The sequence below is a fragment of the Schistocerca cancellata genome, chromosome 5 (assembly GCF_023864275.1).
Source record: "Schistocerca cancellata isolate TAMUIC-IGC-003103 chromosome 5, iqSchCanc2.1, whole genome shotgun sequence".
Lineage (NCBI taxonomy): Eukaryota > Metazoa > Arthropoda > Insecta > Orthoptera > Acrididae > Schistocerca > Schistocerca cancellata.
Window position 1 is genome coordinate 437,629,494 of NC_064630.1, and position 72,089 is coordinate 437,701,582.

Here is a 72,089-nt window from a genome sequence, read left to right on the forward strand (position 1 = left end):
GATAAATCAGTCAGATATAAAGGCCGTAAATTCAAGTAAATACCTAGGAATTAGAATTACGAAGAACTTAAATTGGAAGGAATACATAGAAAATGTTCTGGGGAAGGCAAACCAAAGACCGAGTTTTATTGGCAGGATACATGCAAAATGTAACAGACCTATTAAGGAGACTGCCTGCACTACGCTTGTCCGTCCTCTTTTAGAATACTGCTGCGAAGTGTCGGATCCTTACCAGACCGGACTGACGGAGTACATCGAAAAAGTTCAAAGAAGGGCAGCACGTTTTGTATTATCGCGAATTATGGGAGAGAGTGTCACAGAAATGATTCATGATTTGGGCTGGACATCATTAAAAGAAAGACGTTTTTCGTTGCGACCGAATCTACTCACGAAATTCCAATCACCAACTGTCTCCTCAATATGCGAAAATATTTTGTTGACACCGACCTACATAGAGAGAAACTATGACTACGATAAAATAAGGGAAATCAGAGCCCGTACGGAAAGATATAGGTGTTCGTTCTTTCCGCGCGCTTTACGACATTGGAGTAATAGAGAGTTGTGAAGGTGGTTCGATGTACCCTCTGCCAGGCACTTCAATGTGATTTGCAGAGTATCTATGTATATGCAGATGTAGATGGGATAGTTATATGCAGATATACAGTATCGAATACACAAGGTACAAAAGGGCAGTGCATTAACGGTGCTGTCAAATGGCTCTGAGCACGATGAGACTTAACATCTGAGGTCATCAGTCCCCTAGAACTTAGAACGACTTAAACCTAACTAACCTAAGGACATCACACACATCCATGCCCGAGGCAGGATTCGAACCTGCGACTGTAGCGGTCACGCTGTTCCAGACTGAAGCGCCTAGAACCGCACGGCCACACCGGCCGGCAACGGTGCTGTCATTTGTACTCAGAAGATTAATGTGAAAAGGTTTACGACGTTATTATGGCCTCATTATGGGAAATAACAGACTTTGAAAGTGGAAAGGTAGTAGGAGATAGAAACATGGGACTTTCCATATCGGAAAACAATAGGGAATTCAGTATTCCGAGACCCAAAGTGTCAAGAGTGTGCTGAGAGTATCAAATTTTTTAGGCATTAGCATAGACAACATAGTGGCCGACGGCCTTCACTTAACGACCGAGAGCAGCAGGGTCTGCTTAGAGTTGTCAGTACTAGCAGACAAGCAACACTGCATGAAACAAGCGCAGAAATCAATGTGGGAACTTATCCGTCAGGACAGTGCGGCGAAATTTAGCGTTAAGGGGCTATGGCAGCAGATAACCGACGCGAGTGTCTTTCCTAACAGCACGACATCGCCTGCAGCGCTTCTTCCGCGCCAGACAACTGGAAAACCGTGGCCTGCTCAGATGAGTTCAAAAAAATGGTTCAAATGGGTCTGAGCACTATGGGACTTAACATCTGTGGTCATCAGTCACCTAGAACTTAGAACTACGTAAACCCAACTAACCTAAGGACATCACACACATCCATGCCCGAGGCTGAATTCGAACCTGCAACCGTAGCAGTCACGCGGTTCCAGACTGAAGCGCCTAGAACCTCACGGCCACACCGGCCGGCGGTCAGATGAGTCCCAATTTCAATTGATAAGAGCTGATGGTAGAGTTCGCGTGTGGCGCAGACCCACGAAGCTGAGTACCCAAATTGTCAACAAGGCACTGAGTAAGCTGGTGATGGTTCCATAATGGTGTGGGCTGTGTTTACATGAAATGGACTGGAACTAAACCGATCATTGACTGGAAATTGTTACGTTCGGCTAAATGGAGATCATTTGCCGCCATTCATGTACTTCACGTTCCCAAACAACAATGGAATTTTTATGGATACAATGCGCCATGCCACCAGACCATAGTCGTTCCCGATTGGTTTGAAGAATGTGTGTTGAAATGTGTGTGAAATTCTATGGGACCAAACTGCTTAGGTCATCGGTCCCTAGACTTACACACTTCTTAAACTAACTTATGCTAAGAACAACACTTCGCGCGGCGTTTGAAGAATGTTATGGACAATTAGATCGAATGATTTGGCCACCCACATCGCCCGACATGAATCCCTTCAAACATTTTTGGGACATAATGGAGAGATCAGTTTGTGCACCGGGAACACTTTCGGAATTATGGACGGCTGTAGAGGCAGCATGGCCCCATGTTTCTGCAGGTGAATTGCAACGATTTGTTGAGTCCATGCCACGTCGATTTACTGGAAAAAGGATATTACTGAGCCTCTCAAACAATTTTCACCTACTTTTGCTCTTCGTATAATTGCTAACCTTGGAAATAAATGTATCAACCTCCTGACATATTTTACATATTCCACTCAATGGAATGGAAATTAGCGTTTGGCGTCATTGGACGGGAGGCCCCTTGTCGGGGCAGGTCCGGCCGCCTTGGTGCAGGTCTTATTACATTCGACGCCACATAAGGCGACATGCGCGCCGGAGGGGGATGAAATGATGATGAAGACAACACAACACCCAGTCCCTGAGCGGAGAAAATCCCCGACCCAGCCGGGAATCGAACCCGGGTCCGTAGGACGGTAATCCGTCACGCTGACCACTCAGTTATCGGGGCGGACATTTCCACTCAATAACGTCGTAGGGAATAATTTTCTGGGGTAACAAATCACTTAGAAACAAAGTATTTATTGCACAGAAGCGAGCAGTAAGACTAATATGTTGTGTTCCACCCGGACGTCATGTAGGCACCTCTCCAAGCAACTAGGCATTTAACTTTGCCTTCCATATTTTTGCTAGTGAAATTGGCCATAAATAATCCACCACAACTTGAGAAGAACAGTGATGTACGAAGGGTACCAAAAACAATCGGTATTATTATTTGAAAGCTATATATTTTCAACCTAATCCCCTTCAAAAACTCTCCATTACAACTAACACATTTGTCACTCTGGTGCTTCCACTGTTCGAAACCTTTTTTGTAGTCATATTTAGAAACGGCTGACAGATCCTCCTTCGTTTCTTTCTTGACTTCGTCGGTGTTGTCAAATCGGTGCCTTTCATGCCCCTTTTCATGTGTGGAAATAAGAAAAAGTCGCACGGAGCCAATTTAGGTGAGTAAGATGCGTGCACTTTAAATGTCGTTGCAAGTGATTCAGTATACTGGTTTTCACTGGTTTATGTTGTGGAACAGTAGTGAGTACTTGTCACTGAATTTTAGTGTTATTTCTGGACGGAGAATAACTGTTGTGCTTCCATAAATAACAATTCGTTTACCCTACGCAAGTGAGTTATTCTGAGAAAGCGGTGATTTGATACCAGCCATGGAACATTTAAGATAGCTCTCAGCAGTCTCTGTGTAGTCACAGTAAAGCAGGGCGCCGGCCGTTGTGGCCGAGCTGTTCTAGGCGCTTCAGTCTGGAACCGCACGACCGCTACGGTCGCAGGTTCGAATCCTGCCTCGGGTATGGATGTGTGTGATGTCCTTAGGTTAGTTAGGTTTAAGTACTTCTAAGTTCTAGAGGACTGATGACCTCAGATGTTACGTCCGATAGTGCTCACAGCCATTTGAACCATTTTTTAAAGCAGGGCTGGAATACTATCGTGAAATATTGGATAATTACAGGGATAGTTATGCAGACCCTGATTTCGTGTAGAGTCCCACTAGGCTGATTACTCGAACTAGGTGTGCCTAGGTTCCTTACGGACCGACAAGTGGATGAAACAACGTATACCGAGTAACTGTACGGCTGGTCCTGGCGGAGGTTCGAGTCCTCCCTCGGGCATGGGTGTGTGTGTTTGTCCTTAGGTTAATTTAGGTTAAGTAGTGTGTAAGCTTAGGGACTGATGACCTTAGCAGTTAAGTCCCATAACATTTCACACACATTTGAACATTTTTTATACCGAATAAAGTTAGTGCTCGGAGGAAGGGGGACGCCACCATGGCACTCACAGAGTGTAGTTATTGTTATGGTAATGTCTTCGCGCGAAGGAAAAACAAATTACTTCGTTAAGTTACATCGTCTTTGTTGTGTCTAGGAATCCTGCATACTCGGTTCACTAGATAAACAATCAAACAAGTCGTATTAATGAGTTTTATTACAAAAAGACAATTAAAATATTTAAGTTTGGCAATTACACACATGTGTCGCAAGCAAGGGGCGACATACGAAATAATCATCATTGTAATGACTGCTGATCTCTAACTGACGAAACTCTGTCCTGAACTGCTGTCGAAGTGGCTAATCTTGGATCTGCTGTCCAAGTAGGCCGTCACCAGTCAGGTGCGGCTCTTATGTCCTCTTCACCTGGGGGCTGCTGCTGTAGCGTTGTCGTCCTGGAGGGAGTCGGTCAGCGTGCGATTGGCTGACTTCTTCTCACAGCCTTGTCTTCCCTGTCGTTCCCGACTGGCGTGCCGGCGCTTGACTTTACTCTGTAACAGTCTTATCGTCTTAGTATTCATCGTCCATCATGTGTCCCCAAATCCATATGTATCATACGCTGATAGTCCTCAAGGTAGGTTGTAGGTTTACGAATGAAGCAATGAATTCGTATGTACAAGAGTGGCACCATTCAATGAAGTTAGCCAGACCATCATACACGTTTTCCTCGGCGTTCGTTTTAGCTTAACTTTCGTTGTTACCTTATCGAATAAAAATTGCATGTTGAATGCATTTTTATCTTAATAAACGGGTGCGTTGGATATACTACCAAATGATTATGAGCACTAATCGCAACTGTAGTTTTTGATGCATATCTAGTGGTTTTTGAAATCATCCAGGTCAAGTGATATGGAGCTTCCAGTATCGTCTCGTGAGCTTCTCCTCTCCTCTGGCTCCACCTTCTACCGGATGATTTCTTTTTGAATGGACTAGTAAGGCTACATCAACACTGTGACAAGTACGTCAGTCTGAGTTGGTGATGATGAGTGATGAGAGAAGGGGGGCGGGGCGAAGGGGGAGCGTGGAGCAGATGTGTTATAAATGTTTACTATCAAAACTCTGACGGCTTCTGTGCAAAACCAGGCAGTTTTGGCACCCCCCCGCCCCTTTCTGTCTCCCTCATACTAGCGCTCGACACACTTCTTGGTCAATCTGTCGCCTCATATTATATACACAACTTGTAACTCTCTTGTGCTTGTGCTACCTTTGCACTTGTATTTCTGAATATGGAAATAACTCTGAAACACGTCATGCATACTTAGTGATAGTAAAGTCATTCTTGACCTGCTCTTTGACTTTTTATGCGATCTAGTCAACTTAACTAAAGATCTACGCTTATTTACCTCTCAGCCAGTGATATTAACAGTCACAATCGCATCAGTAATAATTCGGATGTTTGGTATCCATCTTCAGATCCACGTTATCACTCGATCCACGAACAGCACTATCTATAGCTTTGCAAACTCGAATGAACAGCCGGCCGCGGTGGCCGTGCGGTTGTAGGCGCTGCAGTCCGGAACTGCGGGACTGCTACGGTCGCAGGTTCGAATCCTGCCTCGGGCATGGCTGTGTGTGATGTCCTTAGGTTAGTTAGGTTTAAATAGTTCTAAGTTCTACGGGACTGATGACGTAAGATGTTAAGTCCCATAGTGCTCAGAGCCATTTGAACCATTTTTTCGAATGAACAACTGACAGGTTACATTTGTGTACTGGATTTGAAAATTGCCAGTGAGTAGTCGAAGCGCATTATTACAGCGTTTACTGTTGGGATCGAAAATTGGATTTATCTTATTAACTATTAGAACGTGATTGCTGTAATTTTTCATTAATCCTAAAATCGCCTTTATAAAATACGTATTTGTAGAGTGTTATGTGTGCGATAAGTCAGTAAGATTACACGATTGGTGAATACGTTGTCCAGCAGCGCACTCTCTTGTAAGTACTATGGCGAGGAGGGACAGCGAACAATAAAATGGAAATTTCAAATTCCGGTATACATAATCAGCAATTAAATGAGTTCGAACGGGAAAAAATCTTCGTCTGACGGATAGGAACATTTCGTCACGCTGCTGTGTCTGTACTGAGTGCGTGAATCAATACAGCAGCACATACGAGATTTGTTAGTTCTTAGAAGGACGTTATCACCATAACTTGGTTACGAGCAGGCCACATGGCTACCAACAAAATTAAACGCCTTTTAAATTTAATACCCTTTTCGAACTGCAGTAACTGACATCCTACGTTTTTCGTTGGAGTGTGTAAAATACAACAAACAAAAGGCGACAATAAAACTAGAAGAATAATTCAAAATTGTCAATTACCGGAGAGTCCGGTTAGATACATTACAAGCAAAAATAGTCACCAAAGCCGCTACTTGATCGATGGATGCTTCGAAGAGGTGCTATTGCGTACCCACCACTGCTTCCAAACCTAATGTCTGTCGACGTTTGTCAGTAGGCGGAACGTGGAAGCTTAGTACTGAAGACCGGTTGTACTACAGCATCATTAAGTCGCATGCAGCCATCACAACGGATATACTGGGAGGCGTAATCTGCTTAGTGGCTCGATGGCATGGACACTGTTCAGTGCCTAGTAGATATCGCTTCGAGTAACCAAAACGACGCAGTGATGGTAGGTACATTTTGTTCCAAAGATATTAAATGTTGGAAGACATTAATAAAAGTAATTAATCACACACTTTAATTTGACCCTTGAGGGAAGGCGGGAGGATACTGAGAAGGAAAGCTTGTGATCAACTCGTAGCACAGTTTCTGCTGGGACAAGCCCCGCATCCTTTTCCCAGGGCAGCTAGTTTACAGCTTACGAAAGGAGCGAAAGGGTAATAGACTAATGCATAATAGAAGTGACACCAAAACAAACATTACTGTAATGTCTGAGTAATCGAAAAAACCTCGTTGCTCCGAAATAGCCAGTACTTATGTCAAACAAAAGGTGGTAACAAGTTAGAGTAAGATCTTATGAAACTAGGAATCGCTGTCGTCCTTGGCCGCGTGTGTGCGGGGGTCTCCGATTCGGTGGTGCTCTCTGGGCCCGCCTCAATTGCAATGTTATATGAATCCAGTTGATATCGCTAATTCTTTCCCTTTCTTTTTCTTTTCTTTCTCCCCCCTCCACCTCTAATTTACACATTGATAACGTAGTCCACAGCCATTTGCAGCACAACGTAGCGTCTCTAGCTAGAGTGTATACGAGGGTTGGAACTTAAATAGTGGCAACTATTTATTCACAACCGATACAAAAGAGTTACGTGTTTGCATCTGTTACGTCCTTCAAAGTAACCAGCGTTGAGTAGAACCCGTTGCCAGGGATGTGGAAGCCGTAGAATACCGTTGTGTTGCGATGGTGCGAATGGAGAATCTCTTCTCAAAATTGTCAGAGTTCATCTGCCCTTGATAGTCCCTCTGAGAGGATTTAGCTCAAAACTGAAGCTGTATTCTTTTAAAACATCTTCTTTTAACTGAGCCTTCTGAGAGGCTTCATCAAGGTGTGACACCAGCCAATGTTTCACTCTGTCAGCTTATGCCACAGGTTATATTATTATCTATCCAGGTCTCATGTAGATAGATATATTTCTCATTTGCACTAGAATATGAGACCGCCAGAACATTATATCTGCGCGTTCGAGAAGCAAGTGTCTTTTATGTCTAACCTTCTTCCAGTTGAAACCTATGGCCTTTGATAATTCTCTCAAGAGGTAGAACATAGTTTCTCGTTTATGTTATTATTCAATACCATGAGAATTTTACTGACAGTTGATACAATTTTCTTGCAGGTGTAAAACTTCTCAATTATGTCTCTAATTACCCGTTCATTCAAATCATCCATTAATGCTTCAAAAGAGGAGTAAAACAAAAATAATCTACACTGAGTTCATCGAAAAGAGGTAAAATTACATTTATAGCTCATAAAATGAACAACTGTGCCGGTTCAAATGGTTCAAAAGGCTGTGAGCACTATGGGACTTAACATCTGAAGTCATCAGTCCCCTAGAACTTAGAACTACTTAAACCTAACTAACCTAAGGACATCACACACAGGATTCGAACCTGCGCCCGTAGCGGTCGCGCGGTTCCAGACTTCAGCGCCTAGAACCGCTCGTCCACAACAACTGTGCCGGTGTAAAATATGTTTTGGCAGTATGTTGTACACACTTTACAGTGTTTCGTTCGTATAACACGCGCGTTGTAATTTTTCTCTTTAACTAAGAGTAAAGGAAACGACAGGATAGGTCAAAGCCTTACATTCGTTACCAGCAGACAACACGCAAAATGCCAAGTTACGGTACAGCTAAGAGGCGCGTGAGATATTTTGAATAACTGTCCGACGTAATAAATTTGCGTTTACTATGTAAACTGTGTTAAGTCAGCATACTTCGCGCCTTCGTGCATTAAGAATTTAAAAAAATATGGGAACAAAGTTAAGCTTAACAACATAATAAGAGGTAAGTTGTGTTCTTAGGGGCCCGCAGTGCAAAATATGTCTTTTAATGACATGATTATTTACGAATAATAGGCAGATACACTGTTGTGTAAGTTGTTTATATTTTATCTCATTCATAATGAAATAATTTCGGCAAATTTCCATCTTCAGGTGTGTGTAAATACATAGATATGCGATGGTCTTAATGTAATGGTTTTGTAACTATCATCTGAAAATTTATAATACGTCATTAGGTGTTTTACGTTACACGTAACATCGTTGTTGTCATGTCCTATCTGTTTTGGAATTATTACTTTCTCCCAGGTGTAGAGTGGAGATGTATATCGGACGTTACTTGTTTTTCATATATGCTACTTTTCTGACAGTTGGATGACAGTGGGTCAGTGATTTTACATTTTTACTTAGTTACTATCATAAATAAGTGATGCGAGAAATGCAGTTGTTTATTGTTCTTTTTTCATATATATTTGTTTCTAATTATACTTTTGCCCAAAGTTAGTTTTTGTTTTATTTTACGTTTTTAATTTTCCATAATAATTGTTGTTGTCTATGATTTATGTTAGTGTTCTGTTTCTGTTTTACACTACTCATTTTATCGCTGTTACTATTGGCATGTGTTGTTTAGGGGTAGCATTCATCTCACTAGGTGAGGAGAATCCTACGTCATAGTGACGTAACGCTACGCTATCGTGACGTAAATAAACGTAAATCGACTTCACGAATACGTGTATCGATATTTGCAATTGTACCACAGTGGCTGCACGGTAACGTGAAAGCTACATGTAAATAGACATGTACAAACTAAGTGACAGCAGTTGTGTGGTATGCTCATCCCAGTTGAATTACTTATTAAGCTGTAATCTCAATAATTCTGGATGTTATTGTGTGTTTCTTGATGTGATAAATGTCTGAACGAAGGAACCATAATCACAAAGAAAGTAAAAAAAAACCGAGTAATCATATTTTTAAAAAAAATCCGATTAATTGTGCATAAATCAAGTGGTTAGAAACGTGAAATAGAGAGAAATTAAAGAGTTTCGTATTTTTATTAAAGCCAATGGATTGTACATAATTCTTCTGGGAAGAAACGTTACACTGAGAAATTAATGAAGTTCCAAAGATAATTCCTAATGTTGCTGCAATTTTTATTTTACCTTAATGCTGTAGATCAACACAGAAACCTTACCTCTCCAGAAATAAATTATTGCTAATGATTATAATGTACTGATCTGTTATAACACGTCATTATTTTTCTTTATACGTTGTACACTGTGTAAAAACAATCACATACAAGTCACATTTACCAGCATCTAAAGCAACTGAAAGCACTGAGCACTGTCGCCATTTTCAGCTACTTTTGTATGACCCTTAGGCAATGTGGAAATAGCTGTAGTAATCATCCCAAACACCCCCAAAATTTATACCATGTCTATTCTGAGAATAAACGAACACAGTATTCCACCATCGCATATGAAACATCACTTAGTGCTGCTAAAAACTATGGGCTATTGAGATTATTTTGTCAAGTAGTTCACCCATTATGACAGTAACTGTTCAACATCATTTGGCAAATACTTGGAAACTTAATTTTCTTATAGTTGACACTGCTTAAATATTAAAATCTGAGTAACAATTACGGACGAAATGTCATTGTTTTTTCACAGTATACAGCTTATAAAGAAAGATAATGACATGTGTAATAAACAGGTTACATTATACATTATACATCAGCAATAATTTATTTCGAAAGAGCAAAATTTTCTGGGTTGATCTGCAACATGAGGGCAAAATTAAAATTCTAGCAACATTGGGGATTATCTTTGGAGCCATATTAATTTCTCGTTTTAACGTTTCTGCGCAGAAGAATTATGTACAATCCATTGGTTTTTATAAAAATAATAAACACTTTAATTTCTCCCCATTTCACGTTTCTATCCACATGATTTTTGCAGTCAATCGGATATTTAAAAAAAAGACTACTCGCTTTGTTTTGACTTTCATTCTGGTTATGGTTCCTTCGTTCAGATATTCGCTATGTTCATGAAACACACAATAACATCCCACAATCTTGAAATTAGAGCTTAATAATTTTCTGTCAATACAATCATGCACGATTCATGGGATCTTTTAAAAATGATTACAAGCTTTTTTGACTTTCGTTATGTTCATGAAATACCCAATAACATCCCAAATTCTTTGGATTACAGCTTAATAATTAATTATTTCATGTTGCTGTCCACATGATTTATGGACGATTCATCGGATTTTTAAAAAAATGACTGCAAGCGTTTCTTTTTTTACTTTCGTTATGTTTCCTACGTTCAGACATTCATCATGTTCAAGAAACACACAATAACATACAAAATTGTTAAAATTCCAGCTTATAACTAATTGAACTGGGCTGAACATACCACATAACCGCTGTAACTTCGTTTCTACACATGTATTTACATTTAGCTTTCACGTTATCAGTGCAACCTCTGTGGTACAACTGCAAAGATCGATATGCGTACTCATGAAGTCGATCTAGGTTTATTTACGTCACGATGACGTAGCGTTACGTCACTATGACGTAGGATTCTTCTCACCTAGCGTGAGATGATTGCTACCTGTTGTTTAGAGTCACTGATATTATTTTACCCGTTTTCCCGATTTGTAATTTGAATAAAGTTTTCTATATAGTTTTTGTGCTTTACGTCGGTTTATCGTTGAGTAAATTTGTTGGATTGATGTATGCATGTGAATATATCTCTATTTCCTCAAGTATATTCGACACTGTTCCCTTTTGTCTAATATGGAGGATTTCTAGTGCTTCGTTTATGGGTTTTACATAGTGTTTCTCTTCTTGTAAATGTTGAAAAAATGTAGATTGATTGTTTTCACTTTCTCTGGTGTGCTATTTATATCTAATTTTGAAGTTTCTACCAGTTTGCCCTATGTAGAATTTTTGGCATGTGTTACACGAGATTTTATAAACGCTGGGATTGTGGTGTATGGGAATTTTCGAGCTGCCTTTATGAATTTTGTGTTTGAGGCTGTGTGTGTTCTGAAATGCAAAAGTAATTTTGGTGTAAGACAAGTTTTGTTAGTTGCAAAATTTCTGTAGTGCCTTGTACTGAGATTTTTCTGTACTTGAGTAGGTTTTGTTCTATGACATCTATTGTTTCCTGGATTGGAATGTTGGTATATAGGTTAGTAATCTCAAAAGATACAAATCTTGCATTTTGGGGTAGTTTTATGAACTCGATTTGTTTAGCTAATGTTCTAGAATTCCTTATTGTATATTTTTTGTTGTATGTGTAAAATTTGTTAAGCAGGTTGCTTAATTTCTTGCTTATGTAATATGTGGGACTGTTAACGTTGTCTTCTACAGGACGTATAGGGACGAATTGTTTATGTATCTTAGGAAGTCCACGGAGCTTTGGTCTTCTGGGGTTCATGAGTATACATGTCCTTTTTTCACATTTGGAAAGTATTGTATGACATGCTGTTAAAATTTTCTTGGTTTGGGCTACAAATTTGTTTGTGGGGTTTCTATTGATTTGTGTGCTACCATTGCTACCAAAGAAATCGTTAACTTTTTGTATGTAGTCATTTTTGTTGATGATAACTAGACTATTCCCTTTATCTGACTTAATTGTCAGGGAATTGTTATTCGTCAATTTATCATTAATTTTACATAGTGTTTTGTTGTCTAAATAGGTATTACAGCTTTTGCTGATTTTGACTTCTCTTTCTGTTGTGTTTGCTATTTTGATGGTAATTTCATTCTGCTGTTCTATGAATAAGTTTTGTAAGTCCAGCCCTAGTTTTGCAGATGCTATTAGTTGTTTTTGTACACTATTGTGGAATCTAGGTTCGACAGTATACTTTAATCCTTTACTCAATAATTTTTGTCTTTGGTCATTGAAAGTAATTTCAGTCATGTTGACTGTTTCTTTATGTATATTGAAAGGAGAAATTATGTCATTAGTTTTAGCAATGGGATATTGTCTGTCCATGAGGTGTCTTATTTTAATTTTGTGTCTGGATCTGATCTGGGTCTTGTGTTATGCAGATAGGTGTTTATGAAATGTGACATGGTATCAAAAATTTGTGGAGTAGTATTGTTACTTGATTTTACTTGAGACACATACATATCTTGATTTAGGTGTTCCTTATAAGATAGTTTACTGTTAATTTCTTGTTGGATCCATAATGTTGCTCCATGTTGTCTGATGCGAGGTACTGGCATTGGTACTGTTGTTATCTTGATGTTGACGTAGGCTGGGATGAGTTTCGTCTTTAAACAAACCTTGTTGAATTTCATACATTCTATGACTTTTACCATTTCTGTTCTTATCCTTACTTATTTCAGCAAGTTCCCCACATGCGTGTATGACACTGAAGTCCATAACTTTTGTTCTTTGGGGCCCACAGTGCAAAATATATATTTTAATGACATTATTATTTATGAATAATAGCCAGCTACACTGCTATGTAAGTTATTTATATTTTATCTTATTCACAATGAGCTCATTTCGGCAAATTGCCTTCGTCAGGTGCTCTGTAAATACATAGATAAGCGATGGTCTTAATATAACGGTTTTGTAACAATGATCTGAAAATCTATAATGATATCATCCACACAATGCTGAACAGGTTAATAAACTTACCACTAGAGGACGAAGCAATCCAGAGGGAAGCAAAAACCTTAGAATACATTGCCGAGCAAAACAATTATTGTAGCACAATTATACCACAATAAAACATAACCTGAAAGGCACACTATACATAAAGAAATAACACTAAGCATATACACAACGAAAAAGAACAAAACAAAATACGTAACCACGATCTATCTAGGAAACATCTCGAAAAAAATTGACAAATTATTTAACAAAACCGGCATCGCATTTGCATTTCGAAAACACAGGCTCAAACACAAAATTCACAAAGGCAGCTCGAAAATTCCCATAAACAACAATCTCGACATTTACAAAATTTCGTGTAACACATGCCAAAACTTCTACATAAGGCAAACTGGAAGAAACTTCAAAATTAGAAAGTGGAAACAATCCATCTACATTTTTTCAACATTTAAAAGAAGAGAAACACTATGTAAAACCTGTAAACGAAGCACTAGAAATCCTCCATATTAGGCAAAAGATAACATTGTTGAACATCCTTGAGGAAATAGAGATTTATTCACATGCATACAGGAATGCAACAAATTTATTGAGTGAACAAACCGACGTAAAGCACCAAACGCATATAGAAAACTTTATTCACATTATAAATCGAGAAAACGGGTAAAATAATAAAATCAGGGACTCTAAACAACACATATCCATAGTAACAGCGATACATGGGTAATGTAAAACAGAGGCATAACATCAACAAAATCATAGACAAGAACAATTATTATGAAACAAACCTATATGAAAAACAATAATAAACAACTGAATTTCACACATCACTTATTTATAATAGCAACTATGTAAACATATAACGTCGCTGACCCACTGTCATCCAACTGTCAGAAAAGTAGCATATATGGAAATCAAGTAACATCCGATATACATCTCCACTCTACACCTGGGAGAAAGAAATAATTCCAAAACAGATAGGACATGACAACAACGATGTTACGTGTAACGTAAAACACCTAATGACGTATTATAAATTTTCAGATGATAGTTACAAAACTATTATATTAAGACCATCGCTTATCTATGTATTTACAGACACCTGACGATGGCAATTTGCCGAAATGAGCTCATTGTGAATGAGATAAAATATAAACAACTTACATAGCAGAGTAGCTGGCTATTATTCATAAATATTAGTAAGAGATAAATTTGTAGTTGATGAACGAAGTATTAAGTTCATTACTGAATTACGTCTTCTTTTTTCTTCTTTTTATCGTGCCTTTGCCCCGCAGGGGCCCAGGTTAGGTATGGTTGTTTATGGTTTTGGCATGGTTAGTTTAAGGGATGGCCGAATGTCCTTCTTGTCGCCACTCCGTTATCCTCTGGAAGGGAGTATGTGTACCACAACTGTCTGCGTGCAGAAAGTGAAAGTGAACGAAAATTTTCTATACCTTTTCCAATCGTATAACCGACGCGTGACTTGTGTACCAACACAGTATTCACCTAGTGGAATTAGGGAAACCGCCTACATCGAGGCTGGCCCGCACAGCGATCGTTGTCATTACTGCTCAGGGGCGGATTCGATGAGAGGCCGAGCATCTCCGCTTCCCAGAAGCGGCGCTTGAAGACGCACGCGTATCCGAAAGGGTAGATTAATGGATTAAAACAATCTAACAGTTCGATTTACGGTGTTCATTCAAAGATTTACATTTACTTATCTCATTAAATTATTTTTGTACTTCATATACGTTACGCAGCAAGCGATGAAATACACTCCTGGAAATTGAAATAAGAACACCGTGAATTCATTGTCCCAGGAAGAGGAAACTTTATTGACACATTCCTGGGGTCAGATACATCACATGATCACACTGACAGAACCACAGCCACATAGACACAGGCAACAGAGCATGCACAATGTCGGCACTAGTACAGTGTCTATCCAGTGTATATCTCCCATGGAGACGATCGTAGAGATGCTGGATGTAGTCCTGTGGAACGGTTTGCCATGCCATTTCCACCTGGCGCCTCAGTTGGACCAGCGTTAGTGCTGGACGTGCAGACCGCGCGAGACGACGCTTCATCCAGTCCCAAACATGCTCAATGGGAGACAGATCCGGAGATCTTGCTGGCCAGGGTAGTTGACTTACACCTTCTAGAGCACGTTGGGTGGCACGGGATACATGCGGACGTGCATTGTCCTGTTGGAACAGCAAGTTCCCTTGCCGGTCTAGGAATGGTAGAACGATGGGTTCGATGACGGTTTGGATGTACCGTGCACTATTCAGTGTCCCCTCGACGATCACCAGTGGTGTACGGCCAGTGTAGGAGATCGCTCCCCACACCATGATGCCGGGTGTTGGCCCTGTGTGCCTCGGTCGTATGCAGTCCTGATTGTGGCGCTCACCTGCACGGCGCCAAACACGCATACGACCATCATTGGCACCAAGGCAGAAGCGACTCTCATCGCTGAAGACGACACGTCTCCATTCGTCCCTCCATTCACGCCTGTCGCGACACCACTGGAGGCGGGCTGCACGATGTTGGGGCGTGAGCGGAAGACGGCCTAACGGTGTGCGGGACCGTAGCCCAGCTTCATGGAGACGGTTGCGAATGGTCCTCGCCGATACCCCAGGAGCAACCGTGTCCCTAATTTGCTGGGAAGTGGCGGTGCGGTCCCCTACGGCACTGCGTAGGATCCTACGGTCTTGGCGTGCATCCGTGCGTCGCTGCGGTCCGGTCCCAGGTCGACGGGCACGTGCACCTTCCGCCGACCACTGGCGACAACATCGATGTACTGTGGAGACCTCACGCCCCACGTGTTGAGCAATTCGGCGGTACGTCCACCCGGCCTCCCGCATGCCCACTATACGCCCTCGTTCAAAGTCCGTCAACTGCACATACGGTTCACGTCCACGCTGTCGCGGCATGCTACCAGTGTTAAAGACTGCGATGGAGCTCCGTATGCCACGGCAAACTGGCTGACACTGACGGCGGCGGTGCACAAATGCTGCGCAGCTAGCGCCATTCGACGGCCAACACCGCGGTTCCTGGTGTGTCCGCTGTGCCGTGCGTGTGATCATTGCTTGTACAGCCCTCTCGCAGTGTCCGGAGCAAGTATGGTGGGTCTGACACACCGGTGTCAATGTGTTCTTTTTTCCATTTCCAGGAGTGTATGTTTGACACTTACATCTTCTTGTGAGGGGGTGCAGGTGATTCGCCATGTTGCACGTCATAAAATTCTTCAGTTCTTTCAGATTGCACCCGCTTTTACTAGTATTCGTACCAGCTCTTTTATGCTATATATTGAGTAGATGTAGCAATGCTTTCTGTCTCTTTTTCTCTGTCGCAGCACTCAGTGACATTAAGCATCGCTTTTCCCGCCCCACTTTGAATAACAGTTCTCCTTTTCCGCAAAGGAGTCACGGAGTAGACTGTATTTATGCGAGTCGCTGGAAGGACCAGGAACAGTCCCTTCTTTCATTTTTGTAAATACGCTGCTGGCTATTAAATTTGCTACACCACGTGAAATTTAACGGACAGAAAGAAGATGGTGTTATACACAAATGATTCACTTTTCAGAGCATTCTCACAATTTTGGCGCCGGTGGCGACACCTACAACGTGCTGACATGAGGAAAGTTTCCAACCGATTTCTCATACACAAACAGCAGTTGACCGGCGTTGCCTGGTGAAACATTGTTGTGATACCTCGTGTAAGGAGGAGAAATGCGTACCATCACGTTTCCGACTTTGATAAAGGTCGGATTGTAGCCTATCGCTACTGCGGTTTATCGTATCGCGACATTGCTTCTCGCGTTGGTCGAGATCCAATGACTGTTAGCAGAATATGGCTAAATGGCTCTGAGCACTATGGGACTCACAACATCTTAGGTCATAAGTCCCCTAGAACTTAGAACTACTTAAACCGAACTAACCTAAGGACATCACACACACTCATGCCCGCGGCAGGATTCGAACCTGCGACCGTAGCAGTCCCGCGGTTCCGGACTGCAGCGCCAGAACCGCTAGACCACCGCGGCCGGCAGCAGAATATGGAATCGGTGGGTTCAGGAGGGTAATACGGAACGCCGTGCTGGATCCCAACGGCCTCGTATCACCAGCAGTCGAAATGACAGGCAACTTATCCGCATGGCTGTAACGGATCGTGCAGCCACGTCTCGATCCCTGAGTCAACAGATGGGGACGTTTGCAAGACAACAACCATCTGCACGAACAGTTGGACGACATTTGCAGCAGCATGGACTATCAGCTCGGAGACCATGGCCGCAGTTACCCTTGACGCTCCACCACAGACAGGAGCGCCTGCGATGGTGTACTCAACGACAAACCTGGGTGCACGAATGGCAAAACGGTCATTTTTTCGGATGAATCCAGGTTCTGTTTACAGCATCATGATGGTCGCATCCGTGTTTGCGACATCGCAGTGAACGCACATTGGAAGCGTGTGTTCATCATCGCCATACTGGCGTATCACCCGGCGTGATGGTGTGGGGTGCCATTGGTTACACGTCTCGGTCACCTCTTCTTCGCATTGACGGCACTTTGAACAGTGGACGTTACATTTCAAATGTGTTTCGACTCGTTGCTCTACCCTTCATTCGATCCCTGCGAAGCCCTATATTGCAGCAGGATAATGCACGATTTGCCTTTCTGGATACAGAAAATGTTCGACTGCTGCCCTGGCCGGCACATTCTCCAGATCTCTCACCAATTGAAAAGTCTGGTCAATGGTGGCCGAACAACTGGTTCGTCACAATACGCCAGTCACTACTCTTGATGAACTGTGATATCGTGTTGAAGCTGCATGGTCAGCTGTACCTGTACGCGCCATCCAAGCTCTGTTTGACCCAATGCCCAGGCATATCAAGGCCGTTATTACGGCCAGAGGTGGTTGTTCTGGGTACTGATTTCTCAGGATCTATGCATCCAAACTTCGTGAAAATGTACTCACATGTGAGTTCTAGTATAATATATTTGTCCAATGAATACCCGTTTATCATCGGCATTTCTTCTTGGTATAACAATTTTAATGGCCAGTAGTGTAATTTTAAAAAATTTTAACCCAATACGGCGACGAGTGTAAACAACCCACAGCAGCACGAACACAGCCGACTTTCACCGGAGGAGGAGAACTAGGTGTTTATAAAGACGGAGCACAAGCCCGTATTAGGGAACTATGGTGAAGACAATCGGCCGTGCTCTTTCGAAGAATCCATGCCGACATTTGCCTGGAGGTATTTAGGGAAATCAAGGAAAATCAAAATCAAGAATGCGACTCCAGTACTCTAACGACTTTCACCGATCATGGAGGAGCCAAGTTAAAGTGTGTGATTAGTAGTCCTTACTATATGTTACCGAGCGGAGCGACGCAGGGGTTAGCACACTGAACTGACATTCGGGAGGGCGACAATTGATCCCCGTCCGAGGATCTAGACTTAGGATTTCTATGATTTCCCTGAATTGTTCAAGCAAATGACAGGATGGTTTCATTAAAAGGTCATGGTCATGTTCATTCCTCATCTTTTCCTAATTTGAGTTTGTGCCCCTTTGGGACGTTAACCACAACAGATGGGGTGACGAACGATGAGGATCGAGTTTAGGGCTGTTCCGGGTCTCTCATTCTCCGGCAACCAACGAACGTTCAGTAATATTCCGGGCCCTCTGCTGTGAATGTCGTAGCCAGTACGAACATTAATCGTGATCGTAACGGGTTATTCAGTTATTCTGTTTGTTGCTATATGTCATCGCTGATGGTGGTAGTAAACGACAAATTCTACATAAGCAAACGAAAGACATCATTTGAAGGATTTTCACTTTATTCAGTGTCGAAGCGCATGTATACGCTTACCACAACTGTTGCTTGGAACCGGCAATAAGGCTATCAAATTGCGTGTTTCGACCTGCACTAACCGACATCGTTCGTGAATCGGACTATCATCCTTCTACCTTACTGTGTGTCAACGGCACATCAAGAATGTTTAAGTACAGCACGATTCTGCTGACATCTCAACATTATCAAAATGTACAATAAGTAAATTGAAAAGTGTACTCGCCTGAAGATGAATTTGTTGGATCGTTTGCTTTCAAGACCTCGTAATGTAAGTTGTTAACGGGGTGGCTTTTTCAGAGACATGGTGATGACGATCGTATGGCACAGAAACCACGAAAATGCAGATGCGCCACACTGAGCGACTTTAGTGTCGATGATGATGAAATGATAATGAGGAGAAAGCGACATCCACTTCCTGACCGGAGAAAATCTCCGCCCCAGGTAGGAATCGAACCCTGGCCTGCTGCATGGTAGTCAGATGCGCTGACCCAAAGCTCAGAGAGCGGACTTCAGATGCATAAAACCATTGGCAGATGATAATGTCAAGTCAACTTCCCCTCTTCCAAGCAACGCCAGTATCTGTAGCTTACAATTTATCTACTAACTGCTAATATCTTGGCGTAGCGAGAGACAGCGGCCTCATTTTTGTACTCGGATTCATTGTTGCGCATTTGAACGAAAACGAAATTTCCACTGTAAGAGTGCGATATTCAGATCAGTATTCCGGAATAAAACTTGACTTGGTCTGCAAGTCCACTTAAGCGTATCTAACTTTGTTCCTTTCTACTTTCTGTTCTGCAGTTCGTGCCTGCAAAATTTTAAACGACAACATTTACAGCCGCCTTATATATATATTTGTCTCCGCCTGGCAGCAAGGAACGTCGAAATGGGCTCTGGAATTGGCATTTCCAGCGTTTTACGAGCAGTAAAGCGAGTCAATTAGAAGTCCGAAGAGACAGCGGAGGGGAAAGAGCACATTGTTGTCTTGCGAGAGGAGAGCCCTAAAGTGTGTGACACGGTAATCGGCCAGTGCGGGCGGGCAGCGACAGCGGGCTCACATTCGTCGCTATCTGTGACGCGCGCACCAGGCAGGCCCGAAGAACGCGGCCGCCAGTGCGAGGGAGTTTGTGGTGGTGAACGTCCGAGCCACCTGGAACGCCGTTACGGGCTGTGCGGAATAAAACGGCGCGTTTTATTGCCCCGCTCTAACGAGCCCTCTCGCCGAGTTTATCCCGAAGTCGGAGGCTGCCATTGGCTCACGTCCAGCCGGCTTGTTGTGGATGGAACTGCGTCTATCCAGGCGACACCCAGCACTCTACCGGCGTGTTCTCTGCACTCATATACTGCTAGCATTCACACTGTGGGAAATAAAATTACGCACACAGCCGTGAGAACATAAACTTTTTTACATTTTCTTTTTCGTTCTTCTGTCTTTATTGATGGTTCATCACCTAGCTAACTAAATGGGCCGTTTCTTTATGGGGGACGTTCAGTATCTATGTAACATTTTTTGTCACCTCCTCCTCCAGTTCTGAGCCACTTTTCCACCTCCTGGTAAATACCCAAGCATTCGCCTCCCTCACTTACCTTTCCCCTTCTCCATCTGGAAATCTGCTTGAAGAACACCCCATCTGTGCTGATCTGTAGATGTAGAAGGATCTCACGATACTAAATGTTTTTTTCCAAAGCTGTTTGACAGAGGAAGACTGCACTGTAGTTCCTTCTCTAGATTGTCGCACAGATGACAAAATGGTAGATATCGAAACAGACGACAGAGGGCTAGAGAAACAAAATCGCTCAAAAGAGGAAAGGCCGCTGGACCTGATGGGATACCAGTTCGATTTTACACAGAGTACGCGAAGGAACCTGTCCCCTTTCTTGCAGCGGTGTACCGTAGGTCTCTAGAAGAGCGTAGCGTTCCAAAGGATTGGAAAAGGGCACATGTCATCCCCGTTTTCAAGAACGGACGTCGAACAGATGTGCAGAACTATAGACCTATACCTCTAACGTCGATCAGTTGTAGAATTTTGGAATACGTATTATGTTCGAGTATAATGACTTTTCTGGAAACTAGAAATATACTCTGTAGGAATCAGCATGGGTTTCGAAAAAGTCGATCGTGTGAAATCCAGCTCGCGCTATTTGTCCACGAGACTCAGAGGGCCATAGACACGGGTTCCCAGGTAGATGCCGTGTTTCTTGACTTCCGCAAGGCGTTCGATACAGTTCCCGACAGTCGTTTAATGAACGAAGTAAGGGAATATGGACTATAAGACCAATTATGTGATTGGATTGAAGAGTTCCTAGATAACAGAATGCAGCATGTCATTCTCAATGGAGGGAAGTCTTCCGAAATAAGAGTGATTTCAGGTGTGCCGCAGGGGAGTGCCGTAGGACCGTTGCTATTCACAACATACATAAATGATCTTGTGGATGACATCGGAAGTGGAGGATCTGCAGCGAATTGACACATGGTGCAGGGAATGGCAATTGAATCTCAATGTAGACAAGTGTAATGTGCTGCAAATACATGGAAAGAAAGATCCCTTGTCATTTAGCTACAATATAGCAGGTCAGCAACTGGAAGCAGTTAATTCGATAAATTATCTGCGAGTACGCATTAGGAGTGACTTAAAATAGATCATATAAAGTTGATCGTCGGTAAAGCAGATGGCAGACTGAGATTCAGTGGAAGAATCCTAAGGAAATGCAATCCGAAAACAAAGGAAGTAGGTTGCAGTACGCTTGTTCGCCCACTGCTTGAATACTGCTCAGCAGTGTCGGATCCGTACCAGATAGGGTTGATAGAAGAGATAGAGAAGATCCAACGGAGAGCAGCGCGCTTCGTTACAGGATCACTTAGTAATCGCGAAAGCGTTACGGAGATGATACATAAACTCCAGTGGAAGACTCTGCAGGAGAGACGCTCAGTAGTTCAGTACGGGGTCTTCTTGAAGTTTCGAGAACATACCTTCACCGAGGAGTCAAGCAGTATATTGCTCCCTCCTACATATATCTCGCGAAGAGACCATGAGGATAAAATCAAAGAGATTAGAGCCCACACAGAGGCATACTGTAAAGGATTTTCTTTCCACGAACAGTACGAGACTGGAATAGAAAGGAGAACGGATAGAGGTACTCAAGGTACCCTCCGCCACACACAGTCAGGTGGCTTGCGGAGTATGGATGTAGATGTAGATGTAGAAATTCAAAACAGTGTCAATTGACGTAATAATGTATTGTTCACTTCAGTTTGCATATTCTTCATTTAATCAGTTTGCAGTAGAAAGGGCTTCTCCATTCACCTCCCTCATTTGGGTAGAGCTCATGTCTCCATCCCCATCACTACTTTTTCTGACGTAATAACCGTAAGCAGTGATGAACGAAATGAAGTGCGATATATCAGTTGCTGTTTTTGGTCGCCCACAGGTGTTTCACCGGCTGGGCACTGGGCACACGGTCGTCCATGTCTGTCGGCTAGACGCTGCCAGTACCAGCAGAGCACCTAGCGCTGACAGCTACACTTGCTGTGGAAACCTCTAGGCTAATCGTGCATTGCTAGATTGCGCGCATCGGCATGCACCACTAGCGGCGGTGCCATGTGGCAGGCAGCGTAACTACTGTGAGACCACATATGAGGGAAGTGCCAATACTCTGTACCACTGTCTGTCAGGAACAGCACAGCCTGTTGATGCTGTGAGCCTTGGCTGCCCAGATACTGGTCCATGTGGATGCACATTCCTGTCTACCTGAGGGATCTCTATTTTGTTCTAGAGACCTGCAAGTAGTCAAGTAGTCACTTACTGTTTTGTGCGAACAACTGCGCAAACCTACGTGCCCAGACATACAGACAGAGGTTTCCAGACCTCTTCAGAATACTGTGTTCTTATTGGCTAATGCTGAAGCAATGAACTTATATAATGTCTACCCCAGCTCCAGTCATCCTCATTCGCTTATCATCCGTGGCTGCATCAGGTTGTCTGCTTGCTTCGGCTTTCCAAGTTTTTCTGTTTGCTTGTGCGCTTATCATTTACGTTACAAGATGAAATGTTCAGCCAGCAACAGTAGTGGTACATACTTTCTTCATGTATTGCAGTGTGTATACCTGTATTGCTGAGACGTATTCTTTTCATTTTAAAAAATCTTTCTAAAATTTCATCATAGTGCTGTGTGTATACGTAATATGTTGTTGTCTGAGGTACATTCTTCGTTGTTGTAGATGATTTCAGCGAAAATGAGCAGGGTGGAACAAGGACGTGATACCTTTCTTATCACAGCTATTCTGTAAGTGTATATTCTAAAACAAAATTTCCTAATTTTGTGTATTTATACGTTATTTCCCCCCCCCCCCCCCCATGAACCATGGACCTTGCCGTTGGTGGGGAGGCTTGCGTGCCTCAGCGATACAGATAGCCGTACCGTAGGTACAACCACAACGGAGGGGTATCTGTTGAGACGCCAGACAAACGTGTGGTTCCTCAAGAGGGGCAGCAGCCTTTTCAGTAGTTGCAATGGCAACAGTCTGGATGATTGACTGATCTGGCCTTGTAACAATAACCAAAACGGCCTTGCTGTGCTGGTACTGCGAACGGCTGAAAGCAAGGGGAAACTACGGCCGTAATTTTTCCCGAGGGCATGCAGCTTTACTGTATGATTAAATGATGATGGCGTCCTCTTGGGTAAAATATTCCGGAGGTAAAATAGTCCCCCATTCGGATCTCCGGGCAGGGACTACTCAAGAGGATGTCGTTATCAGGAGAAAGAAAACTGGCGTCCTACGGATCGGAGCGTGGAATGTCAGATCCCTTAATCGGGCAGGTAGGTTAGAAAATTTAAAAAGGGAAATGGATAGGTTAAAGTTAGATATAGTGGGAATTAGTGAAGTTCTGTGGCAGGAGGAACAAGACTTCTGGTCAGGTGACTACAGGGTTATAAACACAAAGTCAAATAGGGGTAATGCAGGAGTAGGTTTAATAATGAATAGGAAAATAGGAATGCGGGTAAGCTACTACAAACAGCATAGTGAACGCATTATTGTGGCCAAGATAGATACGAAGCCCACACCTACTACAGTAGTACAAGTTTATATGCCAACTAGCTCTGCAGATGACGAAGAAATTGAAGAAATGTATGATGAAATAAAAGAAATTATTCAGATAGTGAAGGGAAACGAAAATTTAATAGTCATGGGTGACTGGAATTCGAGTGTAGGAAAAGGGAGAGAAGGAAACGTAGTAGGTGGATATGGAATGGGAGGAAGGAATGAAAGAGGAAGCTGCCTGGTAGAATTTTGCACAGAGCACAACTTAATCATAGCTAACACTTGGTTTAAGAATCATGATTGAAGGTTGTATACATGGAAGAACCCTGGAGATACTAAAAGGTATCAGATAGATTATATAATGGTAAGACAGAGATTTAGGAACCAGGTTTTAAATTGTAAGACATTTCCAGGGGCAGATGTGGACTCTGACCACAATCTATTGGTTATGACCTGTAGATTAAAACTGAAGAAACTGCAAAAAGGTGGGAATTTAAGGAGATGGGACCTGGATAAACTGAAAGAACCAGAGGTTGTAGAGTGTTTCAGGGAGAGCATAAGGGAACAATTGACAGGAATGGGGGAAAGAAATACAGTAGAAGAAGAATGGGTAGCTTTGAGGGCTGAAGTAGTGAAGGCAGCGGAGGATCAAGTAGGTAAAAAGAAGAGGGCTAGTAGAAATCCTTGGGTAACAGAAGAAATATTGAATTTAATTGATGAAAGGAGAAACTATAAAAATGCAGTAAGTGAAGCAGGGAAAAGGAACACAAACGTCTCACAAATGAGATCGACAGGAAGTGCAAAATGGCTAAGCAGGCATGGCTAGAGGACAAATGTAAGGATGTAGAGGCTTATCTCACTAGGGGTAAGATAGATACTGCCTACAGGAAAATTAAAGGGACCTTTGGAGATAAGAGAACCACTTGTATGAACATCAAGAGCTCAGATGGAAACCCAGTTCTAAGCAAAGAAGGGAAAGCAGAAAGGTGGAAGGAGTATATAGAGGGTCTATACAAGGGCGATGTACCTGAGGACAATATTATGGAAATGGAAATGGAAGAGGATGTAGATGAAGATGAAATGGGAGATACGATACTGCGTGAAGAGTTTAACAGAGCACTGAAAGACCAGAGTCGAAACAAGGCCCCCGGAGTAGACAACATTCCATTGGAACTACTGACGGCCTTGGGAGAGCCAGTCCTGACAAAACTCTACCATCTGGTTTGCAAGATGTATGAAACAGGCGAAATACCCTCAGACTTCAAGAAGAATATAATAATTCCAATCCCAAAGAAAGCAGGTGTGGACAGATGTGAAAATTACCAAACAATCAGTTTAATAAGCCACAGCTGCAAAATACTAACACGAATTCTTTACAGACGAATGGAAAAACAAGTAGAAGCCGACCTCGGGGAAGACCAGTTTGGATTCCGTAGAAATACTGGAACACGTGAGGCAATACTGACCTTACGACTTGTCTTAGAAGAAAGATTAAGGAAAGGCAAACCTAAGTTTCTAGCATTTGTAGACTTAGAGAAAGCTTTTGACAATGTTGACTGGAATACTCTCTTTCAAATTCTAAAGGTGGCAGGGGTAAAATATAGGGAGCGAAAGGCTATTTACAATTTGTATAGAAACCAGATGGCAGTTATAAGAGTCGAGGTGCATGAAAGGGAAGCAGTGGTTGGGAAGGGAGTAAGACAGCGTTGTAGCCTCTCCCCGATGCTATTCAATCTGTATATTGAGCATGCAGTAAAGGAAACAAAAGAAAAATTCGGAGTAGGTATTAAAATCCATGGAGAAGAAATAAAGACGTTGAGGTTCGCCGATGACATTGTAATTCTATCAGAGACAGCAAAGGACTTGGAAGAGCAGTTGAACGGAATGGATGGTGTCTTGAAGGGAGGATGTAAGATGAACATCAACAAAAGCAAAACGAGGATAATGGAATGTAGTCGAATTAAGTCGGGTGATGTTGAGGGTATTAGATTAGGAAATGAGACGCATAAAGTAGTAAAGGAGTTTTGCTATTTGGGGAGCAAAATAACTGATGATGGTAGAAGTAGAGAGGACGTAAAATGTAGACTGGCAATGGCAAGGAAAGCGTTTCTGAAGAAGAGAAATTTGTTAACATCGAGTATAGATTTAAGTGTCAGGAAGTCATTTCTGAAAGTATTTGTATGGAGTGTAGTCATGTATGGAAGTGAAACATGGACGGTAAATAGTTTGGACAAGAAGAGAATAGAAGCTTTCGAAATGTGATGCTACAGAAGAATGCTGAAGATTAGATGAGTAGATCACATAACTAATGAGGAAGTATTGAATAGGATTGGGGAGAAGAGAAGTTTGTGGCACAACTTGACCAGAAGAAGGGATCGGTTGGTAGGACATGTTCTGAGGCATCAAGGGATCACCAATTTAGTATTGGAGGGCAGCGTTGAGGGTAAAAATCGTAGGGGGAGACCAAGAGATGAATACACTAAGCAGATTCAGAAGGATGTAGGTTGCAGTAGGTACTGGGAGATGAAGAATCTTGCACAGGATAGAGTAGCATGGAGAGCTGCATCAAACCAGTCTCAGGACTGAAGACCACAACAACAACAACAACATACGTTATTTTTATTAAATTAGTATACTGCTGTTACAGGTGATTTCGGCGAGCTGGACTGATGGATCCACGATGGTTTGGATGAGAATGATGACTAGCCAGAATGGGGAGAGGGGATCAAGAGCGAACTGCGTCAATGAGGAGATACTGGAGGTGATTCCCAATGACCTGAGGGGTATCGCATTGTGTCAGAGCGATTTAGGTAATTTATATACGTACTCCTTCTGCTTAAATAGCAGCTGTGTTCTTTTGTTCCATGTAGCAGCAGCAACAAGTGATGCCTGGAATGTTATACTTGTTTCATTTCTGTTATTTTTCCAGCACTCACGTCTGTAGAACAACGACCTTCGTCACAGTAAGCTATGGTGTGGGTAAACAGGGTGCTGAAGGAACAACCTTCTAGACAAGATCCTGTGCAGAACGGTCTGCCCTGTAAGCCACACCTTATCGCTGTGCATGAAGCTGCAACTGCCCCCATTGCCGCTGCCCCAACACCAGCTCTGCTCTGGTGTCCACAGGCCGGCCTCCCTCTGGCAACTGGCACAGGGTTGTGGCAACAACTGTCTCGGCAACTGCAGCTGCAGCCAGGCTGCTCACACTGGGGCAGTGCGCCATCTCCTCCTCCCCCACGTTCCTGCCTGAACTGCAAGGTACATACACCTCCCTGCTCCTCCACACAACCACCATCATTGTTACAGCAGCAGCAGCATCATCATCAATTAGTTGTAGTTATAGTAATATTAGTATCCCTGTGGCTACCGTGCTCCCCATCCTTTTTGTGTATGGCATCAGACTAGTGAGACCACCTGAGAATTAGAGTATTCAGTAACTGCAGACATATTTGAGGATTGGATCTCATTCACTCAGATCGCGAATTTAGCAATCAAGGTTGTTAATGATCCATTAAGTGCAATGCTGTGCTGTGTGCTGTACATCAAACACTCACATCCCTGAAACAAGCCTCCTGCATTGAAGAGATCAATCTTTTCTACCACTGGGGGGGGGGGGGGGGGGGGGGGGGGGTGATATAGTGGACCACATCAATCATCAAGTAATTTCTTAAGTCCACCTTGAACGCTATACTGGACTATTTTTCCTGACAGAAGTTAGAAGGTCAGCTAAAGCACTCAGTCGAATACTACGCCTTGACATCCATACGCATCTGCATTATCCAGTAAATGGAGGGTCAAGCTATTTCAAGCTTTCTAAGGATACATCTGATAAGAAGACATGTATTAATGCCGAAAGTAAAACCAATGGGCTTGTTTTGCGTTATTAATCCTGGCTTCCGAGAAAAATTACACGAACACTCAGCGGTCCGCATCTCAGTACAGTAGATACCTTGATATTCATAAGTGTTATAACTTTTATAGTATCGAGTTCCCTCTAAAGACCCGACATTCCTAAATTTAAGCATCTGAATATTCTGCTATTCTCCATTGGAGCCTCACATCATTATGTTTGGATGAGGGACATGTCTGAGATACTTTCATCCCAAATGAGTAAACATGGTCATAAACAGCATATTTACTTGAGGTGTCCCACTGCCTTTTCCTCAGACAAGTTATTAGCAAAGCATCCAGTAGGATTGTACCTCCAAGGACCTGATATGTGTTATTATGGCAACTGAGGAAGAAAAAACATGTAAAGTTTAACAATGCTCACCATCAAAGAGCGATGCTCATTTGTGGTGTACGCTGACTCAGAATGCCTCGTTGCTCCAGTGACCCACCGTGAAGGTTACCCTCATCCTCGCACACTACCTTCACAGAAAACCACATACCGTACGTGACAGCATAGTCGTATGATTCGAGTCTTAATGTTGGGGACAATCCTGTGGTTTGACTTCTCAATGAGCTTGAAAAGCTTTCATGGAAGGTTGATAAGCTTTCCTGCGACAGCATTCCACATTCCCATGGCCAAATTGAAGGAGAACCAAGATTTACACAGTAACATGGTTGATTGCCATATTTGTGAGCTGCCATTAGACAGAAAAACGGGAACTCCTGATAGGGATACTGGACTCGCATTCGGGAGGACGACGGTTACAATCCGCGTCCGGCCATCCTGATTTAGGTTTTCCGTGATTTCCCTAAATCGCTCCAGGCAAATGCCGGGATGGTTCCTTTGAAAAGGCACGGTCGCCTTCCTTCCCCGTCCTTCCCTAATCCGATGAGACCGATGACCTTGCTGTCTGGTTTCCTTCCTCAAACACCCCAACCCCCTCATAGGGACCACTGTCATCTTACAGGGAAGTTCTGTGGTGCAGCTCACAATACATACTACTTGAAGTATCAGTTACTGCGACACGTACGTGTCCTTTTTCATAATTTAAGGGGATATGACACTCAATTTCTTGTTGGTTTTTCAAACAAGTAACGCTAAGAATTACACTTGACTACGTTTTATACAGCCACCATTCCAGAAACGTTTTGAAGTTCTGCCTCAGAAGGATATGCAATCACCCAAGCTGCATTCGCCAATGAGGAAAAGTTTCAGATTGTGACTAGGAAGGGGGTTGTCCCATATGAGTAGCTGGATAGTACAGCAAAACTCAATGAAATCAGGCTACGCAACGTAACTGCGTTCTCCAGCAACCTTACAGGAGATGCCTTAACACATGCAGGGTATGAGCACACTGTGTATGTCTGGTGGGAATTCAACATCTCCGCTTTAGGAGAGTATGCACAGCTTTACATAGAACAGATGTGCACTTGCTCATGGATGTTTTCGAGAAATTCCAGAGTCTATGCATGACCATATATTATCTGGATCCCGTCTTTTATTACACAACACCTGGGTTGTCTTGGGACTCTGTACTCAAGAAAACCGTTGACAGATGCTGATATACTTCTTTTCTTTGAGCGAGGGACATGTGGGAGACTTTGTCAATGTGTCCATAGGCACACCAAGGTAAAAAACCCATTTATGGATGAGAGGCTCAACACATCCCTTGACTCATGTACTTGGTTATACGGGCATGCCATGCAACGGTCACTGCCATTCAGCAAATTTTGATGGATGCCTGAACCCAAATGCAATGGATTAGGTGGAAAAATCATGGGTACAGCAGCTGAGTCTGATGTGGTGTATCTGGTGGAGGCAAAACTCTCAGACGCTATTAGTCTGCATGATGCACACGCCTTGCCACTGTGCCCATAGCAGCCAGTTCTGGCAGGTGGGCTCCACCCCAAAACTGATAACAGTGCTAGGGAGTAAGCAGAGATACATTACCCCTAATCGTAATCTCCAGCAGTGTCTCACAGGGGGGGTGAGGCTAGTTAGAATCAACTGTTCTATCTTCTTCAAGCAATCTTCCCCTGGTTGAAGAACTATATTCATTTGAATACAAAACAGAGAAATTCTGTGACATATGGTATTGAGAAAGAGTTTTTAAATTAATGAATGATTCAGTTCCCAGCAAAGCAATGGAGAAGTTGAGGGTACATGATGAATTTTTGATTAGAACCAAATTGAATGGCCACTGGGGCGTAAGAAAATGTATCCGAAATCAAATTTTAAAAGGGTCACAATATTCAGTAAGAACTTTGTTGCTGTGGAGATTGTGATGGTTGCAGTAGAGTTCACGAAATCTTCAACTATTGGGTGAAGAGTTGCAATCCACATAAAGTAATGAGGTGCAATGGTGAAGAATTTGACCCATCCTCATACATGATGGATAATCCACGTGTGTTAGTACCGGGCGTGAGTCGTGCTTCGGTAGCTCAAATGGTAGAGCACTTGCCCGCGAAAGGCAAAGATCCCGAGTTCGAGTCTCGGTCGGGAACACAGTTTTAATCTGCCAGGAAGTTTCATATCAGCGCACACTCCGCTGCAGAGTGAAAATCTCATTCTGGAATCCATGTGTGTTGTTCCACGGAACAAGGAAGTTATCGGCTTAATGAAAGACGAGGTTAATGGTTCACCGACTGTGTACGTCTGCGAGCAAAAATATATGCATATCGCACATTGGAAGGTGTCATCTGTTATGACAGGATCGAAACTCTCCCATAGTCACATTATTCAGTAGTTGCGAGAGACGGGGTGGGGGACTCCGGTTATATGAGATGGAGACAATGAGATTGGGTGTAAATGTTGCATAATAGTAAGACCGTTTTATCATAGCTTAAGTAATTGTGTGTGTTTATGTGTTTGTATGTGTCATGCAAATATTTATTTATTTGTTTATTTATGCACACTATGTGTGTGAGGAAATACATATACATATTTTTAAAAAATCTGCATACCATGTTCGTCGACAAGAACTGTACGTGTAAGATATTTGCACACCATGTGGGTAAACAAAAAATAATCTACTTCAGAAATATATGTACTAAACTTGCACATCGCGTAAATAGAATAGATTTTATGTTTCACCTATCGCTAGCCGTCCAACTACGATTAGTTTTTAAGTGAGATGTATGTGTACATACACTATGTAGTCAAAAGTATCCGGACACCTGGCTGAAAATGACTTGCAAGTTCGTAGCAACCTCCATCGGTAATGCTGGAATTCAATATGGTGTTGGCCCATTCTTAGCCTTGATGACAACTTCCACTCTCGCAGGCACACCTTCAATCAGGTGCTGGAAGGTTTCTTGGGGAATGGCAGCCCATTCTTCACGGAGTGCTGTACTGAGAAGAGGTAACGATGTTGGTCGGTGAGGCCTGGCACGAAGTCGGCGTTCCAAAACATCCCAAAAGTGTTCTGTAGGATTCAGGCCAGGACTCTGTGCAGGCCAGTCCATAGCAGGGATGTTATTGTCGTGTAACCACTCCGCCACAGGCCGTGCGTTATGAACAGATACCATCCCCGAATTTCTCTTTAACAGTGGGAAACAAGAAGGTGCTTAAACTGTCAATGTAGGCCTGTGCTGTGAAAGTGCCACGCAAAACAACAAGGGGTACAAGCCCCCTCCATGAGAAACACGACCACATCATAACACCACCGCCTCCGAATTTTATTGTTGGCACTAGACACGCTGGCAGATGATGTTTACCGAGCATTCGCCATACCCACACCCTGCCATCGGGACGCCACATTGTGTACCATGATTTGTCACTCCACATAATGTTTTTTCAATCTTCAATCGTCCAATGTTTATGCTCCTTACACCAAGCGAGGCGTCGTTTGGCATTTACCGGCGTGATGTGTGGCTTATGAGCAGCCGCTCGACAATGAAATCCAAGTTTTCTCACCTCCCACCTAACTGTCATAGTACGTGCAGTGGATCCTGATGCAGTTTGGAATTCCTGTGAGATGGTCTGGATAGATGTCTGCCCATAACACATTACGACCCTCTTCAATTGTCGGCGGTCTCTGTCAGCCAACAGACGAGGTCGGCTTGTACGCTTTTTTGCTGTACGTGTCCCATCACGTTTCCATTTCACTATCACATCGGAAACAGTGGACCTATGGATATTTAGAAGTGTGGAAATCTCGCGTACAGAGGTGTGACAGAAGTGACACCCAATCACCTGACCACATTCCAAGTCTGTGAGTTTCGCGGAGCGGCCCATTCTGCTCTCTCACGATGTCTAATGACTACTCAGGTCGCTGATACGGAGTACCTGGCAGTAGGTGGCAGCACAATGCACTTAATATGAAAAACGTTTGTTTCGGTGGTGTCCTGATGCTTTTGATCACATAGTGTACTTTAAAGTCCATCAAAACTGCTGTTGTATAACAACTATGTAACTGCTACTATTGGGACTGTAGATTTAGGTGTAGTATAAGATAAAAGTATCTATACTTCAGTATTTAGCACAGATTTATACAGGATGATTTTTTCCACTGTCTGCAAACTCTAGGGACTGATTAATCAGAGGATACCGAACAAAAAAGCTCCAATGAATTTGTCTGGAAATGCATGTATTCCATGCTAGAGACCATTTGTTCAATCATACTTTGTACAGAGACTGCTGTCTAATTGTGCTGTACCATGTATCCACAGCATATGGTGAAAATGGTTTCCATGTGCCTCAACGTATGTGTGTACACACCGTAGCATGTTCTGTCTCACTTGCTCGCATCAGCCAGGCTGCATACAAACAGTGTCAAAGGCAGCATGAATACGGTGCTCCAGTGTCTCCACATCTGGAATGGACTCTGCTTACACGACACTATTGACGTAGCCCCGTAGCCAGAAATCACACAGGTTGAGATTCAGTGAATAATCAGACGGTTCAACTGCATCCGCTCGTCTGATCCATTGACCAGGGAACCAGTGATTGAGATGCGTCCATACGTTTAAGGCAAAGTGGGACCAGACCATCATTCTGCAGGACAATGATCAAGCACGTACAGTGCAAGCTGCTGATTTGTTTGACTGATTTCGTCGGGAAATAGACCGCGCTGCTCGAACTGTCAACACAATTGACACTGCTGAGACTTCCACATCGCTGGCAACGGGTTATACACAATGCTGGTGACTACTTTGAGGGTCAGTAAAACTTTGAAACGCTTATCTGTTTTGTACGAGCCGTAAATAAATAGTTGCCACTATTAAAGTTCCAACCTGGTACTTTTATAACTCCTTTCTGTTCAACACCAACACCTCCTCAATTGAGCACACTATGCCACTATCTTCCCAGGAGGGCACTACATACTAGATACTGCAGTCACATTGTTACAAACTGAGCTAAAAGATCCAGCAAAATGCCTACTACGCAGCAGCAACTTTAACTTTTGGGGCTGGGGGATTTCCCAAAAGCGGGAAAAGTGGCTCAAAACTGAACGGGGGGGGGGGGGGGGGAGGAGCAAAAAAAGTATCACTTTTCCGAGAGTTGTTATGGAGGAGGAGTGGGAAGGGTAGAGAGAGGGTGAGGGATTTCTTAGGACCAACCCCCAGGGGGTCATAAATCTAACAATCAGTTAATGGATGGAGGTAATTTACCCCTGAATGTTCGCATGCTGCTGGATATTTGTAATTCCAACAAACTAAATGTGCCAGGATCAGCTTTCCCTATTACTACAGCGGTGTGATCCAAACACAGAGCTTTCATTGAGTCTCTTTTGGAGGAAAACCAGAGCATCACAGATATTCATAGGCACTTGCAGAATGTTTACAGAGGGCTGGCAGTGAACCACAGCACGGTGAGCTGTTGGGGGACGAGTCTGTCATCAGCGCAACAAGTTAGTTAAACCTGCCTGATATCCTGTGTGCTAGCGTGCTGCACACAGCTGTGACTCCTGCAATGTCAGAACGGGTGGACATTCTCATTCGAGGTGATCGACGGTTCACAATTAAACAACTCACCTCACAACTAGATGCCTCTGTTGGTAGGGCTGACACACTCATCCACCAGTTGGCGTACTCAAAGGTGTGTCCTTGCTGGGTACCTCGCCGCCTAACAGAAGACCATAAGGAGCAACGAAGGGCATTCAGTGCACTGCTTGCGTCTTACTATGCTGGTAATGACTAATTTTTGTCGAACATCATCACAGTCGATGAAACATGGGTTCCTCACATCGAACCGGAAACAAAACAGCAATCCATGGAATGGCGCCACTTCACCAATCCTCTGAAAAAAAAGTTCGAAGTCGCAGTGGCCGGCCGATGTGGCCGAGCGGTTCTAGGCGCTACAGTCTGGAACTGCGCGACCGCTACGGTAGCAGGTTCGAATCCTGCCTCGGCCATGGATGTGTGTGCCGTCCTTAGGTTAGTTAGGTTTACGTAGTTCTGAGTTCTAGGGGACTTATGACCTCAGAAGTTGAGTCCCATAGTGCTCAGAGCCATTTTTCAAAGTCGCACCCTCAGACGATAAAGTCATGGCGATGGCTCCTGGGACTCTGAAAGGGTTTTTTTGTTTGATGTCCTCCTCATTGTGCAACGATCAGCTCTGAAGCTGAGGCGCTACCCTCCATGACAATGCAGGGCCTCACACAAGCCTGCGCACTGGAGAGGAGCTCACAAAACTTCAGTGGACTGTTTTCCTTATCTAATCTACTGCCCGGATCTCGCATCTTCCGACTTGCATCTGTATGACCCATTGAGTAGGACGTTGGCTACGACATTGACCAATAGACTTGCACCTTGCGGCATATAGGCCCTCCCAGTAAGATGGCGTGAGGCCGTCGTATTAAACGGAGATTATGTTAAAAAATAGTGTTTTTTAGCCAAGAGAGTATGAAATAACAGGATGTATTGGAATACTGAATAAACCAACCTAATTTCAGAAAAAAGTTTGTTGAGTGATGGAGACATTACGTACATAGTACTCGACGAGCAATGGACCCAGGTAATGAAGAACAGGTTGAGCATCACCTTTTGAGCCGATGGCTACCTCTTGAACTTCTTGGGGCGACGGTCAGATGGGTAACATACTATTCCCTTGTCTACATGTCGATTCCTCCCCATGAACCATGGACCTTGCCGCTGGTGGGGAGGCTTGCGTGCCTCAGTGACACAGACAGCCGTACCGTAGGTGCAACCACAATGGATAAGTGTGTGTTGAGATGCAGGACAAACGTGTGGTTCGTGAAGAGAGGCAGCAGCCTTTTCAGTAGTTGCTATGGCAATCGGGATGACTGACTGATCTGGCCTCGTAACATTAACCAAAAGAGCCTCGCTGTGCTGGTACTGCGAATGGCTGAAAGCAAGGGGAAACTCCCGAGGGCGTGCAGCTTTACTGTATGGTTAAATGATGATGGCGTCCTCTTGGGTAAAATATTCCAGAGGTAAAATAGTCCCCCATTCGGATCTCAAGGCGGGGACTAAAGAGGACGTCGTTATCAGGAGAAACAAAACTGGCGTTCTACGAATCGGGGCGTGGAATGTCAGATCCCTTAATCGTGCAGGTAGGTTAGAAAATTTAAAAAGGGAAATGGATAGATTAACGCTAAATTTAGTGGGAATTAGTGAAGTTCGTTACCAGGAAGCACAAGATTCCCGTCAGGTGAAAACAGGGTTGTAAATACAAAATCAAATAGAGGTAACCCAGGAGTAGGTTTAATAATGGATAAACAAATAGGAGCGCGGGTAAGCTACTACAAACAGCATAGTGGACGCATTATTGTAAGCAAGGTAGACACGAAGCCCGCGCCTACCACAGCAGTACAAGTTTATATGCCAACTAGCTCCGCAGATGAAGAGTTTGAAGAAATGTATAATGAGGTAAAAGAAATTATTCAGATAGTGAAGGGAGACGAAAATTAAATAAGCGTGTGGGACTGGAATTCGATAGCAGGAAAAGGAAGAGAAGGAAAAGTAGTAGGTGAATATGGAATGGGGGTAAGCAATGAAAGAGGAAGCCGCCTGGTAGAATTTTGCACACAGCATAACTTAATCATAGCTAACACTTGGTTTACGAATCATGGAAGAAGACTGTATACATGGAAGAGGCCTGGAGACACTGGACGATTGCAGATAGATTATGTAATGGTAAGACAGTGATTAGGAACCAGGATTTAACTTTAAGAGATTTCCAGGGCAGATGTGGACCCTGACCACGATCTACTGCTTATGAACTGTAAGTTAAACTGAAGAAACTGTAAAAAGGTGGGAATTTAAGGAGATGGGACCTGGATAAACTGAAACAACCAGAGGTTGGAGAGTTTCAGAGAGAGCATTAGGGAACTACTGACAAGAAAATGGGAAAGGAATACATAAGAAGAAGAATGGGTGGGTTTGAGAGATTAAATAGTGAAGGAAACAGAGGATCAAGTAGGTAAAAACACGAGCGCTGGTGGAAATCCTTGGGTAACAGAAGACGTACTGAATTCAATTGATGAAAGGAGAAAATATAAAAATGCAGAAAAGGAAGCAGGCAAAAACGAATACATACGTCTCAAGAATGAGATCGACAAAAAGTGTAGAATATCTAAGCAGGACAAATGTAAGGACGTAGAGGTACATGTCACCGGTATAAGATAGATAGCGCCTACAGGAAAATTAAAGAGACCTTTGAAACACTTGTATGAATATAAAGAACTGAGATGGAAAACCAGTTCTAACCAAAGAAGGGGACGCAGAAAAATGGACGGAGTATATAGAGTGTCTGTAGAAGGGCGATGTACTTGAGGGCAACTTTATGGAAATGGAAGGGGACATACATGAAGATGAAATGGGAGATATGATACTGCTTGAAGAGTTTGACAGAGCACTGGAAGACCTAAGTGGAAACAAGGCCCTGGGAGTAGACAACATTCCATTAAAACCACTCATAGCTGTGGGAGAGCCAGCCCTGACAAAACTCTACCATCTGGTGAGCAGGATACATGAGACAGGCGAAGAACCCTCAGATTTCAAGAAGAATATAATTATTCCAATCCCAAAGAAAGCACGAATTCCTTACAGACGAATGGAAAAGCTGATAGAAGCTGATCTCGGAGAAGATCAGTTTGGATTCCGAGAAATGTTGGAACACGTGAGGCAACACTGACCCTACGACTTATCTTAGAAGATAGATTAAAGAAAGGCAAATCTACGTTTCTAGCATTCGTAGACTTGGAGAAGGCTTTTGTCAGTGCTGACTGGAATACTTCAAACTCTGAAGATGGCAGGAGTAAAATACAGAAAGCATTAGGCTATTTACAGTTTGTACAGAAACCAGACGGCAGTCATATGAGTTGAGGGGCATGAAAGGGAGGCAGTAGTTGGGAAGGGAGTGAGACAGGGTTGTAGCATATCCCCGATATTATTGAGTAAGCAGTGAAGGAAACAAAAGAAACATTTGGAGAAATAAAAACTTTGAGGTTTGCCGACGACATTGTAATTCGGTCAGTGACAGTAAAGGACCTGGAAGACCAGTTGAACGGAATGGATGGTGTCTTGAAAGGAGGATATAAGCTGAACATCAACAAAATCAAAACGAAGATAATCGAATGTAGTCGAATTAAATCAAATGATGCTGAGGGAATTAGATTAAGAAGTGAGACACTTAAAGTAGTAGAGTTTTGCTATTTGGGAAGCAAATGATGATGGTCAAAGTAGAGAGCATATAAAATATAGACTGGCACTGGCAAGGAAAGCGTTTCTGAAGAAGTGAAATTTGGCAATACCAAGTATAGATTTAAGTGTCAGGAAGTCTTTTCTGTAAGTGTTTATATGGAGTGTAGCCATGTATGGAAGCGAAACATGGATGATAAATAGTTTAGGCAAGAAGAGAATAGAAGCTTTCGAAATGTGGTGCTACATAAGAATGCTGAAGATTAGATGGGTAGATTACGTAAATAATGAGAAGTACTGAATAGAATTGGGGATAAGAGGAATTTGTGGCACAACTTGAGTAGAAGAAGGGATCGGTTGGTAGGACGTGCTCTTAAGCATCAAGGGATCACCGATTTAGTATTGGAGGGCAGTATGGAGGGTAAAAATCGTAGAAGGAGACAAAGATATGAATACGCTATGCAGATTCAGAAGATATAAGTTGCAATAGGTACTTGGAAATGAAGAAGCTGGTACAGCATAAAGTAGCGTGGAGAGTTGCATCAAACCAGTCTCTGGACTGAAGACCACAACAACAACAACAACAACAACATGTCTGTGCTTATAGAGGGTGTTTGTTTTCACTTGAGACAACCAAATATCTAGAAAAACGATGCATCGTACGAGAAAAATGTTCTTGATTAAAAATTAATATTAGTAAATGGGACATCCGTCTGTGCTACTGCTAACCACCTCCTAACCAACCCTCATGCGTGGGCGGGGTCAACAGTGTTTTTTTTTTAAATTGGAGCCCCGCATTGACTTGTATATTCGGATTCTACGCTAAAAACTATCTACAGTTTACGGAATCCGTTGTTTTCAATTCGTGGATGGGGATACCGGGGCGGAATGGACTACTAAGGTAGAATGGTCTCGGTGATTTAATTTCGTCTATGGGTGATACAGTGCACTCAGACTGACAAGTGTTTACAAATCCTTGTCTGTTATGGTTTATTAAGGTTGCTCATGTTGTCGCTCACCATTTACGTAATCTGCCTATAAAAGTGAGCAATTGCGCTATTCTTTAATAACTTACTGGACCGTTTCCAAAGTACGTCTGTCATAGATTTTTCTTCACAATCAACGTTTATTCCACATACACTAGCATGTTCTTAGCAATCTTTGAATAGAATGATGTGGGAAAATAATTGTGTTGGTGGTCACTGAATATTTTCTCGAAAGATATGCATTTGGGGCGAAATGGTTTACTGGTACAGCCCGTCCGCTCCGATCGCTTTTCATTCTTCATTTGACGTATTCTACCGCATATTCTGTCTTTTTCGCTTCCAGATGTTACCTCATTGTGTACGGAAAACGACCAGACAAAATTAGTCCTCGAAAAATAAGCATTCATCAGTAACTCCACTGGGTCAATCTTCCCTACTTCCGCTGACCATTGGGGTGCTTGATTTCGGCGAGTCCCCTTACCTCTCACCTTAACTGTATTTCACAATACAGGAAGGTCGTCAGTCGGAGCGTTTATTATGAATTACAATAACAGTGAGAGCCAAGAATACTCACCGAAATGAAGCATCCCGATGGGAACAGAAAACTATTACATCCATGTCGTTGTTCCTGAAACACACTAAACGTGGTTTCTAACCAGAAATTGTTGGTACTATACAGTCAAAGTTGCAACATTAATGTAAATTTTAGAACATAAACATCAACCGTTAGAACCCAAAGTTTCACATTTACGTCATAAATGAAATGTAGAAGCAAACGTGTCGATTCTTAATTGCAAAAACAGGCACTTTAGATATTTGTCGATTACAACGCCACGAATGGGATATAATGGTTCGAGTAAACCGTACACATTTTCTCGGCATTGGATCCGAATACGCAATAAAAATGGGGGATTCTAATTTGAAAATACAAAGTTGATCGCGTCCACGCAGGAGGGGTAGTTAGAAGGTGGCCAGTTGTAGCGCAGACAGATGTAACCTTACAAATATTAATTTTTCAGCTAGAACATTTTTCGTACGAAACGGCGTTTTTGAGATATTTATCTCAGTTTAAAACAAAGGTCCTGTGTAGTAGCACTGGAGTTGCGCTACGTTGCATATGCGCTGCAGCAACGCCCTCAAACGGAGACTTGTTTGATGGCCCTTACATGAAAGTTCTTCGTTGCTAACTCCCATTGCTTTACCAGGTATTTCTAACATGACATTTAATTTTGCAAATTTATCACATTGTAAGCTTTTAATTTCTTCTCTGATGTTATCGATGTGAAGGTCTTCTTCCTTGAGTATGTTCTGTAAATATTTTATAGTTTTCCTTTCTGTTACACCTCGAACTGCGAGTTCGATCCAGTGAAGTATCCTAGCTTTTATTTTGGATATTTTGTATGGCTCTCCATATGGATATATTCTTCATACCGCTGTGTACGTATCTTAAATTTCGCCAGATACCGTCCTCAGAATTTTCCTTTCAAAGGCTCGTAATTTTCCTTTGCTTCTTCTGATTTTGTTAACGTCCATATCTCACAATCCTACATCAGAACAGGCATGATAAGAGTTCTATACATGCGAATCTTTGAATTTATTGAAACACGTTTGTGTTTTAATACATGTAGTAATGCGAAATAACAACTGTTGGCTTTTTGTACTCTACCATTTATTTCGTCTTTGACTCTGCTGTGTGTAGTTGACAGGATTCCAAGATATGTGAACTGACTTACTGTTTCGATTTTCTATCCACCAGTTTTAAAAGAATGATGTTCTTTAGCTTACTGTGAGACAGTGAAGTATTGAGTTCTAACCTGTTCCAAGAAAGTAGTTAAAGAATAATGTAGTGATTGAATTAATTTCTTTTTCATGTTTTCCTAAGATTACTATGTCGTTCGCATGTGTCAGTACATTAAAACTATGCTCTAGTTTTGTTCCGAGCAGTGATGATTTCATTTTCCTGACGATCTGCTGCATAACGAGGCTGAAAAGTGACTGTGACGAAACACCTCCCCGTACGACTCCGGAAGTTGAAATGGTTGAAATGGCTCTGAGCACTATGGGACTTAACAGCTGAGGTCATCAGCCCCCTAGAACTTAGAACTACTTAAACCTAACAAACCTAAGGACATCACACACATCCATGCCCGAGGCAGGATTCGAACCTGCGACTGTAGCGGTGGCGCGGTTCCAGACTGAAGCGCCGAGAACCGCTCGGCCTCTCCTGCCGGCACTCCGGAAGTAACAATGGACTTTCCCGACAGAGTATTTTGTACTCTGATTCTAAAATTTGAATTCTGAATACACATTTTTACCAGATGCATTAATTAATGTGGAATTCCAGATTCTTTCATAGTCATCCATAGACAGTTTTTGTTAATACTATCAAATACTTTTTTTTGTGTCATCAGGATTCTTATTGGTTTGAGACGGGTCGCTAAGAATTCCTCTCCTACGCTAACTTTTCATCTCAGAGTCGCAACTGCAACCTACGACTTCAATTATTTGCTGCTTGTATTCTAATATCTGTGTTTCTCTACCGTTTTTACCCTCTAATACTCCCTTTAGTATCGTGGAAGATATCACTGATGTCTTAACAGGTGTCCAGTCATCCTGTCCCTTCTTATTGTCAGTGTTTTACACAAATTATTTTCCTCGCCAATTCTGCAGGGAACCTCTTCTTTCGTTATCTTACCAGTGCACCTAATTTTCAACATTCTTTTGCAACACCACATTTCAAATGCTTCAGTCCTCTCCTTTTCCTGTTTCCCCACTGTCCATGTTCCACTACCGTACAATGCTGTGCTCCAAACATACACTACTGGCCATTAAAATTGCTACACCACGAAGATGACGTGCTACAGACGCGAAATTTAACCGACAGGAAGAAGATGCTGTGATATGCAAATGATTAGCTTTTCAGAGCATTCACACACAGTTGGCGCCGGTGGCGACACCTACAACGTGCTGACATGAGGAAAGTTTCCAACCGATTTCTCATACAGAAACAGCAATTGACCGGCGTTGCCTGGTGAAACGTTGCTGTGATGCCTCGTGTAAGGAGGAGAAATGCGTACCATCACGTTTCCGACTTTGATAAAGGTCGGATTGTAGCCTATCGCGATTGCGGTTGATCGTATCGCGACACTGCTGCTCGCGTTGGTCGAAATCCAATGACTGTTAGCAGAATATGGTATCGGTGGGTTCAGGAGGGTAATACGGAACGCCGTGCTGCATCCCAACGGCCTCGTATCACTAGCAGTCGAGATGACAGGCTTCTTATGCGCATGGCTGTAACGGATCGTGCAGCCACGTCTCGATCCCTGAGTCAACAGATGGGGGCGTTTGCAAGACAACAACCATCTCACGAACAGTTGGACGACGTTTGCAGCAGCATGGACTATCAGCTCGGAGACCATGGCTGCGGTTACCCTTGACGCTGCATCAGAGACAGGAGCGCCTGCGATGGTGTACTCTACGACGAACCTGGGTGTACGAATGGCGAACCGTCATTTTTTCGGATGAATCCAGGTTCTGTTTACAGCATCATGATGGTCGCATCCGTGTTTGGCGACATCAGTGAACGCACATTGGAAGCGTGTATTCGTCATCGCCATACTGGCGTATCACCCGGCGTGATGGTATGGGGTGCCATTGGTTACATGTCTCGGTCATCTCTTGTTCGCATTGACGGCACTTTGAACAGTGGACGTTACATTTCAGATGTGTTACGACCTGTGGCTCTACCCTTCATTCGATCCCTGCGAAACCCTACACTGCACGCATTTTGCTGGTCCTGTACGGGCCTTTCTGGATACAGAAAATGTTCGACTGATGCCCTGGCCAGCAAATTGTCCAGATCTCTCACCAATTGAAAACGTCTGGTCAATGGAGGCCGAGCAACTGGCTCGTCACGATACGCCAGTCACTACTCTTGATGAACTGTTGTATCGTGTTGAAGCTGCATGGGCAGCTGTACCTGAACACGCCATCCAAGCTCTGTTTGACACAATGCCCAGGCGTATCGAGGCCGTTATTACGGCCAGAGGTGGTTGTTCTGGGTACTGATTTCTCAGGATCTTAGCACCAAAACTGCGTGAAAATGTAATCACATGTCAGTTCTAGTATAATATATTTGTCCAATGAATACCCGTTTATCATCTGCATTTCTTCTTGGTGTAGCAATTTTAATGGCCCGTAGTGTACAGTGAAATCCTCGAAAAGCAAGTGCACGTCCCGAGAAAATTCAAAATCTTTTGAACTATGATTCGCAATACGAAGATAAAAACACCGTCGATCTATTTCTTCTAAAACCAGCTTATGCATCAGCAACAATTTCTTCCAGATATAGTTATGGTCTTGAAAAATTATGTTTGTATGTATTTTGCAAGCAGATGTGAGCAGTTGTATTCTCTTGTAGTTGTTGCAGGTAGATAGGTCACTTTTTTATATCTATTTGGTTAATTAAAATGTCTCTCCATGCTTCTGGAATTTGCTGTATCTTCTAAATGAGATACTGATGTATTCCCAGTACAGGCAATACAGGTAGATTCCTTATTTTCCAGCTATCGGCGGGTATTGAGTCACTGCCAGCTGCTTTATATCTTTACATTACAGTCTGCAATAAGGTGCACAGAAAACCACGTACTTTTCTCGGTATTTCTTAAAGTAAAATGAAATGTTGTTTATCTACCCCTCATTAAATAAGAACTCCAGCTCATCCGAAACGTCTATTTTAATTTATTTGTTATATTCTACAGCCACTTGTATACTCCTCAAACCACCTTACGGTGAATGACGGAGGGTACTTGTGGTACTATTATCTGTTCCCTTTTTATCTGTGGTCGTTTCTCTAAACTAACATGAGAGAAAGCGACAAATCACCGACTCTTCCCGGAATGTACTCTCTAGGAATGTAAATAGTGAATCTCTGCATTATCAACAATAGCTCTCTTTTAGCGCCTGCCAATGACATTTGTTGAGCATCTGTGTCACGCTCTTGTGCCCACTTAACAATCTCATGACGAAACACACTGCTCTTTGCTGTATCTCCTCTATTCTTTCCATTAATCTAAACTGATAAAGGATTCCACAGTGATCACCAATACTCAACGCTCGTTCGAGCAATTGCTTCGTAACCCATTTGTATAGAGCAGGGACAGATTGGAACTGCTCGTGTGTGGTGTTGTGCCTGCATACCAATCTTTCTGGCCCGAGCGCACACTTCCCCTCCACCACGCCACACTGTCTCAGAGCGAAGACGGGGAAGGGGAGGAAACTACTGAAGTGCTGTGTACGACATATTTAATACTTATCAACAATGAAGATCACAAACAAAACAAATTTTTAGTTTCATTTTATTATTTCTGGCGTGCTGAAGGCACAATAATATTTACATCTCGCACAAAGTGTCTGCATACGGACACACGCAGACTGTTTCGCAGTTACTCAGGTTGCCACGTAATCACTACTTAGTTTCATGATCTTAAAAAGCCTTTCACACGCCTATGTTGATTCAATCGATTGCAACGTCTTTATGCGTGGAAACTCTTCCTGAGGGAAACAACATACTAGACGGTTTCAACGTTAATGAATTTGTCTTTTAGACGGGAATTAAACTGCAGATCGACGACATCCATCTACCTATGCAAACGGGGAGCTTTCAGCTGAAATGGCGACAGTCTTGAAAACAGTTCACAAATGGATATGAGATTTCTAGTGTTCTCTAACATTTAGAAATCTGTCCCTGAAATTCTTTCAATACCACAACGGATTGTTCAAAATTCGCACTTGCTTTAACGACAATGGGCTTAGACGAAAGGGCACTGCTACTTGTCAGAAGTTGTCCTTCCACGAAAGCGCTTTTCTTTTTAAATGCATCTACTTTCGCCCTGAAATCATAAATAAGTTGCTTCTGACTTTGCAATGTCTTACTGAGAGCAGTCTGCAGTTAAGCCTATCTAAAATGCAAAGTCTGCAATCTATCCTCGGACTTCTAACTTTAGTTCTTGCCTTTCTTTTTGCTTCAACAGTAGCGGATCTTAAATCTAAATCTCGTTTCAAGCATGTTCTTTGACTTAATCAACGTACTTTTTCAATAATAGTGGGTGGTTATAATCAAAGTGCAGCTCCTCACAGAAGTCCAGTGTGGGCTGTATTTACCACAAGGCTTCGAAGGTTGGTAGATATTCCAATGCGCTAATTCGGAACCGATTTACACTGGAAATACAATTAAATCCAATTTCGGCCACCACGTGCAAATCTGACGCTGAAAATACGAGAAAGATTTATAGAGATGTTTCCACGCGTAATGAATGAGGAATAGGAATTGGGCAGGCAAGGTCAAACAAGTAAGAAAAGCATAATGTTGAGTTTATTATTAACTGCCACTTATACAATTTGTTCAGCATGAGCAGCACAGACGACGACGAGATGTTGCATCCGTAAAACGACGTGGTCAGCAGTTGATCGCAGCGATTCCGCTTTCCGGTGGAATCAGAGCAATGTGTTTCCTTCAGATGAGGTAGAGACCTACAGGCCATGCATCTGGAAAACCTCTGGAGGCAATACATTTGTGGAAGGAAGGCTGCACTAAGCAGTTTGAGACGCCCTGCTAAGTCCACAGGACAGGACAAGTTGTAGGAATTGAGGAAGGGGGCCAGAATGAGCGACTATCAGTTACACTCGAAACATAACACTCTATTTAGTTGTCCAAACATTAAAGAGCAACTTCTAAGCTTGACTATCGACAGAAAATGTCTTTAACTCTAAAACGGCTGAAGACCCATGAATTAAATACAACTGCTATATATATATATATATATATATATATATATATATATATATATATATATATATATATATATATATATATATATGAGGCAGAAGGCTCTAGGCTTTAACCTTAAATAGTATTTAAGGCCAAGCGATGTAAGAATTGAATAGTCAGATAGATTAAGTTTTTAAAAGCGGTTGAAGGCCGATAAATTTAAAACAACAGAATTACAATAACTTTTCAATAGGCAGAAGGCCCAAGCTTCATGACGAATAAGAAACCTTACTCCAAAACGGCTGAAGGCCTTTGTTTGAAAAAAAAGCTGCAACCAATTTTCCAAGGCAGAGGGCCCAAAGCTTTTTACCTTAAATAGTATTTAAGTCCAAGTGATGTAAGACCTGATAAGTACGAATCCAAAATTTTAAAGCAGCTGAAGGTCCATCATTTTAAAGACAACACAAGTACGATAAATTTTCAACAGGCAGAAGGCCCACAGCTTTATCTTGAAAGAATGTAATACTTGATAAGTAAGAACCTTATAACGTAAAGCGTCTGAGGGCCCATGCTTTTAGAAAACAATACAACTACAAAAAATTTTCAACAGGCAGAAAGCCCACACTTAATCTTCCAAAAGGTAATACTTGATAAGTAGGATCCTTAAAACTTAAGGCGACTGAAGGCCGATGCTTTTAAAAACAATACAACTACAAAAAATTTTCAACAGGTAGAAGACCCAAGCTTTATCTTCAGACAATGTAAAATTTGCCCAATTTAGAAAAACTTACTTTTAAAATGGCTGAAGGCCTTTGATTTTAAAAACACAATACAAGCATTATTCCAACCATCGGCTATGAGCCATTAAAAATACACTATTAAACGCCAACAAGAAAGGCAGTATAGGCAACGACGCTCAGAAGTTTCCAGGCGCTCGGTCTGCCCTTGAAATCTTAACATTCGCTTAGGTGAGACAAGAAGTCGGCCCAATTATACTCGATCTGCCTCTAACACAACCAAGAGACAGTCAGGGACCCACCGACAAGACGACATGCTAACCACCGACCAGGAAAAGAGAATTCCAAAGCCAAAACGTTTCAGACACAGCCGCCCACAACCAAAAATACATTAAGCTGTCCAGAACTACCCACCATGTTGGACAGCAACAATAGGTGAGAAAAGGCCACTGCCTGAATTTACGTCAGCGACCAGAGCAGCTAACCGGAACATTAACGGCCACAAGGCAGAAAATTCCAATGGTGCACTTGAATTTCAAACTGACAAATATAGTTAATTCCACCACATGGCGGCTAAATCTTCACCAACTCGAACACTCGCTGTTGCTCCCACGAATACCGCCAACAGCGATATCCAACCAATGGGACAACGTGAACAGACGTGGCTTCGGTAATTCTACATCTACATCTACATGATTACTCTGCAATTCTCATTTAAGTGCTTGGCAGAGGGTTCATCGAACCACAATCATACTATCTCTCTACCATTCCACTCCCAAACAGCGCGCGGGAAAAACGAACACCTAAACCTTTCTGTTCGAGCTCTGATTTCTCTTATTTTATTTTGATGATCATTCCTACCTATGTAGGCTGGGCTCAACAAAATATTTTCGCATTCGGAAGAGAAAGTTGGTGACTGAAATTTCGTAAATAGATCTCGCCGCGACGAAAAACGTCTTTGCTTTAATGACTTCCATCCCAACTCGCATATCATATCTGCCACACTCTCTCCCCTATTACGTGATAATACAAAACGAGCTTCCCTTTTTTGCACCCTTTCGCTGTCCTCCGTCAATCCCACCTGGTAAGGATCCCACTCCGCGCAGCAATATTCTAACAGAGGACGAACGAGTGTAGTGTAAGCTGTCTCTTTAGTGGACTTGTTGCATCTTCTAAGTGTCCTGCCAGTGAAACGCAACCTTTGGCTCGCCTTCCCCACGATATTTCCAACTGAAGTTGTTCGTAATTTTAACACCCAGGTACTTAGTTGAATTGACAGCCTTGAGAATTGTACTATTTATCGAGTAATCGAATTCCAACGGATTTCTTTTGGAACTCATATGGATCACCTCACACTTTTCGTTATTTATCGTCAACTGCCACCTGCCACACCATATAGCAATCTTTTCTAAATCGCTTTGCAACTGATACTGGTCTTCGGATGACCTTACTAGACGGTAAACTACAGCATCATCTGCGAACAACCTAAGAGAACTGCTCAGATTGTCACCCAGGTCATTTATATAGATCAGGAACAGCAGAGGTCCCAGGACGCTTCCCTGGGGAACACCTGATATCACTTCAGTTTTACTCGATGATTCGTAGTCTATTACTACGAACTGCAACCATCCTGACAGGAAATCCCGAATCCAGTCGCACAACTGAGACGATACCCCATAGGAACGCAGCTTGATTAGAAGTCGCTTGTGAGGAACGGTGGTTAAAGCTTTCCGGAAATCTAGAAATACGGAATCAACTTGAGATCCCCTGTCGATAGCGGGTATTACTTCGGGCGAATAAACAGCTAGTTGCGTTGCACAAGAACGATGTTTTCTGAAACCATGCTGATTACGTATCAATAGATCGTTCCCTTCGAGGTGATTCATAATGTTTGAATACAGTATATGCTCCAGAACCCAACTACAAACCTACGTCAATGATATAGGTCTTAAGTTCGATGGATTACTCCTACTACCCTTCTTAAACACTGGTGCAACCTGCGCAATTTTCCAGTCTATAGGTACAGATCTATCGGTGAGCGAGCGGTTGTATATGATTGCTAAGTAGGAAGCTGTTGTATCAGCGTAATCTGAAAGGAACCTAATCGGTATACAATCTGGACCTGAAGACTTGCCCGTATCAAGCGATTTGAGTTGCTTCGCAACCCCTAAGGTATCTACTTCTAAGAAAGTAATGCTAGTAGCTGTTCGTATTTCAAATTCTGGAATATTCCATTCGTCTTCCCTGGTGAAGGAATTTCGGAAAACTGCGTTCAAGAACTCCGCTTTGGTGGCACAGGCGTCGGTAACAGTACCACCGGCATTGCGCAGCGAAGGTATTGACTGCGTCTTGCCGCTTGTGTACTTTACATACGACCAGAATTTCTTCGGATTTTGTACCAAATTTCGAGACAATGTTTCGTTGTGGAACCTATTAAAGGCATCTCGCATTGAAGTCCGTGCCAAATTTCGCGCGTCTGTAAATTTTTGCCAGTCTTCGGGATTTCGGGTCTTCTGAACTTCGCATGCTTTTTCCGTAGCCTCTGCAACAGCGTTCGGACCTGTTTTGTGTACCATGGGGGATCAGTTCCATCTCTTACCAATTTATGAGGTATGAATCTCTCAGTTGCTGTTGCTACTACACTCCTGGAAATGGAAAAAAGAACACATTGACACCGGTGTGTCAGACCCACCATACTTGCCCCGGACACTGCGAGAGGGCTGTACAAGCAATGATCACACGCACGGCACAGCGGACACACCAGGAACCGCGGTGTTGGCCGTCGAATGGCGCTAGCTGCGCAGCATTTGTGCACCGCCGCCGTCAGTGTCAGCCAGTTTACCGTGGCATACGGAGCTCCATCGCAGTCTTTAACACTGGTAGCATGCCGCGACAGCGTGGACGTGAACCGTATGTGCAGTTGACGGACTTTGAGCGAGGGCGTATAGTGGGCATGCGGGAGGCCGGGTGGACGTACCGCCGAATTGCTCAACACGTGGGGCGTGAGGTCTCCACAGTACATCGATGTTGTCGCCAGTGGTCGGCGGAAGGTGCATGTGCCCGTCGACCTGGGACCGGACCGCAGCGACGCACGGATGCACGCCAAGACCGTAGGATCCTACGCAGTGCCGTAGGGGACCGCACCGCCACTTCCCAGCAAATTAGGGACACTGTTGCTCCTGGGGTATCGGCGAGGACCATTCGCAACCGTCTCCATGAAGCTGGGCTACGGTCCCGCACACCGTTAGGCCGTCTTCCGCTCACGCCCCAACATCGTGCAGCCCGCCTCCAGTGGTGTCGCGATAGGCGTGAATGGAGGGACGAATGGAGACGTGTCGTCTTCAGCGATGTGAGTCGCTTCTGCCTTGGTGCCAATGATGGTCGTATGCGTGTTTGGCGCCGTGCAGGTGAGCGCCACAATCAGGACTGCATACGACTGAGGCACACAGGGCCAACATCCGGCATCATGGTGTGGGGAGCGATCTCCTACACTGGCCGTACACCACTGGTGATCGTCGAGGGGACACTGAATAGTGCACGGTACATCCAAACCGTCATCGAACCCATCGTTCTACCATTCCTAGACCGGCAAGGGAACTTGCTGTTCCAACAGGACAATGCACGTCCGCATGTATCCCGTGCCACCCAACGTGCTCTAGAAGGTGTAAGTCAACTACCCTGGCCAGCAAGATCTCCGGATCTGTCCCCCATTGAGCATGTTTGGGACTGGATGAAGCGTCGTCTCACGCGGTCTGCACGTCCAGCACGAACGCTGGTCCAACTGAGGCGCCAGGTGGAAATGGCATGGCAAGCCGTTCCACAGGACTACATCCAGCATCTCTACGATCGTCTCCATGGGAGAATAGCAGCCTGCATTGCTGCGAAAGATGGATATACACTGTACTAGTGCCGACATTGTGCATGCTCTGTTGCCTGTGTCTATGTGCCTGTGGTTCTGTCAGTGTGATCATGTGATGTATCTGACCCCAGGAATGTGTCAATAAAGTTTCCCCTTCCTGGGACAATGAATTCACGGTGTTCTTATTTCAATTTCCAGGAGTGTATATCTTTGAATTTGAGCCACATCTCGTCTACATTTGCATAGTCAGTTCGGAACGAATGGAGATTGTCTCTTAGGAAGGCTTCTAGTGACACTTTATCCTCTTTTTTACATACAATTATTTTGCGTTTGTTTCTGGTGGATTTGGAAGAAACGGTATTGAGCCTAGCTACAACGACCTTGTGATCACTAATCCCTGTAGCAGTCATGATGCTCTCTATTAGCTCTGGATAGTTTGTGGCTGAGAGGTCAAGTGTGTTTTCGCAATCATTTACAATTCGCTAGGGTTCGTGGACTAACTGCTCGAAATAATTTTCGGAGAAAGCATTTAGGATAATCTCGGAAGATGTTTTCTGCCTACCACCGGTTTTGAACAAGTATTTTTGCCAACATGTCGAGGGAAGGTTGAAGTACCCAAGAACTATAACCGTATGAGTGGGGTATTTATTTGTTACGAGACTCAAATTTTCTCTGAACTGTTCAGCAACTATATCATCGGAGTCTGGGGGTCGGTAGAAGGAGCCAATTATTAACTTAGTTCGGCTGTTAAGTATAACCTCCACCCATACCAATTCGCACGGAGTATCTACTTCGACTTCACTACAAGATAAACCACTACTGACAGACACTAACACTCCACCACCAATTCTGCCTAATCTATCTTTCCTGGACACCTGAAAAGTCCCATATCAACAATTATACACGACTGTGCTTAAACTGACACACAATATTTTTAGCGCAACGCAATCTGACTTTCAATAATCCCTACAAAACAATGGCCCTGACTAACTTTAACCTATACCTTTCACAAATCACTTACCTCACAAAAATCTTCATTACTCGAACTACTGCAATACAGCGAGCGCCACTACTGCCAGCTAAATAAAAGATTCAAACTACGGAAGGCACTAACTACTGATAGGCATAGTTAGCAAATGAAAGATTTTAATAGAGAACAAACACTGTATTTACCTTAATATCATCATATATATAGCAGTTCATGACAAATTACAAAACTCCGCCATCTCTCTCCCCACATCCACCACTGCTGGCGGCTCACCTCCAACTGCGCAACGCTACGCGCTGTTCCCATCCAGCTGCCGCTGCCCAACACTACAATGGCAGACAACAATGCAAACAAGCCACAGACTGCACACAGCACAGCCAGTGATTTTCATACAGAGCGCTACGTAACGTTGCCAATAAGAAAACATAAACAGCCTACTTACACACCGTCTGAGACTTCGTAAAAATTTCTGCAGAACTTATTTCAGGCTTTAGCCAGCTTTCTGTAACTATAACGATTTCAGCTTCTGTGCTTTCTATTAGCGCTTGAAGCTCAGGGAGTTGTGCTCAGGGAGGTGTAATTTCGAGTTTTAGTTACTGTAATCGTAAATTCAGGCAGATTCTAGCGCAGTCGTTAGGCATTTGTACAGGTTAGTTCATACATTCTTTGCGTGTTTCCCTTGCGTTATCTAGGCACGGACTCGTGTTCCAGTAACTGTTGTTCAACATCGATTAGAATGGACAGGGACTGTGATTGCTCTGTTCAGATGAGGGCTGAGTTAGCATCCCTTCAATCACAGCTGCAGACGGCGCTGACTTCTGTCGCGCAGCTTGAGGCTGTTGCCAATGGGTACCACTGTGGGGTACCCATTGCCTGAATTTACGATTACAGTAACTAAAACTCGAAATTACACCTCCCTGAGCACAACTACAACAATTTACAACTACATTTCCGACTGTTCCTTGATCCAAGCACATCCTGTATTTGCCATGCACCCTTTGAAATTTCAGTCCACCCCGTACTTTCCCGAGGCCTTCTAACCTAAAAAACCCCCCAGTTCACGCCACACAACCTCCGCTACCAGTGTAGCCGCCAGCTGAGTGTAGTGAACTCCTGACCTATTCAGCGGAACCCGAAACCCCACCACCCTATGGCGCAAGTCAAGGAATCTGCAGCCAACACGGTCGCAAAACCGTCTGAGCCTCTGATTCAGACCCTCCACCCGGCTCTGCACCAAAGGTCCGCAGTCGGTTCTGTCAACGATGCTGCAGATGGTGAGCTCTGCCTTCATCTCGTAAGCAAGACCGGCAGCCTTCATCAAATCAGATAGCCGCTGGAATCCAGAGAGAATTTCCACAGATCCAAAGCGACACTCGTCATTAGTGCCGACATGTGCCACCACCTGCAGCTGGCTGCACCCTGTGCTCTTCATGGCATCCGGAAGGACCCTTTCCACATCAGGAATGACTCCACCCGGAATGCACACGGAGTGCACCTGGATTTCTTTCCCTCCTTAGCCGCCATATCCCTAGAGGGCCCCATTACGCGCCTAACATTGGAGCTCCCAACTACCAATAAGCCCACGCTCTGCGATTGCCCGGACCTTGAAGGCTGAGAATCATCCTCTGAAACAGAGCAGGCAGCTGCATCTGGCTCAGCCAGAGACAGTACCTGAAACCTGTTTGTCAGACGCACCGGGGAGGTTTTCTGATCAGCCTTCGGGGACGTCTTTCGCTGCCTGCCACGCCTTGGAACGACCTCCCAATCACAGGCGAGGGCTCAGCCCCACTGCGGGCACCAACCGGGGCAACCACAGCGGCAGACCGATCTGGGGACAGACGGGACGAGGTTGACATCCCCGTGATACCCAAGTCCGGCTCCCCACAGTGGTACCCATTGGCAACAGCCTCAAGCTGCGCCACAGAAGTCAGCGCCGTCTGCAGCTGTGACTGAAGGGATGCTAACTCAGCCCTCATCTGAACAGAGCAATCACAGTCCCTGTCCATTCTAATCGATGTTGAACAACAGTTACTGGAACACGAGTCCGTGCCTAGATAACGCAAGGGAAACACGCAGAGAATGTATGAACTAACCTGTACAAATGCCTAACGACTGCGCTAGAATCTGCCTGAATTTACGATTACAGTAACTAAAACTCGAAATTACACCTCCTATACGAAACTCACACGCAATTTAAGTAAGAATCTACCAAATAAACACAGAAAAGAAGCTATATACGTATCGTTCTGCGCCGTCGATGTGCACCAACTGGGAGCTCAGGCCACACTCAACTTTTATGTCCTGGGTTGGTGAGCCACGAACCTTGTAGCACTCACAAGGGAACCTCCCCATCGCACCCCCCTCAGATTTAGTTATAAGTTGGCACAGTGGATAGGCCTTGAAAAACTGAACACAGATCAATCGAGAAAACAGGAAGAAGTTGTGTGGAACTATGAAAAAAATTAGTAAAATATACAAACTGAGTAGTCCATGCGAAAATATGCAACATCAAGGTGAACGAACGTCTAGGAGCGCCGTGGTCCCGTGGTTAGCGAGAGCAGCTACGGAACAAGAAATCCTAGGTTCAAGTCTTCCCTCGAGAGAAAAATTTAGTTTTTTATTTTCAGTTAATGTGACAAACTCTTATGTTTTCATCACTTTTTTGGGAGTGATTATCACATCCACAAGAAAACCTAAATCGGGCAAGGTAGAAGAATCTTTTTACCCATTTACTGAGTGAGTGTACAAATTAGGTGGGTCGACAACATATTCCTGTCATCTGACGCACATGCCGTCACCAGTGTCGTATAGAAGATATCAGACGTGTTTTCCTGTGGAGGAATCGGTTGACCTATGACCTTGCGATCAAATGTTTTCGGTTCCCACTGGAGAGGCACGACCTTTCGTCTACTAATCGCACGGTTTTGCGGTGCGGTCGCAAAACACTGGCACTAAACTTATTACAGTGAACAGAGACGTCAATGAACGTACGGACAGATCATAACTTTGCGAAAATAAAGAAAGTAAAATTTTCAGTCGAGGGAAGACTTGAACCAAGGACCTCTCGTACCGCAGTTACTCACGCTAACCACGGGACCACGGCGCTCCTTAGCTTACGTTCTCCTTTATGTTGCCTGTCTTGCACATGGACTACTCAGTTTGTATATTTTACTGATTTTTTTCATAGTTCCACACAACTTCTTCCTATTTTCTCGATTGATCTGTGTTCAGTTTTTCAAGGCCTATCCACTGTGCCAACTTATAACTAAATCTGAAGGGGGTGCGATGGGGAGGTTCCCTTGTCAGAACAGCCCCCTCACGCTCCGACACTGCATAGAGACCGCCAGCGGGCCCGGCCGACTGCGCCGCGTGGAGACTTGCTTGATGTTCCGCTCCATCCGACCGACTGGCTGCACACTGCACTGGAACTATAAACACAAGACCATAGATGGTATATGGTGCAAATATCGATACAAACCGCTGCTGTCACACATAGAAAGAGGAAGAACCACGGCATAACCGCAATTACTACGGGAAAGCAAATACAGAGTAACAGCCAAGTTTTAAAGCAACGCATAAGCCGGGGTTAGCACGGCTCACAGTTCTTTCACTGGGTGAACGATATAAGAAACGAAAGAGAAAATTCAGAACTTTGTTGCCGATCACGAGGTTTCAGTTACTGCACCATCTGGATCTTGAATCGGTATCATTGTAAAATAGACTGATAGACTACAAAGCTTCACATACTGTTGACCACGGGTAGGACTATTCTCATGAGACTGCACATTACTCAGGGGCATGCGCTACATGATTAGTTACAGCAACAGCAACTTGTCAATAACTTCCATGAGGATGAGGCGCCATCCTCCTCAGGTGCTACACCAAGCCCACCTGTGTTTTAGAATTTCTTTTTCAGAACGTGCAAAACATTTAACGACGTCGGGCCTCTCCTCAGATCTTTAAGTCGGCGATACTCTCTCAATGCAGCATGCTAATTACTGTCGTTCACACAATACAGTTTCACTAAGTGCGCATGATCTCTATTCTCGACAGCCGTACTGTCCACTCACGTTACGGCTTGTAGAACGACAGCATGAATGTCATTTCGTCATCACAGAGACAGTATACAGCCCAGATGTGCACCTGGTGGCCACAATTGGAACTAATTGTTTTTCAGCGTAAATCGGTTCTGAATTAACGCATCAGCGTATCTACCACATTCTGCTGCCACACGATAATTACAGTCCACACTGGTCCTCCGCGAGTAGTTGCACTTTCATTGTAACCACCTGGTGTAAGGTGTCACCATAATTTTTGTTCAGTTCCATCAGGAAAGAACTGTTGCATCTGACTATGACATTACACATGCGACTTCCAATAATTTACTATTCGCACAGTTAATTCCATCACATGTTCCAAGACTACGAATTTAGTACGAAGTGCTTCTTGATGTGTAGAACAATGAATCCCGTTCAAATCGTGTGGTAATCGTTACAGCGTTTAGCTCCATCATCGTCAACTACGTCTTTAAATTCTTTCTGCATGGTGTTGTAACGCTATTTTTGCAGTACACCTCGATTTTATAGATATTGTGAGTTCTCATCCATATCCTCTGTGGATACCGATCCTTTTAAAGGATTCCGACGGCGGATCGCCGGAGTGCCGCTTTTTGAGCAAACAGCCACTGATACAGTGGACTACCTTTATATCACGAACAAATAGTGAAGGGGAGAAACAAAGGAGCACGAGAGGCGTTATTGAATCTACGACTTACTTCAGAAGATAGTTTAGGGAAAGGCAAATCTACGTTAACAGCTTTTGTATATGTGAAGAAAGTTTTTGATAAAGTCGACTGGAATACGCTATTTGAAATTCTCAAGGAATACGCTATTTGAAATTCTCAAGGTAGCAGAGGTAAAATACAGGGAGCGATCTGTCATCTACAACTTGTACGGAAACCGGACAGCAGTTATAATAGCCAAAGAGTGTGAAAGGGAATGAGTGGTTGAGAAGAGAGAGAGACAGTGCTGTAGCTTAGCCCCGATGTTATTCAGTCTCCACACTGAGCAGGCAGTAAAGCAAACCAAAGAAATTTGGAGAAGGAATTAAACCTCAGGGACATGAAACAAAAACTTCGAAGTTTACCTATCAAATTGTTCATCAGAGTCAGCAAAGGACTTGGAAGAGAAGTTGAACAGAATGAACAATGTCTTGAAGGGATAAACATCAACAAAGGCAAAACAAGACTAACAGAATGTGATCCAATTAAATTGGGCAATCTGAGGGAATCAGACTGGGAAACTTGACACTAAAAGTGGTAGGTAAGTTTTGCTATTGGGGCACTAAAGTATTCCTGAAGAAAAGAAATTTAATAGCAAACATAAATTTTAGTTGCAAAATGCATTTGCAAATTATGAATGCGATTGTACGACAGCTATGCGATTTGCTACTAACATATGCAAATTTGTGCCGGGCCGGGACTTGAACCTGGATTTTCCGCTTTAAGCGAGCGGTCGCCTTAATCGCTTTCGTTGTCCATACACAGTTCAGAGCCAGACTCAGACTTCTATGTGTGTCTAAGTCCCATAGTGCTCGCATAAAAACAGTGTGATTCACGCACAGGGAGAGAAACGCAGGTTTGCTCGCCAGGTTGCCTTGCTTTGGCATGAAATACAGTAGGGTAGTGTCTGTATTTTCAGTGTCTGTACAGTTCGATATAAAGTTCCTTCGGACATGCATGTATGCATGCGCAGCATCGGACTAACAGACATTGTAAAATAAAGACACTGCCCTCCAGTAGATTTGTTAGGAGGTCTTAGCTGAAGGTATTTGTCTAGAGTTTAGCCTTGTGTGGAAATGAAACGGGGATGCTAAACAGTGCAGACAATGAAAGAATAGAAGCTTTTAAAATGAGGTGCCACAGAAGAATTCTGAAGATTATATGGGTAGATCACATAACGAATGAGGAGATACTGCATACAAATGAGTAGAAAAGAATTTTGTGGTATAACTTTACTATAAGAATGGATCGTGTGATGATAAAGTGTTTGGAGCGCTGTACCATAGATTCATTCCCACACATGACACATGGAATGTAAGTGGCTGTAGGTGTGTTATAATGTTCAGATACGGTAAAAGGAATTTTATATTTTGTTTTACAACTATAGTACTGGAAGAAATTTTTGTTTATTTCTATTTCATGATACGAGCGGGTGTGTGGAAGTGGTGGAAGGAAAGGTTTTCTCGTCGTCACATAGAGTTACTGGCAGTTAGAAACGTAACAACGACGGTCGAGTTCCAAAGAAGACGTCCCGAAGCAACTCGCCAAACCTTGCCGTAATAATGGAAGAAAAGAAGAATGTTACAAACTGAAAAATATTTTGTATGGAACTGATACTGTAAAGATCGAGAGAGTTAATGTTCAGCTTTAGTCAGGAATGGGTGCTAACTTACTCATCCACGTTGTTAACGTTTGATACGTGGTTATTTATAACTGTATGATTTCACTGTAATAAAGTGGATAAAAAGTGAAATTATTTATCTTGAAGTATTCAGTCGAAAAGTTTATTGACGATAATTGTTACAAACTGTGTCTGAGTGGAACATATTGTGGATTAAGTGAAACAGTTTTTTTTAAGTAGAAGTGAATTTAATGAAATGGGATATCAAATTATATGGGATAAAGCTGTCTTTGGAATACTAAATGGACGAACGTGATATTTTATGGACTATACCTCACGGCGATTAGGAAGCTGAGATTTTATTTAGTAGGCATTCAAAAGATAAATCTAAAATCATACCATTGCAGAAACTAAGGTTTATCAAATTACGGGCGAAATAAGAGTTCAAGTGACAGTTAAAGATCATCTTTGTACTTAAAACGCAGCTGCGGCGGACCAATACACTAAAATCGCTGGATATTGTAAGTTTCCTTAGATGCAATTTTAACGTGGAAAGACATACTAATTATGGAGAAGTGTTAGGTGGAACTAGTGCAAAAGCCAATTATTTTCTAAAAGTGAAACTTCGTGAGTCTGTGTTTTTCTTTAGTGAAAAATCATAAAATGTTCGAACATTAAATGTTATTAGGACCAATGATCAGTTGCTGTGGAAACTTGGCAGGAAGTGAATAGCTTTGTGTTGCCTTGTCGACAAAATAATAAACAAGACCATGATAAGGAAATATTTATAATCATGAATACTACTAAAGCTGCTACTACTACCAATGTGCTTGCACCCTCGACGATAGACTGTCAAACCTGAGCTTGCATATTGATAATATGTTCGGAATTACATAGTGTAGGGCAGCTACAGTATGTGCCTTACTTTATTGTAGTAGCATGTCGCAGCTGACAGGTAGCACCTTTTCGTCATCAAGAAAGAAAAGTTGCCATGCCGCTGTATGTGGCCCGATCCAGGGGCGAAAGTACTAGAAGAAACAGAAAAAGAAGTAGAAGCCATCTGCGGCAAGGGTACGGGTTTTTACTGTGTCCAGGAGCTGATTTCATCGGTTTTGCATTGCAGTCGCAGTCAGTGGGTGCAGTACAACGGCTTTGCATGGCAGTCACAGTCAGTGTTTGCAGTTCTCGGCATCGCATCACAGACGCAGTTGGTGGCTTGCAGTAATCCATCGTTGGGTGGGCAGCTGCATACGACGCTTGCAGAACAATTTCGCAGCTGAGGTGCAGTTGGCTGGCAACACAGCTCCGACAGCGCGGTGCAGGGAACAAGCACACGAATCGCAGTTACGACGTAGTATTTAATTTGAAAAAAAAAGCTGATTGAGTCGAATCTAATGACTATTAAGGGTAACATAGAACTGAAAATTAATCAAGTGAATGATTTGTAGAGGAAAGGGATGTTAACATTAAGAGTAATAGGATGTACGAGGCAAATACGTGTGACTGTGAATGTTGTATGAAGTTAGTGTATATAGTAATATTAATTTTGTAGAAAGAGATTCAATTATTGTAGGCTTCATGGAAGCGTCAAGTTTTAAATTAGATAAAATGTTACAGCTAATAAATAGTAACAATCGTGAGTTGTCCAGTAAGACAGATAATAGTAATAGAGAATTAAATGCTGAGATGCTACAGGAGAGACATGATATGTCGGATGAATTCATACAGAGTATGGGAATGCTACATGCCAAAACTGACAAAGTAGACTAAAAGGTAGATACTCATATTGAAGAATCAAAGGATGAAAAGTCGCCACTCAAATTGCAGATAGACATGTAAACTAACGAATTTAGTTGAATGCAAGTTAACACAAGTCAAGTAATAGATGAGAAGGTAGAAATCGAAGGAGAACATGAGAGTAATCAAATTAGTACATTGCAGGAAGATGTATCGGATGCCTTAAGTGAAATAAAAGCTGACGGCTCTGGGTCGCATGGAGAAGTGTTTGGGAAGGTGAAAGCAGACTTGCAGTTTTTATTAAACGAAGTAGAAATTTTGAAAGGACAAAGGGATATAGATATGAAAACTTTAGAAAATGTAAAGTTAAAACTAATTTATCTTAGTAGGATCAAGAAGATTCAGGAAGAGCAGTGTAACCTGAAGCAAGTTGGTGAATCACCAAAATTTGGAGCAGAGACTGTATCTGTAATTAATAATATAACATCTGGGCAAATATCCAATGATAATTGCAATAGTAGTCGTAGGTGTGAGAGTAAAGGAAATCATCCTAAGGAAAGTTTGAGTGTAAGAATAGAAGGAACTGACAATACAGCTTCTCTAAATTCAGCTAAAGACTGGTGGGAGAAATTTCGTTTCGAAAGCGGTGTAGGACACTCTAATAAGTTCCCAGTATTCAAACCAGCAAATAGATTACACCCAATTATTTTCTTAATAACATTTGAAGGGCCATTCCTAAGTTAATGCAACAATCAGAAGAAAATACAATTAGTCATTGGACAATGAGCTGGTGAGGCTTTAGAATGGGGAGTGCTTCATCGAAATGAATTCACTCTTTGGTAAAGGTTTTTTAATGTATTCATGGAGAAATACCGGTCAGAAGGAGAGCAGCAGGAACTCATTTGAGAATTGTTAGATCCTAAACCAAATGGTATTTTTCTCTTATTGGTCCTGTGGTCTGGCCCCTCCCGTAGCACCATCGTAGTGTCCCGTTTTTTCTATGATTACTGTACCCATCGGAGATTCGTCTGGGTTTTATTTCCATTCCTCTGATAGAAAATGGGGTGGATTTCGTAAATAGTTTGAGATTTATTTAAATAAGGTCAAGTTATCGGATGAACCAATAAGCAAAAGACATTTAATTAAAGTACCTATTAGTCAACTACCCATTTATGTAAGAGAAAAGATGTTAGGTAGAGAATGGACTCAAATAAGTGCAATTTTGAGTTATTTAGAACAGCTAGATATCCTCTGAAAGGATCGTGAAGATGAGTGGGCATGTAAACAGAAAAATGGATTTAATGATGATGGAGGAAGAATGAGAAGGGAGTCTGAGGTAATGAATGGTCAGTGTCGTAAAGTAAAAGGAAATAAATTTTACAATAAAGGGAATAGAAATCAAAATTCATGCCAAAGATCAGTCCAGAGGAATGGAAACAGGAACCCAGACGAATATCCGATAGGTATGGTAATCATAGTAAATACGAGATACGACGACGGGCCTGCGGGAGGGGCCAGACCGCGGGACCAGTAAGAGACAAACACCAGCTCGAAATGTTAATATTGCGAACTAATTGTCAGGGACAAGTAATGGGGCAAGAATTATTAGAAGAAGGGGTGGATAAACAACCAAACACAGTTATCAAACCTGTAGTAGGGGGGCACATTAACAGGCAGCCAGCAGCTATTGTTTTGGATTCAGGATGCAATACACATGTAATATGTAAAGAAACGTTTGCAACAGAGATCCTATCCAATATTTTCGGTTACTGGAGTACACATTACTGGAATCACCGAGATCAGAGGTAAATCAGTGGAGGAGGTTATGTTAACCCTTAATCTAGGAAATTATGCATTTACCCATACCTATTTAGCAGTAAAAGATTTGAAGTTCAGCTTCTGCGTGGCTTAGATTCAATAAGTGAGCAAAAACCCATTTTCGATTTTGAAAATGAAAATTTATGCTTACATATTCATGACAAGTCAGCGGTAATAGCTTTTGTGGGACACTGTATGAAAGATGAAACTGAGTTTAAAGAGTTAAGTATTTATATCAGTGTCAAAAATGATGACTATGGAGTTGACCAGGATACAAAGAACAACCCAGAAACGGTTAAAACAACTGATCAAATGATAAAAGAGAAGGTAAAGGATAGTAATATTTTGAGTGAGACAGAGAAGGTGGAATTAGCTGAATTATTACACCAGTACAACACAATACTTTCTGACAAACTGGGAATGATTAAAGGTTACGAAGGTAAGCTTAAAATGGAGTGTGAAAAACCTTTCTTCAAAAAACCTTATCCATCCCTTTTGCATGGAAAGAAGCTACTAGTAAAGATACAAATAGGATGATAAGTCAAGGTATAATTGAAAGATCTTAGAGTTCCTATAATAGTGCGATTTTATTAGTAAGGAAATTAGTAAATGACTTAAGCAGTAGAAGTTCAAGTTCCTGTACATAGTGTAAAACCATAGTTAGGGCTTGGTTGCAAGGAAATGTAAAGTATGTGAATAAGCTTTTCCTGTTAGTGTTCCTGGCAATTTATATTAACATCTCGGGTTACGAAGTGATACAATAGAAAGTAACAGTGGGGAATGAACTGAAATATTTTATTTATTAGGCCCTGTAATAGGAAACAGTTGGAGGTTGAAAGTTATACCGAACCCGGCTAGCTATAAGCAGGTTTCGGGAGAGGATATCAATTGCAAGTGCACTGGATACTCATAAACTGATCATAAATGGTTGGGTTGGTTAAGGTATGAAGAATTGATGAAGTTGGGTCATCCCTGTCAAGCTATAATAGTAACCACTTATCAGTAAAAGTAGTAATGATGTGGTAGACACTAACAAGGACCTATAAGTAGTATACTGTTCAGTACATAGGATAAAGATAATATATTGTGTTAGGACCATCAATGAAACATGAAGAACCACAGCGGTGTGAGACACATACCGATTAATTATAGAGAATACTTCATAACTTGAGGTGAGAATAACGTGTATATGTTCTTGTATTAATCAAGGAACCACTGCTCAAAGTTTATTCTCTACCAGAGTCCACAATACAAATAATATAAGATCCCAAAAATAGCTCTATAACTATATGTACATATATAGAAAAGAAGCTATAAAATAGCACAAAGGATAAGGTATTAGTGATTAATTTATAACATTAATAATTGAGTTTAAAACGTATGAGAACAAAAATATATATTCGTGAATGACCAACAAGAAAATAAGCATGATAGTAATTCATACTAAAGACAATCAAACAAATAGAATTTATATGCAAAGCTTAGTGTCTATTTGATTTAGTTTAAGAAATATGTACCAATGAAACAATACCCCAGGGCGTAGTTCATGGGAACTTGGTATACAGACATGACCACACCAGTGATAATAATCAGGGGGTATTACCCATGAGGACTATTGTGGTAATGTACGAGAAAGTACAGAAGAATATACGATTTCGGTGTGTATTGTGGCATGTAAGACAGTAGTAAGGATATTACACAACGCTTGTGTGACTATGAAATGAAAGAGTAAGGTTGCAGAGGTGTCAAAACGCATAATTTTAGTTTATAAGAAGAAAAAGAACAAAGTGACAAGTATTGAGTTAGGCTTTTAGTATTAAGTACATTAGTCTGATCGATCCAAGTGCCACGTAGCTGGCGGCGGGGATATGTGATGATACAGTGTTTGGAGCGCTGTACCATCAATTTGTTGCCGCCACGTGACACATGGAATGTAAGTAGATGTAAGTTTGTTATCATGTTTATATATGGTAAAATGAATTTCATATTTTGTTTTACAACTGTAAAATTGGAAGGAATGTTTTTTTTTTTTTTTTGTATTTCATGATACGAGCGGGTGTGTGGCAGTGGTGGAAGGAAAGATCTCCTCGTCGTCAAATAGAGATACTGGCAGTTAGAAACGTAACAACGACGGTCGAGTTCCAAAGAAGACATCCCGAAGCGACTCGCCAAACCTTGCCATAATAATGGAAAAAAAGAAGAATGTTACAAACTGAAAAATATTTTGTATGGAATTGACACTGTTAAGATCTAGAGAGTTCATGTTCAGCTTTAGTCATGAATGCAAACTTATTCATCCACGTTGTTAATGTTTGATACGTGGTTATTTATAACTGTATGATTTCACTGTAATAAAGTGGATAAAAAGTGAAGTTCTTAATCTTGTTGTATTCAGTCGAAAAGTTTATTGAAGATAATTGTTACGAACTGAGCCTGAGTGGAATGTATTGTGGATTAAGTGAAGTTGGTTTTTTAAAGTTGAAGTCAACTTAATGAAAGAGGAGATCAATTTATACGGGATAATGCTGTCTTTGGAATATTAAATGCACGGGCGTGATATTTGATGGACTATACCTCACGGCGATTAGGAAGCTAAGATTTTCCTTAGTAGGCATTCAAAAGATAAATCCAAATTCATAACACTGAAAAACGAAGGTTTATCAAATTACGGGCGAAATATGTTTTCAAGTGGCAATTATAGATCTACATTCAAAGATCATCTTTTTACTTGAAGTGAAGCTACGGCGGACCACTATATATGTCGCTGGATACTGTAAGTTACGTCAAATGCAATTTTAAAGTGGAAAATCATACTAATTATGAAGAAAAGTTATGTGGAACTAGTCCGAAAGCCAATTCATCTTTAAAAGTGAAACTAGAGTCTGTGTTTTTTAGTGAAAAATCATAAACTGTTCCAACATTAAATGTTAGTAGGATCAAAGATCAATTGCTGTGAAAACTTCACAGGGTTGCTACGTCGACAAAATAATAAGCAAGACCGTGATAAGGAAATTTTTATAATCATGAATACTACCAAAGCTTCTTCTACCAATGTGCTTCCGCCCTCGACGATCGATCGTGAAAACTGAGCGTGCGTATTGATTATATCTTCGGAACTACACAGTGTACGGCAGCTACAGTATGAGCATTGCTTTACTGCAATAGCATATCGTAACTGACGGATAGCACCTTTTCGTCACGAAGCAATAAATGTTGCCGTGCCACTGTAATCGGTTGGTAGGACACTTACTGAACATCAAGGGGGCACCACCTTTGTATTGGAGAGAAGTGTGTGGGGTTGGAGGTAATGGGCGGTGGTGAAACTGTAGTGGGAGAACAAGTGATTAATACAGTATGCAGGCTCTAAAAGGATGTAGTTTGTAGTAGTTACGCGGAGATGATCAGGCTTGCACAGGTTAGTGTAGCATCGACAGCTCCATCAAACCAGTCTTCGGACTGACGACAACAGCAACAACAAACAGCGTTTCTTCCGAACTGAAGAAAAAGGTGTAGCGATCGAATAAGCTGACCAAAGGCTGGAACAAAGTGTCACATTGCACAGCTAATTAAATGTCGCGCTATTCCGAAAAGGACCGAGCAAACTCGAGGCATAACTTTTGGGCCGTGACGGGCCGGGTCTCACTCCGCACACAATACGGCCATTGTGCACGAGTGAAGTTTTGCACGCCGTGGCCGATCCTGCTATACATGATCAACTACATTTCCTTAAGATGCTTCCTATGAATTTCAGTCTGCCTTCTTCTGTTCCTGTAGTTTGTTTTATGTTGTCATTCAACTTTCTGTCCCTGCTGGTGGTTAATCCTTGGTATTTTACGGTGATTATTGTTTCTGTGGTGTCACCGCCAGACACCACACTTGCTAGGTGATAGCCTTTGAATCAGCCGCATCCGTTAGTATTCGTCGAACCCGCGTTTCGCCACTATCAGTGATTGCAGACCGAGCGCCGCCACACGCAGGTCTAGAGAGACTTCCTAGCACTCGCCCCAGTTGTACAGCCGACTTTGCTAGCGATGGTTCACTGACAAAATACGCTCTCATTTGCCGAGACAATAGTTAGCATAGCCTTCAGCTACGTCATTTGCTACGACCTAGTGAGATGCCATTACCAGTTACTATTGAGGCTGTAAAACATGTACCATCAAGAGCGATGTTCACCATTTATGGATTAAAGTTAAGTATTCCACAGCTACGTCCTTTTTTGCTAGTCTAATTTCCTTGACCTGTTCCAGACCTCACGCCAGCCTGCGTGAGCTAAAACACGTGCCTTTCGGCTTCCTCTCAAAACCGGTGTTGGCTCTCCTGCCAACCCACAACATTTGGCGACGAGGCCACACCGCGTTCGTAACTATACTGCCCTGATTTACTTGTGTAATGGCTTCGCCACCATCTCCAGATGTACTGTCTGAATTTTATCGCTTACAGAATCAGCAGACGCAGGCCTTACTGGATGCCCTTGGACAGCTCGTCCAGGGTCAACGTGCAATGCAAAACGATGCGGCAGCCGCCGCTCCACCGCTAACGCAGCCACAACACACAGTTGCACCAACTTTTCGTCCTTTTGATGCTGCACTGGAAAGCTGGATGGAGTGGTCACGCCAATTTGGATTCCATCTCGCCGCCTACAGAATTCAAGGTAATGGGCGGCAGCCTTTTTTATTATCTTCCGTCGGGGTCGCCACGTACCGTGTGATAGTCAAATTATTCCCCTGACGCGACGTAGCTACTCTGTCCTACGACGAAATTTTGTCTGCATTAGATGCATACTTCAAAGAATCAGTCAATGTAGTTGCGTAAAGGTATACCTTCTTTCGTACAAAACGTACGGCAGGTCAGACTAATCGGGAGTGGGTTGCAACCTTGCAAGGCCTTACTAGGGATTGTGCTTTTGAGTGTCAATGTGGACTCCCTTATTTAGATACTATGGTGCGTGATGCAATTGCACAGAATGTTTCTGATGTTCGTATACGGGAACAGATTTTGAAACTAGTCAATCCCTCCCTTCAACAAGTGATGGACATATTGGATTGGCAGGACTCAGTTGACTTTGCTCAGGAATCATTTGAAACTTCGCCACCAATGTGTCAGGTTAATCGGCCCGCTGGGCGAGCTGCACGGAACAGTAAACAGTCCTCGCGCTCGGCTCTCAGCCATGTGTACCGCGCCGGCAAGCAAATGCAGTGCTAAAATCATGCCCACGGTGTGCTACTCAACATTCGCGTGAGAATTGCCCGTCACGCCAAGCTATTTGCTTTTTCTGTAATAAAAAAGGACATGTTCAAAATGTTTGCCAGAAAAAGCTCAGATCGGAAGCTCAAAACCATTCCAGGCCCTTTGCTTTGCGCCGGAATCGGAATCGAACCAAGGATATTCAGGCTCGCAAAACTTCGCCCATGGAAATTCATATAGTTCATTCCACTCCGCCCAGTGCCACTCTCTCTAACAGTGACTGTGTTCATCCCACAAATAGTGTGCGTCGACATCGCCAGAACTCTAGTCAAGTCGCAAGTGATTTTGTGCCAGTGTCAGTTCATGCTGCACGAGACAGTCGCTCTTGTCGTCAGCAGGACAATAAACTTTTTGAGGACTTGGACATTAACGGCAAAATGATACCATTCCAGCTCGATACCGGGGCTGCAGTTTCACTGATTAATCAAGAAACTTACAAACTGCTGGGCACACCTCCGTTGCGTGCCGCAAATGTTAAGTACCTATTTAGGTCAGCATATCCCTGTGTTAGGGCAGTGCAGCCTTCTTGCAACATACAAGGGACAAACAAAACTTGTGTCATTTTATGTCCTTCGTTCTTCTGCTGCAGTGAACTTGTTTGGTTTCGATTTATTTCAGTTGTTTAACTTGTCTATAGTAAATCAGGTCCTATCAGTGAACCAGACTGTGCCTTCAGACAGTGTTTCTCGTCTATGTGCCGAATTTGCAGACATTTTCGCACCGGGCCTCGGTTGCGCTAAGAACTATAAAGCACATTTGGAACTGAAGTAAACGCGCAACCGAAATTTTTCAGAGCGCGCAATGTTCCCCACGCATTGCGTGATGCGGTCGCAGAAACATTACACGATTTGGAATCACAAGGTGTAATTGAACGTGTGCAGGCCTCTCTCTGGGCATCACCCTTAGTAATTTTGCAAAAACCTTCCGGAAAATTGAGACTTTGTGTGGACTTCAAGGCAACAGTGAATCCACAACTAGTGACTGCAACTTTTCCTTTACCCCGCCCGGAAGATCTTTTTGACAAACTGTGCCCGGGTAAATATTTTTCGAAGTTGGACCTAGCAGCTGCGTACTTGCACATACCGGTGGACGAAGAATCCCAGCGCGTTTTGGTGGTTAACACGCATCTTGGTTTGTATCGATTCAAACGACTGCCATTCGGTTGTGCATCGGAATGCGAACGCGCCTTTCGCCAGTTGAAATCGGCGTTGCTTTCCAATACTTGCCTTACGCCATTCGATCCCCGGAAGCCCCTTTTGTTGATGGTGGATGCATAGGATTTCGGTATCGGTGCTGTGCTTGCGCACAAAGATGGTTCGCACGATCGCCCTATTGCCTTTGCGTCCAAGTTGCTATCGTCTGCGCAACGAAATTATTCACAGATCGAGAAAGAAGCAATGGCTCTCGTATTTGGTGTTACAAAGTTTCATGATTCCTTGTATGGTCGTCACTTTACCATCCTCACAGACCACAAACCATTGATATCGCTTTTTCATCCAACCAAGCCTGTACCTCCACGTACAGCGCAGAAATTCATTCGCTGGTCTATTTTCCTCTCGCAGTACCGCTACGATATCTTGTATCGGTCCACTGCTAAGCACGGAAACGCCGATGCTTTGTCCCGTTTGCCTGTTGCTGAAGATAGAGGATTCGATTCCTCCGAACTTGCTTGCATGTTCATTGATTCGGAAATCGATGACGTGGTCGAATCGTTTCCGATTGATTTTCGTCGTGTAGCTACAGCCACAGCTGCCGACTCTGTCCTTGCTACCGTTCTGCGTTTTGTTGCTATGCAATGGCCCTTGTCAAAGTCACGGATCGGGGATCCGTTGGTTCGCCGATTTTTTGCTCACAAGGAGAGACTTTTTGTACGACGTGGTGTTTTGCTGTTGCGTTCTGAAATTTATCAGTCCAGGGTCGTGGTCCCACGTTCGTTACAGTCCTCTGTCTTACAGCTTCTCCACCAAGGACATTGGGGTATGGTGAGAACGAAAAAACTTGCTCGTCAGCACTGTACTTGGTTCGGAATCGATGCCGCGATTACGAATATGTGCTCTTCTTGCATGGTGTGTGCCGAACAACAATCAGCACCACCGCGGAAATTTTTTGCATGGCCAAAAGCCACTTCCCCTTGGCAACGCTTACACATAGATTTTGCTGGTCCATTCTGGAATACTCGATGGTTGGTTGTGGTAGATTCATTCAGTAATTTTCCTTTTGTTGTCCGGATGTCTTCCACGAGGTCATCTGCTACCATCCAAGCGTTATCTGCTATCTTTTGCATTGAAGTTCTTCCACAGACTATTATTTCCGACAATGGCCCACAATTCATGTCCGCAGAATTTTAGTCATTCTGCAAGGCCAATGGTATTTAACATCTGACGTCCGCGCCGTTTTCGCCACAGTCAAACGGTGCCGCTGAACGTTTGGTCAGGACTTTAAAGTCACAGATGTTGAAGTTTAAAGAGTCTCATTCTCGGGAGGACGCGTTATTGCTCTTTTTGTCCTCGTATCGCTCTCAGCCCCGAGATGGTCGCACGCCGGCTGAGTTGCTCCACGGTCGCCCTCATCGAACCTTGATGTCTTTGCTACATCCGCCGCATCAGGTTCCTGTGCAGTGGCAGACACCTGCTTTTGCTCCAGGCAACGTTGTCTACTATCGTCACTATCGAGGTTCACGGCGTTGGCTCGAAGGGCGCATTCTTCGCTGCCTCGGCCGCGCTATGTATCTGGTTTTGGGGGCCTCTGGTGAGGTGCGTCGGCATCTCAATCAGCTGCGCCTCTGTCGTCGCACGGGATCTGCCGCTCCCCGTCTGCTTTCAGCGACAGTGCCGTCCGGTCAATGCCCTGGGGACCCATCTACTGGCTCGCCTCAGCCCCAGGTGTTACCGACGCTGCCTTCCATTTTGCCCCATGGCGACGCGCCACCGCCGCCGCCGCCGCCGCCTGTTCTCCCGCCGGCGATGCCCGCAGTGGACGCGTCTCTGCAACCGCCGGGCGCCTCCCTGGGTCACGCGCCGCCGATCGCTTCCCGTGGCCAGTTGTCCTCCGACATAGAACTCTTGCCCGCTCCGGACCATATGTCGTCTTCGCCCGTCGGGTGCCCCGGCCCGTTGGTGGTCGACCCTTCGGCCCCTCCTGTCTCTATACGGGCGCATACGCCGCATGTTGGCGTGCACCCTGGAGCAGGTTTTCAGGCGTTTCCTAGCTCCCCTCGGTCCGAATGGCAGGGTGCGGGTGGCACAGCCTCGTCTGTTGTTAGGCTCCCCACCTCGTCGCATACGTCAACATGGGGTCCTCCCCACTGCGGGCGGAAGCCTTATGCCACAACCGTCCGCCGATTTGCGGGGGAGGAATGTGGTGTCACCGCCAGACACCACACTTGCTAGGTGGTAGCCTTTAAATCGGCCGCGGTCCGTTAGTATACGTCGGACCCGCGTGTCACCACTATCAGTGATTGCAGACCGAGCGCCGCCACACGGCAGGTCTAGAGAGACTTCCTAGCACTCGCCCCAGTTGTACAGCCGACTTTGCTAGCAATGGTTCACTGACAAAATACGCTCCCATTTGCCGAGACGATAATTAGCATAGCCTTCAGCTACGTCATTTGCTACGACCTAGCAAGGCGCCATTACCAGTTACTATTGAGGCTGTAAAACATGTACCGTCAAGAGCGATGTTCACCATTTATGGATTAAAGTTAAGTATTCCACAGCTACGTCCTTTTTTGCTAGTCTAATTTCCTTGACCTGTTCCAGACCTCACGCCAGCCTGCGTGAGCTAAAACGCGTGCCTTTCGGCTTCCTCTCAAAACCGGTGTTGGCTCTCCTGCCAACCCACAACAGTTTCCAGTGATTTGATACCAACAGTGTAATTGTACAGTAGTGGCTCTCTACGCCTATTTACGAGCAATACGTTACATTTATTTACGTTCAGAGACATCTGTCGGTCCCTACACCACTGTGGTACCTCTGCAGGAAAACTTAATACACCAGGTAGAACGTCATCTATGAACAGCTGTGTATCAGCCCATGGTCGGGGCATGTAGATGCCTTTTGAAAAATCATTGGTGTAAATTACTTTTTATTTCGATAGTCCCTTCGTACTGCATGAATTTTTTTCAGAAGTTCTGGGCCAGAGTGAAGACAGCTGAAAAGATTTTACATTTCACTGCAGCAGTGTTTGCGTTTCTCTAACGCTATTTTCTTTCCATTATGTTAAAGCATAAGTAACATACTAGTGAAATTGAACGCCATTTCCTGGCTTCCATTCACAGCTGAATCCGTATACGATCCAAATTCTAGCCATTTTTGTTAAAAAAAGAGGACGTAACCCGTCAGAACTATTTTAAAGTCGCAAGCAGAAAAACTTTGGTTCCCCTTAAACAATGACGTCTCCGTCAAAGCCCGTCACAATTTTATAGACAAAGACGCCTTTGAGTAGTCTCTCCAGTTTTGAATTGAGCTCACTACGTTCCACTATATGTTCGTAGTTTTAAGCCATTTAGACCATTAATCGACGGTGATCATTTCAGAAATAGGAAAAAGTCTTCAAATACCGCTCTAAGTCACAAAATATGTGGACTACTAAAGTATTTATTTAACGACATATCTCGAGGTGATACCTCATCGTCAGGCTACAGTCGCACTACCAAAACATTTTACACAAGTGTATATAGTTATTAATGTTTCTTTACATGACTGCTGTGATCATCCTGTGGAGAGAGAGAAGGTTAACCTAGTAAACTAAAGAAGCAATTGAATAAAACATGTTTCTTATTAAGAAAAGAGGAAGGAGATTAACAATCATGAACCCAAAAGCTCCAAAGTATGGGTTCAACCAAAGATCCATGAAGATAAGGTCCCTGTCAGACCAACTGTCAATGCTATGAATCACCCATGTTCAAAGTTATGAGAAAGTTACATTCAGTTTTGCAAAATGAATATTTGAAACCTCTTTTTCAGTGAAAAACTGTTACCAGGCAACTCCAGGTAAATAACATCTCCAGATAGCACCCAGCACCCGATGCAAAGCTCATTTCCCTTGACATAGGAAACTTATACAGCAGTATGCCCATCAAAGAATCGACAGATATAATCAGACAAAATGTATTAAAATGTTAAATCATGTCCACAGTAGAATTAGCTGAACTAAGAGAATTGCTAGATCTTTTCCACTCTCAGTGGCAACATGTACAAACAGGACGTAGGCCTGCGGGCGGTTCTAGGCGCTTCAGTCCGGAACCACGCGGCTGCTACGGTCGCAGATTCGAATCCTGCTCCGGGCACGGATGTGAGTGATGTCCTTAGGTTAGTTAGCTTTAAGTAGTTCTAAGTCTAGGGGACTGATGACATCAGATGTTAAGTCCCATAGTACTTAGAGCCATTTGAACCATTTTTGAAGTCCTTTCAGTTGAACCACTGCAGAAATTTTCATTAATCACCTTGAAAATAAACTTCTGAACAACAAGGACATAATCATCGAGAAAATTGTGCACCACTGCAGATGTGTAGATGACATTGTGTATAATGGTACTATTGGAGAAACTCTGTCAAACAAGTTCAATAACTTACACCGTAACATCCGTTTCACCATAGAACACCAGAAAGATAACAAAATCAATTCTTTAGGCATGGCCATAACCAACACAAACATGAACCTGAGCCGCGCTGTTAGCTGCGCGGTCTTGGGCGCCTTGCCCGGTTCCCACGGTTCCCCCCTGTCGGAGGTTCGAGTCCTCCCTCGGACATGGGTGTGTGTGTTGTCCTTAGCGTAAGTTAGTTTAAGTTAGATTAGGTAGTGTGTAAGCCTCGGGACCGAAGACCTCAGCAGTTAGGTCCCATACTAACTTACCACAAATTTCCAGATTTCCAAGAACCTGAACGTCAACATATGCAGAAAACAAACAACACAAACACTGTCACACCTCCAAACTCACATAAACAAGTTGCTTTCAGATCCTTCTTAAACAAAGCACAGGAATGCCCACGTAATGCTGCTGACTATGAGACGGAAATGAACATTATCAAATACAGTTCACACATGAATCGCTATCAAGAACATGAAATAGACGCTCTTGCACAACGCTTCACTAAAAACAAAAGCAAACAAACTAAAGTATATAACGATACCACATT